This window comes from Ovis canadensis, chromosome 1 (genome assembly GCF_042477335.2).
Source record: "Ovis canadensis isolate MfBH-ARS-UI-01 breed Bighorn chromosome 1, ARS-UI_OviCan_v2, whole genome shotgun sequence".
NCBI classification, from domain to species: Eukaryota; Metazoa; Chordata; class Mammalia; order Artiodactyla; family Bovidae; genus Ovis; species Ovis canadensis.
The window spans coordinates 113,017,978-113,090,066 of NC_091245.1; the positions used below are offsets into that span (position 1 = coordinate 113,017,978).

Below are 72,089 nucleotides of genomic sequence, written 5' to 3' on the forward strand. Positions count from 1 at the left end.
AGAGAAATAAAGGAAATGGGTACTCTCAACTATCCAACTTTTTTCCTACAGAATCTAAATAATACTCATCTTTTCTTCATTATGTTTCCTTTGAGAGCTTGATTTGACTAGCCAATAACCATATGGCAGGAAAAATGAATGAGAAAAACTTTGCCTTGCTCCTCAGTCTTGCTCAGGATTTGCCTAGAAAGACGGGCAAACTTGTGTTCTGGGACCTGAGACTAGAAGTTCCCATCTCAGAAAGTCTAAATCAAAAGTCACCAGAATAAGAGGCATTATTTTAATACAGCTTCCACGGGTCAGTCAGTTTGTAAAAAGAATTCAAAAAATCTTAAGAGTCACAAATGATGTAATTTATTCTCCTTTGCTTGTTGGAGAAAATGGAAGCATTTTTCCATCTCTGAGTGTCTGGACTTAGGAGCTGGGTTCCACGTCTCATACACTCAGGTCTCAGCGGTAGAACAGGAGCACAGCTGCCTCAGTGATCTCCCGGCTGGAGCTGGAACCCCGGTGAGTTCCGTATCCATCCCAGTCAAAGGCAGAGAAATCCCCACACTGCGAGGGATTGCGCTCTGGGAAGAATCCTCCTCCACCGATGCAGTGCTGGGGGGCAGAGAGAGAAGACACAGTGAGGGGTTGGCTGTGGACACCACGGAGATCTTAATCTTTAAACCCCCTGGAATCTTTGGTCCTCCTCCTACTTGGCCTTGACCACTCCCCTGCCAGAAATCCTCCCTCCAGTGGACTCTGAAATCATATTCTTTCCTGAATCCCTTTCTACCTTCCTTCATATTCATTCTCAGGCCTTTTAGCTCACCCTTTTCCCTCTACTGATTCTCCCAAATGCTATTCCCCACAGTTCTGGCCACACCACACTCTCCTGATGATGACTAATCTTTTCCCATGACTTTTGCTAGTATCAGCATAATCATACATTGTCAAGAGACTCCTAAATCTCGGAAGTCAGGTCCATATTGTCTGTGCTTGAAACCCCACAGCAACTGCAGCCGCATGTCTCCATCTACATATCGCTAGATCTGACACTCCAGTTGAGCAAAACAAAGGTGATTCTCTCTCTTATTGGCCTTGAACACCCTGGCTCAGGTCCTCAGCATTTCACATCTGCAGCTTTCACTTGCCTCATTGCGTCCCTGCCCCTAATTCCCCTGTTCTTGGATCCATGTCCTCCACCTGGCTGGACATCATATTAGAAACATCAAAGCTGGTCAGGTCACTCCTCCATTCAAAATCCTCCTATGAGTCACATCTTCTACCACATGAAATCTACATCCTGGACAGAATGGAAAAAGGCCTTGCTTACCCTGCCTCCTTGGACTTTTCCAGCTTCGGCTCCTGCTTCGAAATAAATGCACAAAACGCTCCAAAAGCAAACTCCGCTCAAGGGCCCTTCAACACCCCCACGGTCTCTCAAACACCAGTGATTCTGAAAACGCTAGTCACTCATGCTAGACAGCCATCTTTTTGCCCTTGTTACTTGCTGAACTCTACACACAGCTTTGGAGATTCAACGAAAATGTCACCAACTTGAAGAATCAGCTCTGTGCCCTCATTAGAGGTAGAAGCTCCTACATTTTCTGCCCCGGGCCCCTTGTTTATGTTGCTGTCACAGGTGATACCACATTGCAATCGTGCACTTATGTCTCCATCCCATTCAGTCTGATTGCCTTCAAATGAAGCTTTGCATGTCTAATATCGAGCACTTTGTGGGTACTCTATCATGTATTTTTATGGAATCAGTGCTTGCAAGGATACATGCAAATGAGCACAAATGAACACGATAAGGCCCCATGGAAGCCAATCGGGGACAACACATCCCACCCCACTCCCACGGCCCACACCTGCATTATCCTCAGAATCATAACCTAAGGGCTCTTTCATGAGGACACAGTTGCCTCACTTTGACTGACAAATGGGCAAACATATTTGAGGGGGGAATGAAGACGTCCTTCAGGGTCACATTTCTTAGACTGACAGGTGTGAAAGGAAGAAGACCTAAGTGAATGTTCTCCCCCCATACTTCTGACATCCTCTTCTTTCCCCTCCAGTCACAAAAACCCATCAAAGACAGTCTCCAGCCTATGCACCTATGGTATTCTCTTCTACAAGACTGGAAAAACAACAAAAACAAAAAGCTTCTAGAATTTACTAAGAATATTTGAGAATGTCTTTGTGACCTCAACAAACAGAAATACTTCTTAAACACAACATAAAAATGCTAATCATCTATGAGAATATACTTAAATTGAACTTCAATACAGTAAATTATGTCCAGTGGTCAAAAGGTATAAACTTTCAGTTCTTTTTTCTTGTTCATGCCACGCATGTTATGGATCATGGTTCCCCAACTAGAGATCCAATTGGGCCCCCTACAGTGCGAAATTGATCTTCAAACATCAGGAATATAAATATGAAGATGCAGGCAGCAGAACAGCTCCACGGTAGAATCTTGGCTCCAGGGTGGCGGATTGGTTCCAGGGTGGCCAGCGGCAGTGGTGAAGCCTAGTTGCCCCCTGCTCCTGTGAGTCTTCCAGCATCAGCTCCAGCCTTCTCTGGACCCACTTCCCAACCACTTCAGCAGGGCCTTTGCCTCTACCCCCAGCCATGTATTGACCAACGTCTGATGGCCCGTGAAGGTTTAAACGTTCAGTGTGAACCAGCAATAGGAGAGCCAGGACACTGAGCATGTCATCCAGCTATGCTGAGCGGCTAAAGCACATGTCCCTGCTAATTAGGGCCTGAAAAACGTAGTCCACTGGAGAAGGGAATGACAAACCACTTCAGGATTCTTGCCTTGAGAACACCACTAGCAGTATGAAAAGGCAAAAAGACATAACACTGAAAGATGAACCCTCCCAGGTCAGTAGCTGGCCAATATACTACTGAGAAGATGGAGAAATAGCTCCAGAAAGAACGAAGAGGCTGAGCCAAAGCAGAAATGATGCCCAGTTGTGGTTGTATCTGGTGGTCAAGGCAAAGCTCAATGCTGTAAAGAACAATACTGCACAGGAAGCTGAAATGTTAGGTCCATGTGGTCAAACAGGAGATGACAAGAGTGAACATGGACATTTGAGGAATCAGTGAACTAATATGGACGGGAATAGGAGAATTTAATTTAGACGACCATTATATCTGCTACTGTGGGTTAGAATCCCTTAGAAGAAATGGAGTAGACCTCAGAGTAAATGAAAGAGTCTGAAATGCAGTACTTAGGTGCAATCTCACAAATGACAGAATGATCTCATTTCGTTTCCAAGGCAAATCATTCAGCATCACGGCAATCCAAGTCTATCTCCCAACCAATAATGCCAAACAAGCTGAAGTTGAATGATTCTATGAAGACCTACAAGACTTCCTAAAACTAAAACCAAAAAAAGATGTCTTTTTCATCATGGGGACTGGAATGCAAATCTAGGAAGTCAAGAGATATCTGCAATAATAGGCAAGTTTGGCTTTGGAGTACAAAATGAAGCAGGGCAAAGGCTAACAGACTTTTCCCAAGGGAGCACACTCATCATAGCAAACACTCTCTTCCAACAACACAAGAGACAACTCTGCACATGGACATCACCCGATGGTCAGTACCAAAATCAGATTGATTATATTCTTTACAGCCAAAGGTGGAGGAGCTCTGTACAGTCAGCAAAAACAAGAGCTGGAGCTGATCATGATCAGATCATGAGCTCCTTATTGCAAAATTCAGGCTCAAATTGAAGAAGTAGGGAAAACCACTAGGCCATTCAGGTTTGACATAAATCAAATCCTTTATGATTATACAGCAGAAGTGACAAACAAATTCAAGGAATTGGATCTGATAGAGTGCCTGAAGAACTATGGATGGAGGTTCGTAACATTTACCAGAAGTGGTGACCAAAACCATCCAAAAGAAAAAGAAAGGCAAAGGCAACATGGTTGCTGAGGAGCCCTTACAAACAGCTAAGAAAAGAAGAGAAGCAAAAAGCAAAGGAGAAAAGGAAAGATAGACCCATCTGAATGCAGAGTTCCAAAGAATAGCAAGGAGAGATAAGAAAGCCTTAAGGGCCTTCGGAAGCATCACCACAGACAAAGCTGGAGGTGATGGAATTCCTGCTGACCTGTTTCATATCCTAAAAGATGATGCTGTTAAAATGCTGCACTCATTATGCCAGCAAATTTGGAAAATTCAGCAGTGGCCACAGGACTGAAAAGGTGAGTTTTCATTCCAATCCCAAAGAAAGGCAGTGCCAAAGAATGGTCCAGTTACCCTACAATTACATTCATTTCACATGCCAGCAAGATATGCTCAAAATCCTTCAAGTTAGGCTTCAGCAGTATGAGAACTGAGAACTTCCAGAGATGTACAAGCTGGGTTTAGAGAAGGCAGAGGAACCAGAGATCAAATTGCCGATATAACGCTGGATCATAGAAAGAAAGGCAATTTCAAAAAACAAAAATCTATGCTGCTTCATTGACTCTGCTAAAGCCTTTGACTGCGTGTATCACAACAAACTGTGAAATATTCTTAATGAAATGGGAATATCAGACCACCTTACCTGCCTCCTGAGAATATCAGACCACCTTACCTGTCCTGCATGCAGGAAAAACAGCCACAGTTAGAACTGGACATGGAACGATGGACTGGTTCAAAATTAGGAAAGGAGTACATCAAGCCTGTATGTTGTCACCCTGCTTATTTAAGTTATACCCAGAGTACATCATGCAAAATGCAAGCCTGGATAAAGCACAAGCTGGAATCAATATGGCCAGAAGAAATGTCAACAACCTCAGATATACAGATGACACGACTTTAATGGCAGAAAGTGAAGAGGAACTAAAGAGCCTCTTGATGAAGGGGAGAGAAGAGAGTGAAAAAACTGGCTTAAAACTCAACATTCAGAAAACAAAGATCATGGCATCTGATCCTACCACTTGATGGCAAATAGATGGGGAAAATGTAGAAACAGCGTCAGATTTCATTTTATTGGACTCCATAATCACTACAGACAGTGACTGCAGCCACAAAATTAAAAGACGCTTGCTCCTTGGAAGAAAACCTATGACAAACCTAGACAGTGTGTTAAAAAGCAAAGGGTCACTTTGCCGACAAAGGTCCCTGTAGTCAAAGCTGTGGTTTTTCCAGTAGTCATTTATGGATGTGAGAGTTGAACTAGAAAGAAGGCTGCAAAGCAAAGAATTGATGCTTTTGAACTGTGATGCTGGAGAAGACTTTTGAGAGTCCCTTGGACAGTAAGGAGAGCAAAGCACTCAGTTCTAAAGGAAATCAACCCTAAATTTTCATTGAAAGGATTGGTGCTGAAGCTGAAGCTCCAATACTTTGGCCACCTAATGTAAAGACATGACTCATTGGGAAAGACCCTATGCTGGTAAAGATTGAGGGCAAGAGGAGAAGGAGACGACAGAGGATGAGATGGCTGGATGGCATCACTGACTCAATGGACATGAACTTGAGCAAACTCTGAGAGATAGTGTAGGACAGGGAAGCCTGGCATGCTGCAGTACATGGGGTCACAAAGAGAGGGACATGACTTAGCAAATGAACACCAACAACAGTAGAATTCCAGAGTCCTAATCCCTGGACCATCAGTGATGTTCCAAACCTTCATGTATAAAATAAGTCCTGGGGGTGTAATGTACAGCATAGTGCCACTAGTCTAATACTATATTATACACTGAAAAGTTAATAAGAAGGTAGATGGTAAACCTTCTCATCACAAGAAAAAAGAATTTGCAGCTGTGAGTAGCGCTGGGTGTCGGCTAGACTTGTTACAGTAATCATTTCATAATATATAAAAATATAGAATCACTATGCTATATACCAGAAACTAATATAATGTTATAGATCAATTGAATCTCAATTAAAAAAATAATAGCTACAATTTAAAAAGTATGTCTACAAAATGCCAGAAAAGAGTAAAAATGCAAGCCCCATGAAACATCCCAGACAGGTACACACACACACACACAAATATACACACACACACACTTGCCCCAACAAGCCAGGGATCATCCCCAGACTCACGTGCTCAGTGTTGCAGCCAGTGACTCTCACGCCAGCACACAGGGCATTTGCTCCTCTCTCATTATTAAACACCCTGAACTGGACAAATCCTGCAACAAATTCTCCTGGAAAAGAAGAGGCAGAGAAAAGGCCAAGGACTCAAACGACGAACTGGAAATATCTTCCCTTTGACCAGCCCAGGAATTCCCTAAATCAACAGGTCAGGTCACAGCCAACCTGTGGGCATAGAGCCCAGCACTTTTTGACAGTGGCGGCTGCATCCTGGCCTTGAAAAGGGAAAGGAGAGACCCTCCCTCCATCTGGGGCAAGAAGACCAAGGCTCAGGCTCACAAAAGTCACTTGTCTGTCTAAGGCTCATAGGAGAAATGAGAGTCCCCTGACAGATCAGCAAGAAGACCTCCAGAGGTTCAGCAGGAATAAGCAATGATCAGAAGTGGCCATCGGTCTCTGCTGGCACACTTCTCATCCAATTACTGTGACTTTAAAGTAAAATGACTCTCATTTTCCACCAAAGACAAGTTCTGTGGCTTGATCATGCTTAAAAAGGTCTTCTTACAATAACAGCTATCCATCATAACAAAAACAAATTTTTCTCATTACTTTGCAAGTTGTTCTCACCTGTGCACATTAATTAGCTTTTATCTTTGTAAGATTCTTACAGTGACTGACGAAACTCAAACTAGGGCTCTGTGACATCCTAGAGGGGCAGAATGGGGTGGGAGGTTCAAGAGGGAGGGGACTGATGTATACCTATGGTTGATTCATGTTGATGTATGGCAGAAACCAACACAATATGGTATTGGTTTAAAATAAATAAACTAAGGGGAAATTAAAAATAAATAAACTAAGGGAAAAAAAGAATCAAACCGGGTTATTAGTTAAGAAGCCTGAGCTTATAGCTTTTTCATGATGGCTACATAAGAAAAATCCATGTCACACCTAGAACACAGCTTGGCATATTGTACTTGTTTAATAAATGCTAAGGATCATTAGGGTTATAGGAGATCAGCCCTGGGATTTCTCTGGAAGGAATGATGCTAAAGCTGAAACTCCAGTACTTTGGCCACCTCATGCAAAGAGTTGACTCATTGGAAAAGACTCTGATGCTGGGAGGGACTGGAGGCAGGAGGAAAAGGGGATGACAGAGGATGAGATGGCTGGATGGCATCACTGACTCGATGGATGTGAGTTTGAGTGAACTCCGGGAGACGGTGATGGACATGGAGGCCTGGCCTGCTGCGATTCATGGGGTCGCAAGCAGTCGGACACAACTGAACAACTGAACTGAACTGAACTGAACTGAAGGATCATTAACTTTTCTTATTTACACTTTCCCGGAGAGTGCAGAGAAGGACTGACGAATGGGCTTTGGAAGCAGATACTCACGCTGACTATCCGGTGAGTAATAAGATGCAGTTTTCTTAGCATTACCAAAGTCATAGTCAACAGGAATGGCTGGGCCATTGTCAGTCCAGCACTTCCCTGCTCCGTATTTCACTGGGTATTTCTGCAGGGATCCAAAATACAGTTTGTGGAAGACAGTAGAGATACTGCCATTCTGGGCAGTAGAGGCTTTAATACCCTCATGTGGCATTATTCAGGAATCAGCATGAATAATACTGGTGTATTTCCCCCCTGCCACACATAGCTAGGACCCTAACCAGCCTCAAGACCCCTGTCCTTTTCACTCTCTACCCGCCCCCAATCCTCTCCCCTAGGCTTCTTCCCGTCTGGCTCACAGTTCCTCTGGAAGAGGCAGCACACTAGTTCATAGTGACCCAGAGGTAGTAGACAAGCAGTGGCCCTTAGTGATATGGACAGAGCAGACTTACTCCCCATCCCAAACACTTGACTCTCTGCTCAACAAAGGTAGGGTCCCCAACCCCCAGCCAGCAGCCCCATGTACCTGGTAGAGTCCAAACAGATTATGCCCCAGTCTCCGGAAGAAGCCCGTGCTGGTGTGGTACCTCAGCAGGGAGCTCTTCCTCCAGTGCTTCAGGGGGGACTTGTTGGGCATGTGCCAGATGCCCAGGTCCCGAGCTTGAATGTCGTAGTAGCCAGGGTTCTGCAGAGGGAGACACACTCAGCCTGACCAGCCCAGGAGGTGCTACCAGCCAAGGACCCACACACACAGTCCTCAGCGGAGCTGAGAGCTCAGGTCTGCAGGAACAGGTGTCCAGCAGTGCCCAGACCCCCACTTCCCTCCAGCAGACATGAGACCCCACCACACAAACAGCCTTGGTGGGAGGAATTTGTCATTCAAGGCATGGGCTTCTGTCTGTCATCTCCTCCAGCCCCACTTCCAGCTCCCCGTCTCCCACCCTCCCTTCCACATGCTCTGCTCTGGCCACACCCCGCTCCCCGTCCTTCCCACCTGGGTGCTCAGTACCTTGTAGTCATCACTGGTGGCGGCCTCTGCAGACCCAAATGTGTTGTAATTGGCCCAGTTGCCGTCCCCCTCTGGGTAGTCAGCCCTGTTGCCCTGCTGACTGGACCAGCGATCGCCCACCGTGCATTTCCCACGCATGTTGTTCTCATGGACGCTGGCCACCAGGGTCCAGCCGCCACCCCCAGAGGTCATGTCACAGAAGGTCTGGTAGACGACACCATTCTCAGTGCGGAGTTGATACAGGCCATCTGCAGAGGGAACCGACCAGAGACCCCCTGACTGAGAGCACAGGGTCCATCTCAGACTCACAACCACAAAGACTCTGGGAAGTCAGAAATGTATCCTGAAGGCTCCCACACACATCCGCTTGTTGAGGACAGTTCTCTGTGGACACTGACTGCTTTTGTTCCATGCTACCTTTTCAAAGACTTTGGTGAGCAAACATCCTAGGAGACAGAGATCTACCTCCCTCGGGACAGAGCCTTCTGGCCAGAAGAGGCCAGAAATCACACCTGACCACATCTCAAGTCTACATCAGGATGTGGCCTCTGCAACTCAGAGGTAAGGGCAGGCATGGTCGCTGCCCATTATATGAGATTCAGATTCCCTAACTGCAGAGTTCTTCTTTGTACTCAGCCCCAGAGAAAATAAACTGTCTTATCCAAAAAGGCTTACATTTGCTTGATGAAACCAATTTAGGAGCTGCTTGGCAAACAAACTACATGGGCAGATATCTCCTGGCCCCTTTCACATCACTGGGATGGGACGGGACCCAGAACATCACCACAGGAAAAGGCTGATGCCCTGGCTACTTCTGTCATTGTGAGTAATCAAGCTCTGTGTCTCTGCCTCTGGAGGCTCGTGTTTTCTACCAGAATCTATGACACTAGGGCAGAACTAACTTCTCAGCTTACAAGCAGGGAAAAATCTTACACTTACTGGAGCTATAGTCATCAGGCTAAGACTCACCAGAAACACCACATTCTCCTTGTGTTCAGAAGATCATGTCTTCGACAACTAGGTTGGACCCAAAAGCTTCAAAATTCTCAATAGAAATCTCCTAGGCTGGAAGCTGGAGTCAAAGCAGACAGGAGCGGTAGGCACAACCCTTCTTGATCTCCATGACCAAGATCTGTTTAGCTAAAAAGTGCTTAAAAGGAAAGGATGCTGACTTGGGTTATTACTCACCACCTGCTTTACGGCATCTTTCTTTGATTTCCTTGCAGCTTCTTGGAAGGAAAGACAGGTAAGGATCACAGGTTTCCTCCTTCCGGAACTTGTCAACAGAAAGCGTCCCTGCTAGAGGATGTGAGGATAATTCTGTTTCATGCCGCTCACACCAGCCTTCTTGGCCATTGGCTCCTAGCCCCTTCCCGCTTCACAGGCTCATCACTAGGCTGTGAGGCCCCAGGGGTCAGGAGACTCGCTGACCGCAATCTACTACATACTCAACACTTGCATTCTTCTCCACAACCAACTAAACACAAAAGCTTTCATTATGCCTACTGTGATCAACGGAATTGGGAGGATGAAGACTAGGGAAGGACGTTCCCTGAACACAGCCCTGACCACCAGGAACCCTCTGGGAACCCCAAGGCCAAGGCCATAGGAGCAGGAGCTGCTAGAAGGAAGCACAATTTCACCACCATGGCTCCGCTGAGCCCCCTCAGCCACACAGAGGCACAAATGGAGCCCCAGGACAGGCCTTAGCTTCAGACCACACATCCAGAGAGACAGCAATCAACACTCTGGCCACAGCTCAATTTTACTGCAAAGTGTGGCTTCTCTCCACCTCCACGACTCCCCGTCTAGGCCAGGACTTCAGCATCCAGCCTGGTTCTATTCTCTGCTCCACTGCACATCTGAGCTGATGAAACTGCTGCTCCTGAGTGACTTACCTGCACGCGGCCCTCTGGTGGCCACAGAGAGGAACAGCAGGAGGTAAAACCTGACTCCTGTCCCCTGAGTAGAAAGGAGATGCACACGGTCATTGGCTGGTTCATCCTTTCGCTCCCTTCCATCCTTTCTCTTTGAACTCTCTGAGTAAGGAGAACTCAGATGGAAAGTAATGGGATTCTGGGCACTCTGGAACCTCCTGGAATAGACCCCACCCCATCCAACCCTCAAATCCTTAAGGGGCCTCAGGCTCCTTTCTCTGAAACTCCCCATCCCTAAGACCAAGACCAGACCTCAGCTGGCATTGTGGCTCCCCACACACTGGGATCCTGTCTCGGGCTCAGCACAGAGAGCTAGCTCTCTGCTTCCTTCCTCACAGATGCCAGGAGCTGAGAGCACCCAACCAGGAGCAGTCTCAGAGCTACTGCCTCTGCAGGGAGGTCGGAGGTAGATAAAGTGCTGAGCATATGGGCCCTGCCCATCCCAGCCTCCTTTGGGCTGCAGGCCCCGCCCTCGAGCATTCTTCCTTTGAAGGTTCCTGAGCCTCAGGCCCAGGCAATGAGAAGGAATTGTGACTGGCTGGCGGGGCAGGCGACACTCACACGGTGCTCCCTTCCATAGCAGCCTCTCAGGATGGACGTGACCTCACGGTTCTCCCCTTCAGCCTGTGCTGCTCCTGCCTCAGTCAGATGCTCTCGGGCCTCACACACCTCCATCAGGTCGCATCCTTCCAGTCTCTCCTGAGACTTCTCCATGAAGCCCGCCCTGACACCCCCACCCCCTGGAGAAGCTGATGGATACTCTCCTGTCCTACTAAGGCCTTTTTCCAACCCCTAATTATGTGATGTCACACTGTCATCTCATTCTTTTATTTGTTAGGGGTTAGAAACAATTGAAAATTTACAGAATGTGGTAAAAATAAAAATAGTTCATAAACACAAATATAGCTTTTACCTAGATCCACCTGTGGTTTACGTTATCATATATACCCTCTCTCTGTATTCATACACAAACTTGCACAACACTTTTTTCCTGAGCAAAGGCTCGTTCCCATAGGTAAGTCTGTATTTTATTAATGGAGATATTCTCGTATATCACCACAGTACAATTACCATTCACTCTTTTCAGTGGAGCTGTGTAACTTGCTAGGGTCCACCAGCCTGGGAGTTCCATCAGCTCAACTAGCATTCATAGTAAACTGAAATTTCTCTGGCTGTCATTCCCTCCCAGTATTAGGACATTTCTTGTCCACATTTGAAGCCCACAATCCCCAGGGTATGTTCTACACCTGCTTACAATGTTCTACAGCCCCATTCCACACCCATACCAGCCCAGCTCCTTTCAGCACTGTCCACTGCCCAGACTCTGGCTGACCACTGACCCTATGATACCTCATTTCTGCCACCTCTGCCGCTGCGGCTGCTCTGAGGGATCAGTTGCTGGTGTTCAGGACATTACTTCCTCTCATTTTTGGGCCTCCAGCCCCACATCTCTTTGCTGTCCAAGATACAGGAGCCATCATGCTTGTTCAGTGCCGAGGAAGGCAAATGCCTTACATATACAAACCACTATCTAATCCAAGGCCTGGAATGTTATTAGTAACTTACACTTACCCGTGCACTCTACTATATCACAACCATCTGAATTTGTTTTCAGAGAGGACAGAGGTGAAGAGAGAGATGGAGACAAGACTGATCTATCTCCCATATATCTCTGCTGTTTGCTACAGCCATAGGGAAATGACCACTAATACCAATTAATCAGGGAATTTCTCAGTTAGTCATTTGGGTTGTTCACTGTGATTAATTCTCTTCTTTCTGGAGGCACCAGAAAGACGATGCCACTTCTCTATGAAGTTAAGTGGGCCATGGGACTTGTTCTAGCCAAATAATGTGAGCAGAAAGGGTCTGTTTCAGGCTGAAGCCTTTACCAGGCAGGGCACAAGTCCACATCATCCTTTTTCCAGCCTCAGGAAATAACGCAAATATGGGGCCCTGGCTTGGTGGTATGTTTATGTCTGATGAGGAAACTAATCTTTAAGGTTGGAAGGATGGCATTCTGTGTTCTTTTTTAGGGGAAATGCTAAATGCGTTGCCTGTGGTATCTCAAGAGGTGTGAGATGTACAGACTGCACTGGGGCATTAAAGGCAGACCTCAGGGAAACAACGTTAGCACTGCAAGAGTCAGCTGCCTTGGTTCTGTATTACAAAGGGCAGGGTCTGGGAGAAAAGGTGGTCATTTTGCAAGCAGGAGGAAAAGAATAATTAATTCTGGGTCTTCAACAGGCAAATGGTATGGAAAAATTTCCTTGATAAATTATCTTCTATCAGGACACACACACAGAGAAGCACTGTATGTGTGTGTGTGTGTGTGTGTGTGTGTGTGTGTGTGTTAGTCGTTCAGTCGTGTCCGACCCTTTGTGACTCATAGACTATAGCCTCGGGGGCTCCTCTGTCCATGGAATTTTCCAGGTAAGAATACTGGAGTTGGTTGCCATTTCCTCCTCCAGACAGATAGATACAGATACATACCACTCCCAAAATCTTCGTCTCTGTCCGCTTTAGTCAAGAACAAGTATATACTATTTAGTATCTCACGCACAATATAGTAGTGAGTGAGTGAGTGAGTGAAGTCGCTCAGTCATGTCCGACTCTTCGCGACCCCATGGACTGTAGCCTACCAAGCTCCTCTGTCCATGGGATTTTCCAGGCAATAGTACTGGAGTGGACTGCCATTTCCTTCTTCAGGGGATCTTCATGACCCAGGGATTGTCTCCTGCATTATAGACAGACGCTTTACCGTCTGAGCCACCAGGGAAGTCCACAGTATAGTAAGTAGTGGCAAAAACACAACCTAGCAACTGAGGGAGCTGAGAAATATTATTCCTGCACTACATATCAAACTTCTAAAATTTTACTAGTAAAATTTGGGAGAATAAAGCAATACCTTTTTAATTACATTCAGGCTGAGTATGTTTCCAGACATTCATTCATGTACTGACATTCTGAATTACTGTGCTCTCAAGTTCCAAAATACCAATATTTGGGGTATACTAATGAGAAATGCTGGACTGGAAGAAACACAAGCTGGAATCAAGATTGCCAGGAGAAATATCAATAACCTCAGATATGCAGATGACACCACCCTTATGAGAGAAAGTGAAGAGGAACTAAAAAGCCTCTTGATGAAAGTGAAAGTGGAGAGTGAAAAAGTTGGCCTAAAGCTCAACATTCAGAAAACGAAGACCATGGCATCCAGTCCCATCACTTCATGGGAAATAGATGGAGAAACAGTGGAAACAGTGTCAGACTTTATTTTGGGGGGCTCCAAAATCACTGCAGATGGTGACTGCAGCCATGAAATTAAAAGATGCTTACTCCTTGGAAGAAAAGTTATGTCCAACCTAGATAGCATATTCCAAACCAGAGACATTACTTTGCCGACTAAGGTCCGTCTAATCAAGGCTATGGTTTTTCCTGTGGTCACGTATGGATGTGAGAGTTGGACTGTGAAGAAGGCAGAGCACCGAAGAATTGATGCTTTTGAACTGTGGTGTTGGAGAAGACTCTTGAGAGTCCCTTGGACTGCAAGGAGATCCAACCAGTCCATTCTGAAGGAGATCAGCCCTGGGATTTCCTTGGAAGGAATGATGCTAAAGCTGAAACTCCAGTACTTTGGCTACCTCATGCGAAGAGATGACTCTTTGGAAAAGACTCTGCTGCTGGGAGGGATTGGGGGCAGGAGGAGAAGGGGATGACCGAGGATGAGATGGCTGGATGGCATCATGGACTCGATGGACGTGAGTCTGAGTGAACTCCGGGAGTTGGTGATGGACAGGGAGGCCTGGCGTGCTGCGATTCACGGGGTCGCAAAGAGTCGGACACGACTGAGTGACTGAACTGAACTGAACTGAACATATTTTAGTGTTTTTCAAGAATATGAAATCTGATTTTTACATCTTAATTTATATATTCAAAGGAACAATTTGCATTAAAATTTCAAATTAAAACTACACTCCTTTAAAAAATTGTCACCATACCCATTGCTCACTTAAAACCCCATCTTGGTTTAACCCTACGCTAGAATTTCAGTCTTAGAATATAACAGTGTATGGGGTACTGAAAGCTTGTTTTTTAGTCACTACATCCTGGTGGCAGAACCAGGTTTTAGGCCTAGTTATGGCCTATTCTTGCAACTCTTTTAATTCCTACTCCTATACATCTGAGAACTCTTTTTTTAGGTTAGTTCACCCGGACTTATTGAGTAATTCATTTCCTTCATGTCCTCAAAACAGAAAATGTTAGCTTAGTAAACAAGGGAAACAACCAACTTTTTCTTAATAATTGCATACAAGATAAATAAATATTTGAAATGCAGTAAAATCAGGTACATAATAAAAGCTTATCTTAAAATTATGAAATTATATACAAGGAAGTAGTTGAGTTTGTTACTGGAAAAGGGAGATAAAAATTTGTTCTTGAAGAGCTCACTGTCTCCAGAGTATGAATAATGCCACATTTTTTGATCATGAGAGGGGTTTGTACTAAACCAAAGATTCACAAATTGACATCTGAAGATTGGGGCAGGTCATGACAGTATTAGGTATACAACATAAAAAATATAAGAACAAAAATATAGGTTTTCTATGGAACTAGATATATTCAAGCTAAAAAACTATATTTACTCTGTGACTATGGCCTTTTTATTTTGGTGTTGTTAAAATACCTTTCATGTAAAATAATACTGATGACATATGTTATATTTTTGCTTTTTAATTTTTAATGAGAATTTTTTTTTTAATTTTGTAACAACTTTTTCTTATTTCCCATAGAAGTAAATAAACTTTGTGACAAGTCCTAAGTTATGATTCTGTGTTGAGCCTTTTCTAGTCCTGAGAAAACCTGTTTTCATCTCCATGGGGCAAAATATGTGGTCAGAGGCACCGCTGGGTTTTCCTCCTAAAAGACCCAGCAGCAATCCCCAGGGACTTTATAAAACAAGGAAAGGATCCCAACTTAACAGGGAATAGAGAGAGATAAGGGAAAGTTCCTCTGCTCTTTGGAAGGAGAACTCAGGGGCTGTTCTGGTTTGTTATTAAGTTTCCCACCTCTTTCCCTTTGGGGCTGCATGCCTGTTGTAGAACTCTCTCTCAGTTATGTCCATCTTTGCTTTATATATTATAATGGTATGTTATTAGTTGTATCAATGTTTATAATTGCTGTATCATTTTGCTGTACTGAACTTTATAAATGTATAATGTCCTTTGTCTCTTGCTACTTTTTTAAAATCTATTTTGTCTGATATTAGTATTAATATTGGCATGGAATATCTTTTTCCTGCCTTTCACTTTTATTCACTTTCAGTCCCTTTGCATCTTCAGATCTAAAATGAGTCTCTTGGAGACATTATAGAGTTGGATCATGACCTTTTTTTTAGCTTTCGGCTCTGCTGGGTCTTTGCTGCTGTGCACAGGCTTTCTCCAGGTGCAGCAAGCGAGGGTACTCTCTGCTTGTGGTGTGCGGGCTTCTCATTGCGGCGGCTTCTCTTGTGGAGCAAAGGCTCTAGGTGTGTGGGCTTCAGTAGGTGTGGCACACAGGCTTAGTTGCTCCATGGAATGTGGTGTCTTCCTGTACCAGGGATCGAACCTATGTCCCCTGCACCGGCAGGCAGATTCTTAACCACTAGACCACCAGGGAAGTCCTGATCATGATGTTTTAATTCATTCTGCCATCTGTCTTTTTACTGGAAAATTTCACTCATTAATATTTAAAGTAATTGCTGACAAGGGGGGATTTACTTCTTTCATTTTGTTTTGTTTTCTATACACCTTACTGGTTTTCATTTCTCCATTGTTGTACAGCAGAATCCGACACAACATTGTAAAGCAAATCTCCTCCAACTAAAAAGAAAAAAAAATTCTCCTTTCTCATCACCTGCATTACTATCTTCTTTTGTGTTCAGTTGGTAATTTTTTGTAGTGAAACATTTAAATTCTTTTCTCATGTTCTTTTGTGTACATTCTATACTATTTGTGCTCAACGTGAAGATTACATGTAACCTGCTAAAGTTATAAGGCCGTATTTGAATTTTAACAGCTTAACTCAATATTATACAACTCTGTTTCTTTATAGCTCTGCCCCCATCCCTTTCTGTTGCTTATGTCACAAAATTACATCTTCGTACATTGCGTGTCCTAAAACTTAAACTAATAATGTTTTTAATGCATTAATCTCTTGGGTTGTGTAGAAAAAAAGTGTGCTCACAGTGTTTGAATAATTTGCTTACATGCATGTCTCTCCCTGCCATTCCCTTGACTTCACCCTCCATCCCACTGTACTCTACAACCCAAGGAACATATTGTTTTCATCTGTTTCAGAGTTTACCACAATTCATAGTATAGGGATTATTCAGCAAAAGTGTCCCCAAATCTCTTTTTAATAATTGAGTAAAACAGAATTGAAGGAGACTTTTCAAAACTCTTAAGAATATAATAATAGTTAACAAGTATCAAGCAGTTATCACAATCCAGGCACTCTTTTAAGGGCTGTAATGCTATTTCATTTAATATTTATAAAAACAACAAGTGAGGACTTTACTATTATTATCTATACTTTATTAATGTCTGTATGACCTGTGTTCAGTTAAAAAAAACTAAGACTCTGATATATTAATAAATTTCTAAGGGCCAGGTAAATTTCAGGAACCATGATTTGGACTAAATACACTTATGAACATTTTTTAATGTTTTGTACACCTGGAACTTTCTGCCAGTTTTTCTTTCTACCTGTAGAGAATTAGAGGATCTATTTATTTCTCTTTTTTTAAGAGGCGTAATTGACATACTATATTAGTTTTAGGTATACAACATAGCAATTCAAAAATTATGGTCTGCAATATCAACTGCAATATGGTCACCACAGTAAGTCTAGTTACCATCTGTTACCTTACAAAGTTAACAAATGCCCTACATTATATCCCCATGACTTACTTGTTTTTATAACTGGAAATTTATACATCTTAATCCCCTTTATCTGTTTCACTCTCCCACCCCACTCCTCCTCTGGCAACTACCACTCTGTCCTAAAAGAGTCCATTGTTTTTGTTTGTTTTTTTTTTCTTTTTCTTTTTTACTTCACTGTGTGGCTTGAAGGATCTTAGTTCCTTAACCAGGGAGAGAACCCATGCCCCCTGCAGTGGACGCATGATGTCCTAACCACTAGACCACCAGGGCATTCGACCACCAGTGAATTTCGTAAGAGTCCATTTCCTGAACCTCTTGTCAAAGATTATATTTGGCTGCAAATAATAGAAAAACCTATCACAGCAGCTTAAATAATTCAGTGGATTCATTTATCACAAAATAAAAATTCCAGGGGTAGGCAATGAAGGACTAGTGTGAGACTCAACTACTTTAAGAGGATACTTGACTTCTTTGATATTCCTACTTCACCTTCTAATGCACATAATTTTTTTTCAGCCTCCTGATCACAGAATGGCCACTGTCTCTCCAATCATCCTATCTGTTTCCAGGGATAAAGAAGAATAAAGGATGAACAAAGAACATTTAGACTTCTACTCACTGGCACTTGTATCATGGCAACTCTAGATACTAAGGAGTCTGAGAATTTTAATATTTTGTACTGACATTAGAAGAAAGGGGAAAAACTGGGATTGGAATGATGTGCTGAGTTCACTACTATGATTTATCATGTTTTTGTGAGTTTCCATTTTTTTAAAAAAAGCAAACTTGTCATCTACATTTCTTTGATTATTAATGAAATTGAACAATGGTGACTTTGTGGAATCTTGATCTTAGTTTTACTAAACCTAGAAAATAATTTAGAAATAATGGTAATGTAATCACTTCTGCCTCCCCGGCCATGCCACATGGCTTGCAGGATCTTAGCTCCCCAACCCAGGCCCTCGACAGTGAAAACTTGGAGTCCTAACCACTGGACCACCAGAGAATTCCCAACCTTTAAATATGTAAACCCATGCTCAGCTCACTGGCCATAAAAAAACAGGTCATGGGCAATGGTTTGTCAACCCCTGATCTTGACAAGAATAAAGCATTAGTGTTATTCCCCTCTGTTTTCAAATCTACCTGCCTTCTTCTGGAATTTATCACGTGACTTGGTGCGGGTAAAATCTCAGTATATTATTATCGAATCAGTGAATCTGACCTCTGCTTGTGAGTTAATTCTCTACCTCCCAAGACTAGTTATTCTACTTGGGCCCTCTTGATTGCAAAAAATAATTTTATGTTCTTTTGTGTTAAATATCTTCTTCATTAGTAATATTTCTGGGATGTATTATGAGAATTGCAAAATTCCCAGGAGGCACCCACACCTGCAGAGGTGGGCCATTTCTGCTGGAAGTCTTATGGCTTGTGTCTAATGGCTTGTGGGCTTGAGAGGAGAGAAGAGGGCTCAGATGACAACAGGATCTGGGGATGCCACCACTGCCCAAAACGTCCCTGCTTCCAGGGATCACCAGTTGGTCCTTTAGTTTTTAAAGTCAATGCCTACCCACACTATAAATTATCATGGTGGTGTACATTCAAATTTCAAGACATTTCTCTGGCAATACAACAAAATTTTAGCAGAACTAATTTTAAAGAGCTATTCTGCAATAGTAAATATTTCTAAAAACTAAAGTGATGGAGGAGATGATGGCAGAGGAGTAGGTGGACATGGACTACATCTCTCTCCATGGAAACATCAGGAATACACCTTCAGACACAGAACTGCATACAGAACACCAGCTGAGAGTGGACACGTGTACCTGACTAGCAGAAAAGAATATATAGGACCACACAAAACTCAGTAGGATGAAGGAACTAGGGGGAGAAACAGGAGTGTTGGTAGGACTGGACCTGCCCTCGGAGGGCGGGGAAACTGAAGCGGGGGTCCCATCCCCACATCGGGGCATCTGAGTCAGAGGAGAAACATTTAAGGCTGAGAGTGAAACAGCTGATCTGTGGTAAAATTAGACAGTCTTGCTGCAGCCATACATACCCCAGACAGCGACACAGGTCCCCTGGGAAGGCACAGCAGCTGGGAGCTGGAATTTAGGGACTGTGGAGCAATCCCAGGGCGAGTGCTGCTGTTGACTGCAGAGAGACAGATTGAGGGGATGTAGGGGAGGAGATTGTGGTGGGAAATGCCTGTGGAGAAAAGCTGGGCAACCATGGAAGCAAGATGATACTGCTGAGTCATGCATAGGGGGTGGGGCCGTCACCATAGCCTCTCTCTCCCCAGACCCGCCATCAGCAGCTGAACAATAGAGAGGCTGGCCCGTCAAATGCCTGATGCACTGAACTTCAGAGCAGGACACCATCCAGGGTGCCCCTTTAAGTGACTAATGAGCCGATCTACAGAGCAGGACCCCAGCCAGGGGGACCACTCTATGTGCCTGATGCGCCAAACAACAGAGAAGGACCCCAGTCAAGGGAGCCCTCTAAGTGCCTGAACAAGCAGAGCTATGGAGAAAGACTGGCCAAAGAGCCCTTCTGATCGCCAGCTACAGAAGGCTTGAAAAAAGACTCTGATAGGGCCATAACTCCTGCGGCAGAGGCAGTCCATGTCCCTGCACACTTGGCGCCACCAGGGTCCCTGCAAGTCAAGCAGCTGCGCCACCTTTATGCTCAACTCTCACTGGGGCAGAGCTGCCACAGGCAAAAAACACCTTGCATCTATGCACACAGGGTTGCTTGGGTCATGTCCAGCTCTGTGCCCCTGTTGACTGTGGCCTGCCAGGCTTCTCTGTCAGGGAGAGGTGTTCTCCAGGCAAGAATACTGGAGGGTATTGGCCATTATTGGTTGCCATGCCCTCCTAGAGCACTGTATTCCCTGCTGCCCTAGCTGCCAACCCCCCGGAGTACCTGGTGCTGCCAGAACCCCTGTGACCCAAGTAGCTGCACCACCTCCACACCTGGCCCTCACAGGGGCAAACCCAAGCCCTCCAGGGCAGCCTTAGGAGGAAACTCCAGTGGACGACCCACATGTAGAGGTGGAAATAAAACCACAATTGAAATTCAGGAGCATTGTGGCTAAGGAAGAAGACCCAAAACCTTCCCGCCAGCTGTACAAGCTGCATATTAAATCCACACGATCAACTAGGCAGACTCTGTGTCTACGGAATATACAAAAGGTCATTGAGAGCTCCCACAAAAGAAGTTCTGATAGCTATGGACATTGGAGGCAAGAACACACAGGAGTAGGACCAGATTAGAATCTGAGCTGCCCTCACAGCAGGTCTAGAGATCAGCACAGTGTTGGAGGGCATCCTAGGGAGGTGAGGTGGACTGTGACTCCCAGAGAGGGGAACGACTCTGACAGCAGTGACTCAAGAAAAACATTTACTATTATTCTTATGTTTTGACTTGTTCTGTAGATTCTTTTGGATTTCCCCCCCTCTTTTTCCCTCTCTGTTGTAGTTGTTGGTTTTATTGGCATTATGAAATCTAATCAAGATTTGAGCTTTTTTTTCCTGAGTCACATTTTTTATCATTGCTATAAACCTCTGCCTCTACGTTGGGCTTTTGCTGTTCTGTGGAGTTTTCCTTTTTTTCTCTCTCTCTTTTTAATATTAATTTTTAAGTTTTCAAATCTATTATTTTTTCTGCATTTATTCCTTTGTTTACTTTTCCTCCTGTTCTTTTCCCCTTGCAGTCAATCTTTCATGTATATAAATCTTATCTTCCTCTATTTGACATTGTATATCCATTCTTTCTTTCCTTTCTTCTCAACATTTGTTAGTTTTATTTTCATTGCTTTATTCCCCAGTTGGCACCTTGCTTTAGTTTGGTTTTCCAGTTTGTGCTTTAGTTAGTTTTGTTCTGATAGATATACTTTTTGGTTTCCTTTGTTATCCAGGTCAATCTATTGTACTTTACTTTTGTTGGACTGTTTTGATTTTACTTATGGGTGTATATGTATATACATACATTCAGTCACACTTTTTATTGTTGTTATAAACCTCTGCCTCTACGTTGGGCTTTTGCACTTCCATGAAATTTTCCTTTTTTTTTCTTCTTTCTTCTTCTTTTTTTTTCATTTCTGTTTTTTATAATTTTAATTTTTTAATTTTTTAACCTATTAAACTTTTTCTATATTTATTCCTTTGTTTGCCTTTCCTACTGTCCTTTTCCCCTTGCAGTTAATCTTTAATGTATATAAATCTCCTTCATCTACCTCTATTTAACTTGGGATATCTGTTCTTTCTTTATTTTCTTTCTTTCCTTTCCTCTCAACATATTTGTTAATTTTGTCTTCATTCTTTTATTCGCCACTTGGCACCTTGCTTTAGTTTTGTTTTCCAGTTTGTGCTTCGGTTAGTTTTCTTCTTAACTGGTAAATATGATCTTTTATTTCCTTTGTTTGCCAGGTCAATCTACTGTACATTTTTTATTGTTGTTGTTGGACTGTTTTGACCTTGCTTATGGGAGTATATGTATATGTGTATATTCCATTATTTTAATTATTACTTGTCTGATTTTGTAACTGCCATTTGTCTGGGGTTCATCTTTGGTTTCTTGTTTTTCGATATTTGTTTTAATCTCACTTAACGCCATAACAAACCACTTGTGGAACATCATTCCTAACCAAAGATCCAGCCCTGAGACTTTGGAGTGGGAGCACTGACTCCAAGACCCTAGACTACCAGAGAACTAACCCTCAGTTCAGTTCAGTCACTCAGTTGTGCCCGACTCTTTGTGAACCCATGAACTGCAGCACGCCAGGCCTCCCTGTGCATCACCAACTCCTGGAGTTTACCCAAACTCATGTCCATTGAGTCAGTAAAGCCATCCAGCCATCTCATCCTCTGTCATCCCCTTCTCATCCTGCCCCCAATCCCTCCCAGCATCAGAGTCTTTTCCAATGAGTCAACTCTTCGCATGAGGTGGCCAAAGTATTGGAGTTTCAGCTTCAGCATCAGTCCTTCCAATGAACACCCAGGACTGATCTTTAGAATGGACTGGTTGGATCTCCTTGCAGTCCAAGGGACTCTCAAGAGTCTTCTCCAACACCACAGTTCAAAGGCATCAATTCTTCGGCGCTCAGCTTTCTTCACAGTCCAACTCTCACATCCATACATGACCACTGGAAAAACCATAGCCTTGACTAGATGGACCTTTGTTGGCAAAGTCATGTCTCTGCTTTTGAATATGCAGTCTAGGTTGATCATAACTTTCCTTCCAAGGAGTAAGCGTCTTTTAATTTCCTGGCTGCAATCACCATCTGCAGCGATTTTGGAGCCCCCCCAAAATAAAGTCTGAGACTGTTTCCACTGTTTCCCCATCTATTACCCATGAAGCGATGGGACTGGATGCCATGATCTTAGTTTTCTGAATGTTGAGCTTTAAGCCAACTTTTTCGCTCTCCTCTTTCACTTTCATCAAGAGGCTTTTTAGCTACTCTTCACTTTCCGCCATAAGGGTGGTGTCATCTGCATATCTGAGGTTATTGATATTTCTCCCAGCAATCTTGATTCCAGCTTGTGCTTCTTCCAGCCCAGCGTTTCTCATGATGTACTCTGCATAGAAGTTAAATAAGCAGGGTGACAACCATAAGAGATGATAAACATTTTTTTCTTTGGTGATGTTCCTAACCAAAGAAATGGTGATGAATCAGACTTAGGAAACAAACTTATGGTTGCTGACAGCTGAAGAGATAGTCAGGGAGTTTGGGAAGGACACTTACACATTGCTATATTCAAAATGTATAACCAACAAGGACCTACTGCGTAGCACATGTAACTACTCAAGCTTCTGTGCCAGCCTGGATGGGAGAAGGGTTTGAGGGAAAACAGATACATATATATGTATGGCTGAGTCCCTTCACTGTTCACCTGAAACTATCACAACATTGTTAATCAGCTATACCCCAATACAAAATACAAAGTTTAAAGTTTGGGAAAAAGAAAAAAAAAAAAAGAAATGGTAATGAGTGATGTTCCTCTTAGAGGAAGGGCTAGAAATGCTGTACAGTCCTGTGTACAACCTACAGGCCTAATGATTGGCAGTATGCCTTCAGCCTGAGACTCTCGCATTCTGCCGTTTAAAGAAGGAGTCTGATCCTTATCCAATTAAAAGGAATGCTTAGTGCTGCAACAGAATATTGTCACATTTGGCTCTAGTGAACCTGAAGTGCCCAAATGCAGACTGCTATTGTTATGCTCCGAGCCCGTATCTCCGAACCAACCGAGAGAAAGAGCAAGTCCACCACGGTAATGCAAGGGCAAGAAGGGAGTTTATCTCTAGTGCGCTAGGGCCCAAGTCTCATCCCACACAAGGGAATCCGACAAGAGCCCTGAACAAAGGAGTATGGCGGCTTATATACAGGCAGTTCTTTGTCTCAGTTACAGGAGTAGCTGGCGTTACATGACTGGCCAGGCAGGATGAGCGCATATCCTGTCTCTTTCTGGCAAACATGACTCAAGTCCTAGAGCCCGTCATTTGGTCCCTAACATTCCCCCCTGTCCTTAGATCATATAGAGGAATCTTCCTCTCGGTCTTGAGACACAGTTTGATATTGTTGTCGAAGCACAAACAGCTGTACTGTATTTATGCGTTTTTTTACAAAGGCTATAAGTCTATTGATAATACATGGGCCAAAGGTAAGCATCAGTAGAAGTATTAGCAGGGGTCCCAGCAAGGTGGAGATTAGGGTGGTCAACCAAGGGGATTGTTGAAACCAAGACACAAACCATCCTTGTTGAGCCTCACGTTCTCGTTTACGTTGGGCTAGTCCCTCTCTTACTTTGGCCATAGATTTTTTAACTATTTTTGTGTGATCAGCATAAAAACAACACTCTTTTTTTTAGGGCAGCACAGAGTCCCCCCTGTATCTCCCCACAGATCTTTTAGTTATGCCTGGGCGCACCTGGACATGCCCAGAATGCATGATTTGGGAGCTTGCCCCTCTTCCAGGGTACATTTACCACCGGCTTAAGGTCAAAGTGTAAGTCTGGCCACCAAGTATTTGGTGGATGTATTGCGGTGGTGGAGTTAAGCATCTCAAGTGTTAGTCTATTTTGCAGCTTCCAGGTGATTTTGACGGGTTGATGCGGGTTCACACTGGCAGCTCCGGAGCAGAGTAACTGGGTCATCCATAAGACGGCCCAGCCGAGCTGTCCTGGTCCTGTTGGCGCCTTCGAAGCCTTAGCCTCAGGGGGTTGGACGGGTGCAGAGATGCTTCCCATTCTTTTTTAGCGTCTTCCTGCTCTGCTGAAGCAGCTGGGCGTATGTGGTTGCAATGCACCCAAGGCCCAATACTGTCGACCTGGCCTTACCTCGGTGAAATCTATTTCCCAGTGTTGCCCTGGTCCTTCTCCCCGATACCTCAGTCCTGCATGTTGTCTTTTTCTTGGCCTCATCTGTTGACACACCTTACAAGCATGTGCTATGTTCTTTACAGTTGTCTGGTGCCGGGAAAATCACAGGCACACAGTTTGAAAGAGCATCAGAGTCTTCTTTTCTCCCAGATGAGTAGACAAGTATAAATGCTCACATAGTTGCCGTCCCAACTGAGCAGGGAGTATCAAGTAGCTGTCTGAGTCTTGGTACCATCCATCTTCACCTTTTTGAAGGTTGGTGTGTTTTTGGATCCAAGCAAGGTCTGTGGATGAATACTCAGGGGTTGGGGGCAGAGTTTCCATACCTGGAGGTGGAAGTCCGATCGCCAACACAGGGGTGATGAAATCTTCATCAGCTACTTTTCGAGCTGCCAGGTCTGTGGCACGATTTCCTCGTGCCATGGGGCTGTCACCCTTCTGATGTCCAGGTACGTGTACTATTGACACAGCCCGAGGCATCTGTACAGCCTCTAAAAGTCTACGGATTCCAGGCAAGTTTTTAATTTTTTTTTTCTTCAGCTGTCAAAAACCCCCGTTCCCGATACATCGGGCCCTGGATGTGTACCATGCCAAAAGCATGGCGACTGTCAGTGAAAATAGTTATTCTTTTTTCTTTGGCTCTCTCTAATGCTTGAATCAGGGCAATTAACTCTGCCTTTTGTGCTGAGGTATCCGGGGGAAGGGCCTCTGCCCATATCGTCTGTCCAGAGTCATCTACTACTGCGGCTCCCGCCCGTCTCTGTCCATTTTTTACATAACTGCTGCCATCTGTGAACCATTTTAGCTCACTGTTATCCAGTGGAGAATCGGTTAAGTCCTTTCGCATTGCTGTTACCCCGGCCAGTATCTCATCACAATCATGGAGGGGGCTATTTTTCTCCGGATTGGGCAAAAGAGTGGCCAGATTTAGAGTGCAGGGTATTTGGAAATGAAATCCATGGGGTGTCAAGTAGCAAGGCCTGGTAGTGCGTCAAGCGGGCATTAGAAATCCATTTACCTGCGGGTTGCTTTAAAACTCTCTCTATGGCATGAGGAGTGTAGACCAAGAGTCTCTGTCCATAAGTCAGTTTATCAGCATCATGGACTAAGAGCACGGTAGCCGCGATGATACAGAGGCAAGGTGGCCATCCGGCTGCCACTGGGTCCAGTCTCTTGGAAAGGTAAGCTACAGGTCACTTCCATGGTCCCCATCTCTGTGTTAGTACCCCTTTCCCTACCCCCTGCTTTTTATCTACAAATAATTGGAAAGGCTTAGATGGATCAGGGAGGGCAAGGGCAGGAGCTTCTAGCAAGGCTCGCCTGAGCTTTTGGAAGGCCTCTTTCATTGGCGCAGTCCATTTCCAGTCTTTGTTTTCTTTGGTCCCTTCATATAGGGGCCTGGCCTTTTTTTGCAAACCCCAAGATCCATAACCGGCAATATCCCACAGTTCCCAGAAATTCTTTCACTTGTCTAGGGTTAGCCGGCTCAGGGATCTGGAGGATGGTTTTTTTCATAGCCTGTGTTAGCCACCTCTGGCCCTGTTTTATCCTATAACCGAGGTATGTAACCTCTTGCTTGGCAATTTGGGCCTTTTTGGCACTGGCCCTGTAACCTAAAGTCCCCAAGGTTTGGAGAAGGTCACCTGTTGCCTCTTGGCACTCTTTTTCTGTAGCCGCTGCCAGCATAAGGTCATCAACATATTGTAATAAAACAATGGTAAGGTGTTCAACCCAATACTCACGGAGGTCTTCGTCCAGGGCCTCATTAAATAACGTGGGCGAGTTTTTGAAACCCTGTGGTAAGCGAGTCCATGTCAGCTGCACAGGGGTCTGACCACCGTCTTCCTGCCATTCGAAGGCAAAGATCTCTTGGCTTTCGGGGGCAAGAAGCAAACTGAAAAAGTCATCTTTTAAATCTAAAACAGTGTACCAAATGTAGTTTGGAGGCAAGTTGCTTAGCAATGTATAAGGGTTAGGAACCATAGGATGAATATCACTCACCCGTTTGTTGACTTCTTGTAGATCTTGAACCGGTCTAAAATCAGTTCCCCCGGGCTTTTTCACAGGCAACAGGGGAGTGTTCCATGGGGACCGGCACCTTTTTAGGACCCCAGCGTCTATGAGGCATTGTATATGAGGAGTAATTCCTTGTCGAGCCTCTTGACTCATGGGATACTGTCGTACCCTTACCGGGAAAGCACTGGCTTTCAGTTCCACAATGATAGGGGGCCTCTGTTTGGCTGGTCCCATTCCTACTGTTTTAGCCCAGGCCTGAGGGTATCTTTGAACTCATGGTTGTACTTCGGGGCTTATTGTCGCTGGGGCCTCTGGCAAGTAGAGTCTGTATTCATCTTTTAATGCCAGAGACAAGACCTGAAGAGGATGCCCGGTCCCATCTAAAACCGACACTTGTCCGTGGTCAAAATAAATTTGGGCATTTACTTTAGACAGTAAATCCCTTTCCAACAAGGGCGCTGGACACTCAGGTATCACCAGGAAAGAATGGGTCACCTGGTGGGCCCCCAAGTTCACATGCCGTTTTGTAGTCCATCCATATTGTTCAGTCCCGGTTGCTCCCTGCACCCAGCTACTTTTCTTAGACATGGGTCCATCTTTTTGGTTTAAGACTGAGTATTGGGCTCCCGTGTCCACCATGAAGCCAACCGGTTTCCCCTCCACATTTATAGTTACCCAGGACTTGGGGAGGGGCTTCGAGCCCTGACCCTCCTAGTCGCTATCTTCACCCACGTAGAGGATATGACTATCTGGAGAGGGAGTCTCGTTCTTAGGGTTTTGGGGCCCCTCTTTTAGATTTTTCTTGGGGCATTTATCTTTCCAATGTCCAAACTCTTTACAAAATGCACATTGGTTTTTCTCAAGCTTACGCCTTGTCGTTTTTTCTTCAGTTTTTGAGTCCAATTTTTTTCCTTTCTGGAACCTGTTTTTGTTTTCAACCCCAGCAAAACATATCTGGGCCAGCTCTTTTTGATTTTTACGGTTTTCTTCAGCTCTAAATTTTCTTTTTTCTCTTCTAATGTGGTCCTCTCTCTCTTTTGGGGTCTCTCTATGATTAAAAACTCTCTCGGCTGCCCTCATTAGATCTTGCAAGGATTGTTCATTTAACCTCTCTATCTTCTGTAACTTTTTTAATATGGGGGCTGCTTGATTTACAAATGCTAACATGACTCATAACATGCTCGTGACTCATCTGCCTGTGGGTCCATAGGGGTATACTGTCTAAAAGCTCTCATTATCCTTTCAAGGAAGGCTGCTGGGCTCTCATTTGGTTCCTGCCTCACTGAATTTATTTTGGCCAAATTAGTTGGCTTCCTGGCGGCCACTCTAAGGCCGGCCATGAGAGTCCGGCGGTACACTCAGAGACGCCCCCACCACCAACCACCCCGGGGAAGAGACTCCGGCGCGCCCCCCATGGCGCGGGGGGTGGAGCACCAGGAGGGGGTAGAGTGCGGCAACGAGGGCTGGCTCCCTCAGCAAGCGCTGCTGCCAGGGGGCTGTAACACTCGGGGAGGGTGGACCCACCGCCGCAAGACAGCGGCTCCCCACCCCCCAGCCACCTTTTTTTTTGCCAGGACTTTTCAGCCAACCTGGAGCCAGTGGCAGCGTACAGCCGCGGTGGAAATGCGCCCGGCGCCCGGTCGCCGGCCGGGGGGCGGTCCCCCGTCGACCCCACCCTTGGCCCCGCCCACCTACCCCCGTGATCTTCCCCCCTTTCTCTTCCCTCCGCCCGGAGGCGGAGGGAAGAGTGGCGAGGGGTCAGGAGGAACAGGGAGCGGGAAAGATCCACCGGGCCGCCGGCACGGCCGGGCCTGCTGCCAGGTTGAATCCTCCAGGCGGACTGCGCTGACCCCACCCGTTTACCTCTTAACGGTTTTACACCCTCTTGAACTCTCTTTAAAGTTCTTTTTAACTTTTCTTTACGGTACTTGTTGACTATCGGTCTCGTGCAGGTATTTAACCTTAGATGGAGTTTACCACCCACTTTGGGCTGCATTCTCAAGCAACCCGACTCCGGCAAAACCCGGACCCGGCATGCCAGGGGCCGTTACCGGCCTCATACCATCTACGGGCCTTGAACTCTCTCTTTAACTGCCTGGATAATTTGGGGATTGAAGGTTCCCTCTTGTGGCCATCCGACGTCAAAGGTGGGCCACTTGGCAGAACAGAAAGTCACCAGTTTGCTCTTCTTCACCAGTAACAAAAGATTCTGAGCTCTAGACTTGAAATCAGAGAAGTGGTTAATCATAAGAGATAAAGGAGTAGAAGTTGTTTATCCCATGATCACAGAAAAGTACACTGGGAGCCAACACAGCACACAAAGAGCAACGCAGACACCACAAATAGACAAACAGATAACAAACGCAAGGTGGCCACAGACAATGCACTCAATCTTACCTGCAGGATGTTCACAGAGCCAGCTGCCTCCCCAGCACGAAACCGGGCCCTGACCTTACACTGGACTTGACTTGCCTCTGCACTTTACACCCAGATGCCTCCCCAGTACGATACTGGGCCCCGGACTTAATCTGGGCTTCTGCAACGTTAGCACCGGTGCTCAGAGTTCTTATCTCTTAACGAGGTTACTCCCTTCTACCAGGAGAGTTGTCCTCCCTGGCGGGACGGAGATCCCGGACGAGCCCCCAAATGTTATGCTCCGAGCCCGTATCTCTGAACCGACCGAGAGAGAGAGCAAGTCCACCACGGTAATGCAAGGGCAAGAAGGGAGTTTATCTCTAGCGTGCTAGGGCCCAAGTCTCATCCCACACAAGGGAATCCAACAAGAGCCCCGAACAAAGGAGTATGGCGGCTTATATACAGGCAGTTCTTTGTCTCAGTTACAGGAGTAGCTGGCGTTACATGATTGGCCAGGCACGATGAGCGCATATCCTGTCTCTTTCTGGTAACCATGACTCAGGTCCTAGAGCCCGTCGTTTGGTCCCTAACAGCTATTACTTCACTGAACTCCAAAGAACAAGTTGTGTATTTGGTTTGCACCTCTTCCATAATGAATAATATGGTAGATTTCAATTTTAGATTTGCTTTCCTTGTAATATATCAGTTCAGCAGGGGAGGCTGTGGAAAGGGAGACCCATAGCCTTCACTGCCTCAAATCAAGATCACTTACACCTGCCAAAAAGAACTTGACAACTGTGAACAACCAATTTGGCTTAGGTCAGTTTACAAACACATCCTTGATGACTCATCATCTATAAATAATCTCAAACCATGGTTTTCTCTCAAGGGTGATATTTCAGACAGTCTTATTGGATAGATCCCTTTGACATCTCTATATAGTCATGAGTTGAAGAACACTCTAAGGTACCTGAGACCACATCTGTTTTTACCCACTATTCTATCCTCTGTGTGTGCCATGTAATAGGTGTTCAATAAAAACTATTAAATGTATGCTTTAATAAATGAATATGTAACACATTTTAGCCAGAATGTCCCCAAGTCCAAATCTTCCAACTTTCATTGGAAAAAAAAAAGAAATCTGCTGACTCAATTTCCTGCACTACATACTCTGGAAAAACCCCATGCCCTCTCTGAGATTTCAAGAGATTCCCAGGGGCCCCTCATGGCTACCTCTGGCTCTGACTTCTTGTTCTTGCTGAATTCTCTCACGTCTCTCCTCCCATACAGTTCTTTTTTTTTTTTTTTTTTCTCCCATACAGTTCTCATCCTTACACTATATGTAGGACCAAGTATGAAGCCTCCCCTTTTATCTGCAAAACATCACCAATCCAAGGCAGTTGTTGATTGCTACTGAAGGTTTTTGGATAATAGAGAGGAATTACTGCCAGCCCCCAAAAATAAATAAAACTTAGATATTAGACATCTCTGTTCTCATGTTCCTCAGCATCCCTGAAACAAGGAACTTCCTACTGCTGAATTTCCTTCTCAGAAGAGTGACCCTGCCTCTGGCTCCCAGAGCTATAACAGCCTCTCACTAACCTTCAACATCAATCACTAACTTCCCAACGTTGTCTTATACAGGGAAGCCTAACTCTTTTTGATGCACCATCTCCTGTCTAGGCTGAGTTTTTGCAAGGAAACTCGCCTGTTTAGATGTTTTTTCTAACCCAGGAATTTATATCTCTCCCTCTAGGCCATGCTCTATACCAGAGCACTTACTGTATATATTCTATGAGCCAGGTGTCTTAATAGATGCCAGGATATAAAATGAATAAGAGCTTTCATGGTGGCTCAGCGGTAAAGAATCCACCTGCCAATGTAGGAGACACAGAAGATGCGGGTTTGATCCCTGGGTTGGGAAGATCCCTTGGAGAAAGAAATGACAACCACTCCAGTATTCTTGCCTGAGAAATCCCACGGACAGAGGAGCCTGGTGGGCTGAGATTCATGGGATCACAAAAGAGTAGGATGACCTAGCAACTAAATAACAAAAAAAGACGAATAAAATATAGTTTCTAGGGAATTCCCTATCCGTCCAATGGTTAGGACTCTAAGCTTTCACAGCTGAGGGCCTGGGTTCAATCCCTGGTCAGGAAACTAAGATCCCACAAACCGCACAGTACAGTCAAAAAAGAAATATACATATATAGTTTCTATATTAAAGAGACTCAGTTATCATTTCTTAATCTCAATATCTCATTTCCATGACCCAGCTGTCTGCTTACATTAAAATGAAGTAAAATGAAGTCAGTCTCCATCTTCAGCTTTAACATGTTGTACTTTGTTAATAGCAGTCAAATTGGTTATACATATTAATCTCCAAACCCCCCTATCCCTTCCCTCCACCCTTCCCCGCTGGTAACCATAAATTTGTTCTTTAAGTCTGTGAGTCTATTTCTATTTTTGTATATAAGTATATTTGTAGCATTTCTTTTTAGATTCTACATATAAGGGATATGGGATATCATACTTTCCTTTCTCTGTCTGACTTACTCCTCTGTCACTCAATATCACAATCTCTAGGTACATCCATGTTGTTGCAAATGGCATTACTTCATTGTTTTTAATGGCTGGGTAATACTCCACTGTATACATGTACCACTTCTTCCTTATCCATTCCTTTATCAATGGGCATTTAGGTTTCTTCCATGTCTTGGCTACTGTAAACGTATTGCAATAAACACTGGGGTGCATGCATCCTTCCAGACCATGTTTTCCTCCAGATGTATCCCCAGGAGTGGGATTGCAGAGTCATGTGGCAACTCTAGTTTTAGCTTTTTTAAGGAACCTCCATACTATTCTCCATAGTAGCTATACCAATTTACATTCCCACCAACAGTGCAGGAGGGTTCTCTTCTCTCCACACCCTCTTCAGCACTTACTGTGTGAATTTTTTGATGATAACCATTTTACTGGTGTGAGTTGATATCTCATTGTAGTTTTGATTTGCATTTCTCTAATAACTAGCAACGTTGGACATCTTTTCATGTGTCTCTTGGCCGTCTATATGAATTCTTTGGAGAAATGTCTATTTTGGTCTTCTGCCCATTTCTTGATTGGATTGTTTGTTTTGATGACATTAAGCTTCATGAGCCATTGGCAGATTTTGGAGACTAACCCCTCATCAGTCACATCATTTGCAAATATTTACTCCAAGTCTGTGGGTTGTCTTTTGTTTTGTTTCTGGATTTCTTTGCTGTGCCAAAGCTTTTAGGCTTAATTAAGTCCCACTTATTTATTCTTGTTTCTTATTTCCATTATTTTGGAAAATAGATCAAAAAAGATACTGCTGCCATCGATGTTTGGAGTGCTCTGCCTATGTTTTCCTCTAGGAGTTTTATAGTGTTTAGTCTCAACTTTAGGTCTTTAATCCACTGTGAGCTTATTTTTTGTATAGTATTACAGAATGATCTAATTTGATTTTTTTCCATGTTGTAGTCCAGTTTTCCCACCACCATTTGTTGAAGAGACTGTCTTTTCAAAATTGTGTTGTCATGCCTCCTTCATCATAGATTAATTGACCATGGGTGCATGGGTTTATTTCTGGGCTCCTGATCTTGTTCCATTGATCTATATTTCTATTTTTGTGAGAGTACCACACTGTTTTGATGACTATAGCTTTGTAGGAGAGTCTGAAGTCAGGGAACCTGCTTCCTCTAGCTCTGTTTTTCCTTCCTCAAGATTGTTTTGGCTTTCCCTGAAGCATTTTCAGGAACGGAGGACAAGAGACCAAATGTTATCTCAGTGCTCTTATCACTCAATGAACTCCAAGGGTTTAGGGAACTGTAAGACAGAAACTGTGGATGAAGACCAATATATATTTCTCATATATTCTGATTATCACCTGAATGATCAGATACATTTTTATAAATCACAATATCATAGGTACTCTTCTACCTTCCATATCTTTCATCATAATATTTGGTTTGGGGTTTGACCCTGATGTCCACCATGATCCTAGTTCCACCTGGTCCACCAGCAGCAGCTCCCCTTCCTCCCATTCCTATTGTTGCTTGTACATCTCTTTGGGTTGTGCTTTTTTTTTTTTTTTTTAATTTACTCATCACATCCCACCACTGCCAAGCGTTCCTTGGACTTCCCTGGTGGCTCAGATGGTAAAGCATCTGTCTACAATGCGGGAGACCCGGGTTTGAGCCCTGGGTTGGGAAGATCCCCTGGAGAAGGAAATGGCAATCCACTCCAGTACTATTGCCTAGAAAATCCCATGGACAGAGGAGCCTGGCAGGCTGCAGTCTATGGGGTCGCAAAGAGTCGGACATGACTGAGTGACTTCACTTCATCACAGAACCAATTTGATAATAGGTGCTTTCTAACAATTTCTTTACTGGCTCTTCATCTGTATATGTGATAAAACAAATCCTCATTTTTTCATTTATTTTTGTATCCATGGGGAGTTCAATATTTCAACCCTTCCAAAATCTCCAAACTATTATTTAATTTGTTCTTCAGAAGTATCTGGGCTCAAGCTACCCACAAAAATCTTTTTAGGAGATTTCTTGCCTCTTAAAGCATTGACTTTTGGGGGTCTATCAATTTGCCATCTAGTTAGTGTTCTTTCACTTCCAAAGTCTTATTAACACTAGCAACATCTCTGAAAAGCACAAATCCAGGTCCTCTTCATCTTTGAGTAATCGGATCTGTTTTGATTATGCAGCCTACAGCTTACCAAGTGAGATAAGTATTCAGTCAGGTCTTTCTTGCTTATATACCAACTAAAGGCTCCAATAAACATTTTACTATCATCCTGCTGATCCTTACTGATGTTGATCTTGTAGCCCTCTGAAAATTCTTCTGGGTCATCATACTTATTTACATGCTGCATGGTGGGGGTGCAGCACCAGCTGAGCCTGAGTCCAGGCAGCAGCGATGATGGTGCATTTTATGGAGTTGAATTGAAAATGATGGCAGAAGGGCCCATTCCTTGAATTTTTTAATATTTTGACTTATTGGGGCCTTACTTGCCCTGGAAGAACTATCCCTGTCAGGGTTAGCTAATTCCTAAGGGTAGCAAATAACTTGCCTGTGAACTTTTCTGTCATGTGCAAACCAACCAATACAGGGCTGGTACCCTCAGCCTCCTGTCTGTGAGGGTCTCACAGTCCAGGACACTATCAACCTGCCCCAGTTACCAAGGACCTGAAATCAGACAGTTAGAGACAGCCCCTGTGCCCCAGAGCCTGCTGAAATTATCAAACTAGCCAATCCTAAACCTGCTTATCCTGCTTTACCTCTTCCTGTGAAAACCACAATAAGGGCTCTTGCATAAGATTTCCCCTCACTATCTCTGCTTCCTGATTGACCCTGGTTTCTGCCCTTTGTGGGCCCCACCCCCAACCCTGATGCTGGGAAAGACTGAATGCAAAAGGAGAAGAGGGCAGCAGAGGGTAAGATGGTTAGATAACATCACCTACTCAAAGGACATGAATCTGAGCAAACTCTGGGAAATAGTGAAAGACAGGGAAGCCTGGCTTGCTGCAGTCCACGGGGTCACAGAGTCGGACATGACTTAGTGATCAAAAAACTACAGCTTGTGGGACTGAGCACTTTACCTGTGGAATCTGATTCTATCTCTGGGCAGGCAGTGTTAAAATTGAGTCAAATGCTCAGATACCCTGTGGCATCCAAATATTGCTTGTTGGTATGGGGAAGCCTATACACACACACAGGAACTGAGTCTCAGAACCTTGCTTAGTGCCTATAGTGCTGATCACAACTAGTGGCTATGGGTGGCATGAAGATACTGCGTAGAACTATGGGAAATCTGGATATGGACTAGCATACTGGCAAACAAAGCACGTATGGCAATGCATCTCAAGCAGGAGACAACCACCAAAACAATTTCCAGCCGTACTAGTGGAGGCATCAGAGAAAACAAAAGTAGTGCCAAGCTATTAATGATTGGCCTTCTGTTGATTTAAAATGATTTTGTAAAAGATTTTCTACTGTACAAGACAAAACTATGTCCTACTGTTTATAATTGAAACAGGAGAGAAGGGGGCAAAGCACATTCTTTAAAAGAGTAACATAGCCTGAGGACATGACATAAGATAATAGAAACAAATAGGCCCAAGATGGAAGACAAGTTGACTTCCTTGAGCCTTCAGGATATGTTCATTGTAACAGATCAGCAAGCTAAATGACATACCTACCAGGGAAAACCACGAGACCATTCAGGTATGACCTAAATCAAATCCCTTACAATTATACAGTGGAAGTGACAAATAGATTCAAGGGAATAGATCTGACAGAGTGCCTGAAGCACTATGGACGGAGGTTCATAGCATTGTATACGAAGCGGTGATCAAAACCATCCCCAAGAAAAAGGAATCCAAGAAGGCAAAATGTTTGTCTGAGGAGGCCTTACAAATAGCTGAGAAAAGAAGAGAAGTGAAAGGCAAAGGACAAAAGTGGGAAAGATATACCTATCTGAATGCAGAGTTCCAAAGAACAGCAAGAAAAGATTAAGACAGTCTTCTTCAGTGATCAATGCAAAGAAATAGAGGCAAACACAGAATGGGAAAGACTAGAGATCTCTTCAAGAAAATTAGAGCTACCAAGGGAACATTTCATGCAAAGATGGGCTCAATAAAGGACAGAAATGGTACGGACCTAACAGAAGCAGAAGATATTAAGAAGAGGTAGCAAGAATACACAGAAGAACTGTACAAAAAAGATCTTAATGACCCAGATAACCATGATGGTTTGATCACTCACCGACAGCCAAACATTCCTGGAGTGAAAAGTCAAATGGACCTTGGGAAGCGTCACAAAGTTAGTGGAGGTGATGGAATTCTAGCTGAGCTATTTAAAATCCTAAAAGATGATGCTGTGAAAGTGCTGCACTCAATGTGCCAGCAAATTTGGAAAAGTCAGCAGTGGCCACAGGCCTGGAAAAAGTTGGTTTTCATTACAATACAAAAGAAAGGCAATGCGAAAATATGTTCAAACAACCTCACAATTGCACTCATCTCATATGCTAGCAAAGTAATGCTCAAAATTCTGCAAGCCAGGCTTCAACAGTACATGAACCATGAACTTCCAGATGTACAAGCTGGATTTAGAAAAGGCAGAGGAACCAGAGATCAAATTGCCAACGTCCATTGGATGATCAAAAAAGCAAGAGAGTTCCAGAAAAACATCTGCTTTATTGACTACACCAAAGCCTTTATGTGGATCACAACAAACTGTGGAAAATTCTTCAAGAGAAGGGAATACCAGCCCACCTGACCTGCCTCTTGAGAAATCTGTACGCAGGTCAGGAAGCAACAGTTAGAACTGGGCATGGAACAACAGACTAATTCCAAATTGGATAAGGAGTACATCAAGGCTGTTTATTGTCACCCCACTTATTTAACTTATATTCAGAGTACATCACGCAAAATGCCAGGCTGGATGAAGCACAAGCTGGACTCAAGTTTGCCGGGAGAAATATCAATAACTGCAGATATACAGATGACACCACCCTTATGTCAGAATGTGAAGAGAAACTAAAGAGTCTCTTGATAAAAGTGAAAGAGGAGAGTGAAAAAGTTGGCTTAAAACTCAACATTCAAAAAATGAAGATCACAGCATCTGGTCCCATCACTTCATGGGAAATAGATGGCGTAACAAAAGAAACAGTGAGAGATTTGATTTGGGGGAGCTCCAAAATCAATGCAGATGGTGACTGCAGCCATAAATTTAAAAGATGCTTGCTCCTCGGAAGAAGAGCTATGACCAACCTAGATAGCATATTAAGAAGCAGAGACGTTACTTTGCTGACAAAGGTCTGTCTAGTCAAAGCTATGGTTTTTCCAGTAGTCATGTATGGATGTGAGAGCTGGCCTATCAAGAAAGCTGAGTGCCAAAGAACTGATGCTTTTGAACTGTGGTGTTGGAGAAGACTTGAGGGTCCCTTGGACTGCAAGGAGATCCAACCAGTCAATCCTAAAGGAAATCAGTCCTGAATATTCACTGGAAGGAATTGAAGCTGAAGCTCCAATACTTTGGCCACCTGATGTGAAGAAATGACTCATTGGAAAAGACCTGATGCTAGGAAAGATTGAAGGTGAGAGGAGAAGGGGATGACAGAGAATGAGACGGCTGGATGGCATCACCCACTCTATCAATGTGAGTTTGAGCAAGCTATGTGAGTTGGGACATGACTGAGCAACTGAACTGACTGACTGACAGGTACCGTGACTATTCTGAGGTCAACCGTCAAAGGTCAAAAGGTGGGTGGTGGCCCAGTGCCTCAAAACAGTTGCAATAACTCTCATAAGCTTATGAAACTACTCAGCCCATAAAACTAACCATGCCATATTTCGGGGCCTCTCACCTTCTGAGATAGCATAACCCTGTCGAGTATCTTTCTCTCTAAATAAAACCACTTCTTCCCTGTCACTTTGTTTCTCACTGAATTCTTTCTGCAATGAGGTATCAAGGAACTGGGCTTCATTAAATGCTGAAGCTAGGTGTATGATCTCAGTAGGAAGAGTGTGAGTTTTGGCTAGATTTGAGTCCCAGCCTCGTTGGTTCAAGTCCCAATTTCAGTTACACAGTTTCATAGTCACCAATTGATTTGCTTTGTTTTTACTTGTCATTTGTTATCTGCCTTATGACTGAATGTGCATTTGTGTTTATATATATTTTATTTGTAAAATATCATGTTAAGCCTCAAATAAATGCTACTGTTGGGGAGGAAGAAACTTTCCCTCACCCTTCTCAAGTTATTTTGGCTGGTCTAGTAATTAAATTCACACAAGACAAATCAACAAGAGGGGAAAAAAACAAATTTGTGTGCACAGAGATCCCAGGAATGGTACCTATGAAGCAGTTTTTTAGACTTTTTAGACAAACAATAAATTTGTGAGGAATTGATAAGAAAAACATAGGCTTTGGGTGCTTAACTAATGAAGAATCTACAGAGTTTACTCAAGTAGCAAAGTTTATTTATACACACTTCTTGGCCCCAATATCACTAACCCTGTTGAAAAGGGTATCCTTATATCTCCAGGTGCAGGGAGGATACCTTTCACGTGAGAAATTTATTTTCTACTTTCAAGGAGACAGAGAGGAAGGCCAGAGCATTCCTCTTGTATTGGCCTTTCCTTAAGTATCTCCCATTCAAAATAATCAATATACCATTTTGGCATATCTGGGGGCAGCCTGGCCTGAGTCCCAACACCTCCCTCTGTGAAAAAAGAAAACCAAAACGAAAGAAAAGAAATGGTTAGTATACCTCCACTCCCTTAGCCTGAGTTAGGTTGCACCCTAGATACACTTCTGTCATCAGATTTATTAAACTACATCGTAATAATCATTTTGTTGGGTTCTGCCTATTAGACATAATTTCTTGTGGGTAAACATTCTGTCTCCTTCATCACTGTGTTCTCAGCTTACAAGGCAGTGCATTGCCCAGAGTTTCCCAGCTCCTGTAACTTAGCACCTTTGTAGAGTGTAAACAGGTTACAGGCGTCCCAGGAGATCCTGAAGGCTGTAAACTTTTTATAGTGATACAAAAACCAAAACCATATTTCATAACCACTTAAATGTTCACTTCAATTAAAATTATATTTGAATATTATTTATATGGCTTTCCTATTTTCCGTTATCTTAGCAAAAGACTTTAGGTATAATGCCCACCACCAGAATGTCCTCTATTGGCAATACTAAGAAGCACCTCCCTCAGTAATGCCATGTAAATATCATCCTTGTTTGTGTGTGCCAGGATGTGAAGTTTTGGGAGCAGTGATCCACCTAGAAGGATTCTGAAAAGGGATTTGAATTAAATAAGATTGCATGAATGAACTGATGAATGTACTGGCTTTGCCTATTAGTAACTGCAAATCTCCAGCATGCCCAAACCTTGGTATTCCAGTCAAAAACAGAACAATGACTATCTTATAGAATTATGATTAATAATAACTGATCCAAGTTCAGCTATAAAACACTATGTAATGTAAATTTAGTTACTGACTTTGGCAGTAACAGTTACACTACTTTCCCTAACTGATCTCCCTTTCTTCAGCCTCACTCCTCTGCCATTAAGAATTCTGCACCAAAAAAAAAAAAGAATTCTGCACCCAATTCTAGTAGAGGGAGGAGGGTTTCCCCACACTGCCAAGCATCACTAGCTGGGTGTCCTACAATTAAACACAATTCTGATGCTATCCAGTGAGAGGTTAAGGACTCAGACTCACAAGACTTCCCCCTCTGCCCACTTCAGACAATCAGTTGCAAGTCCAGAGTGTCATCTGTGCTTCTGACCTACTGGCTATAGGTGAGAGGTTCCACTGACTCCTTCCTTGGGTTCAATGAACTTGCTAGAACAGCTTACAGAACTCAGAGAAACATTTTACTTACTAGATGATCAGTTTATTATGAAAGGATATAACTCAATAAGAGCCAGATAGAAGAAATACACAGAGCAAGGTATGGCGGAAAGGCTCAGAACTTCTACGCCCTCTCTGAGACTGCTACTCTCAAATCTCCACATGTTAACCAACGCAGAAGCTCTGAACCCTGTCCTTTGGGGGGTTTTGGAGGCTTCATTACACAGGTTTTATTGACTAAATCATTGATCACTGGTTGATTCAACCTCCAATCCATCTCCCCTCCCTAAGGGTCAAGAGAGGTGGGAGTGAGAGTTCCAACCCTCTAATCCCAGGGTTGGTTCTCTGGGCAACCAGCCCCCATCCCTAGGTGGGGCTCAAATTTCACCTCATTTGCATAACAGACTATATCTGTATCCTTCTCATCCCTTAGGAAACTCCAAGGGTCTTAGAGCTCTGTGCCAGAAATAGAAATGAAGACCAAATATATGTTTGTTTTTTTTTTAATTATCAGTCACAAAGTCAGAGCCATATATCCTGCTCTTATGAGCAAATCATTCTTCAAGTCTTTTTCCCCAAATCACTCCTTAAATTAAAAATTTCTAGACAGCTCCCCTTTGCCTACAGTTTTTTGCAGTTAAGCCTAACTGAGGCCACGGGGACCTTCAAGTTTTAACTTTGAGGCAGATCCCTCTCTTCGCTATGACCCTACAACAGGTCCAAGGGGGAAATCCAAGACCAATGAGCCAGGTACACCAGCCACTAAGGATGGGAGATCCCAGAGTCAAGCTATATTAAACATGTTTATCCAGAGAAGTCATAAGCAACAGCATGAAGGCAGGCTCAGTAGATGAGGCGGGCAACAAGAAGTCAAAGCTGCAGCAGCAGCAGCGGTCTTGGGTTTAGAGGTGCGGTAAGGACATAAGCAATACGTTTTCATCAGAATTAAGGCCGTTATGTTCCCCTAGCAAACAGCCTCCAAATTAAGTGGCTTATCACAACACAGCTTTATTACTTGTTAATGCAAAGTCTGCCCTCTGATATCCTCTTGCAACACCTCCCATCTTACTTGAGTTTCTCTTACCTTGGGCGTGGGGTATCTCTTCACGGCGGCTCCAGCAAACCACAGCTGCTGCTCCTTACCTTGGATGAGGGGTATCTCCTTCCGCCACCCTTCCTGACCTTCAACGTGGGATGGCTCCCCTAGGCCCTCCTGCGCCCTCACAGCCACCACTCCTTGGAGGTGGGGTTGCCCCTCCCGGCCGCCGCCCCTAGCCTTAGGCGTGGGGTTGCTGCTCCTGGTCTAGGCCCTGGCCTCGGCCATGGGGTTGCTCCTTCCTGCTGCCGCCCTTGGCCTCCGGCGCCCCTGGCCTCGGACGCGGGCTGGCTCCTCTCGGGCGCCTCCCCGGGCCTCAGACGTGGGGTGGCTCCTCTCGGCCTTCGCCCCTGACCTCGGACATGGGGTGGTTCCTCCTGGCCACCTCCCCTGGCCTCAGACGCGGGGTAGCTTCTCCTGGCGATCAACCCCGACCTCGGACACGCGGTAGCTCCTCTTGGCCGTTCCTGCGCCCTTGCAGCCTGGCACTCTAGGCCGCTGCCCCTGACCTCGGACATGAGGTAGCTCTCGGCCGCGCTTACTGCGCCGGCCCGCCGCCGCCGCCGCCGCCTGCGCTTAGTGGATCACAATAAGCTGTGGAAAATTCTCAAAGAGATGGGAATACCAGACCACCTGACTTGCCTCTTGAGAAATCTGTATGCAGGCCAGGAAGCAACAGTTAGAACTGGACATGGAACAGACTGGTTCCAAATAAACCAAAAGGAAAAAGAGTACATCAAGGCTGTATATTGTCACCCTGCTTATTTAACTTATATGCAGAGTACATCATGAGAAACGCTGGACTGGAAGAAACACAAGCTGGAATCAAGATTGCCGGGAGAAACATCAATAACCTTAGATATGCAGATGACACCACCCTTATGGCAGAGAGTGAAGAGGAACTAAAAAGCCTCTTGATGAAAGTGAAAGTGGAGAGTGAAAAAGTTGACTTAAAGCTCAACATTCGGAAAACGAAGATCACGGCATCCAGTCCCATCACTCCATGGGAAATAGATGGAGAAACAGTGGAAACAGTGTCAGACTTTATTTTGGGGGGCTCCAAAATCACTGCAGATGGTGATTGCAGCCATGAAATTAAAAGATGCTTACTCCTTGGAAGAAAAGTTATGACCAACCTAGATAGCATATTCCAAACCAGAGACATTACTTTGCCGACTAAGGTCCGCCTAGTCAAGGCTATGGTTTTTCCAGTGGTCATATATGGATGTGAGAGTTGGACGGTGAAGAAAGCTGAGAGCCAAAGAATTGATGCTTTTGAACTGTGGTGTTGGAGAAGATGCTTGAGAGTCCCTTGGACTGCAAGGAGATCCAACCAGTCCATTCTGAAGGAGATCAGCCCTGGGATTTCTTTGGAAGGAATGATGCTAAAGCTGAAACTCCAGTACTTTGGCCACCTCATGCGAAGAGTTGACTCATTGGAAAAGACTCTGCTGCTGGGAGGGATTGGGGGCAGGAGGAAAAGGGGATGACCGAGGATGAGATGGCTGGATGGCATCACTGACTCGATGGACGCAACTCTGAGTGAACTCCAGGAGTTGGTATGGACAGGGAGGCCTGGTGTGCTGCGATTCATGGGGTCGCAAAGAGTCGGACACAACTGAGCGACTGAACTGAACTGAACTGAATGCAAAGTCAGTTGCAGGTCTGGGAAACTGCAAAATAATTATCATCTGTGGAGCAAGTCACAGTAATTACACCATGAGGCCTTCTTAGTTGCAGAAGAAATAATACTTCTGGAGTATCTTGCAGGTTTTTCTTGCTTTAGCCTGGCAATGAAATATGTCATTTTTGCCAACAGCCCATTGTCCACAAGTCAGATGCCCCCATCTAATTTTAAAATGACTGATAAATGTGGGTGTGGTAGCTAGAATCCAAATATGTAACCCATATACATTCCTTACCCATCGATTACACACATATCATCCCTCCCATCAAACAATGTAGCCTATTTTTCCTCTCTCTAAATCTAACATTGTCACTTCTTTGACCAGTAGAATGTGGCAGAAAATATGTAGGAGTAGCCTAGCCCTTAAGAAGTGGCATCTACTGTTTTCCCTCTCTTGGACCTCAGTCTCCATGGATAGGGAAGTCCAGGCTATCCTGTTGGAGAGACAGCAGTCATGGAGAGTGAGACACAACGTGGAGAGAGAGGCATGGAGGAGAACTAAGGAGCCCCTGCCAAATTCCCAGCTGAATGCAGCCCCATAATGGCTGGCAATATCCATAGTTCAGTCAACACAAAAAAATCAGAGGAATAACCTGAAAATCCATCAACTGGCAAGTGGATAAATACAATATAGTAAATTCATAAAACAGAATATTTTTGGTGATAAAAAAGAACTAAGTATTGATACATGTTACAAAGTAAATGAACCATTTATATGAAATATTAAGAATAATCAAATCCATAGAAAAAAATAGTGGCTATGTAGGGCTGAGAGGGTTTGGGGAAATGGGGTGTGACTGCAACGGGTATGGGGTTTTTTGGGGGGTGATAAAAATGTCCTAAATTTGATTGTGATGATGATGACACAATTCTGTGAATATACTAAAAAAACCATTCAACTATACATTTATGTATAGTTAAACTATACATTTAATTACACATTTATGGTATGTGGATTATATTTCAATAAAGCTGTTTTTAAAAATCAAGATAATTTATATACCCTCATAACTCTTGATAAAAATTATCCAAAACTCACAAATAAGGTGAAAGGATGACTGCCTGTAGTTTCAAGGTCATACACAAGCATGGTCCAAGAGGTTTCCCCAAGGATTATCTCACCCTTTCCTTCTAGGCTGTCCAATGCTCTAACCACAGCCACAGGTGTCTGCTGACCACCTAAAATATAGCAAGCACAACCCAATGTTTAATTTTATTTAATTTTAATTAATTTAAATGTTAAAGCTAGAGTTATTGGAAAACTTTTAAATATATATATACATATATATATATATACTTTTTTATAACAGAGGTCTTTGTCTTTATTTGTATCATAGGTAGGGTTTGGGGAAGTTGTTTTTGGCTGAGCCACACACCTTGTGGAATCTTATTGTTATTTTTTTTTAATCTTTTAATTGGAGAAAAATTGCTTTATAATGTGTTGGTTTCTGCCATACAACAATGTGAATCAACTATAATTATACATATATTCTCTTTCTTGAGCTTCCCTGCTCTCCCCACCACCACCACCACACCCTTCTAGGTCATCACAGAGTGCCAGGCTGTGTTCCTTGTGTTGATATAGCAACTTCTCACCAGCTATACATGCCAAACAATGCTCCAACTACCGCAAAATTGCACTCATTTCACATGCTAGCAAAGTAATGCTCAAAATTCTCCAAGCAAGGCTTCAACAGAACATGAACCGAGAACCCCCAAACGTTCAAGCTGAGTTTAGAAAAGGCAGAGGAACCAGAAAAAGCAGAGAATTCCAGAAAAACATCTGCTTCTGCTTCATTGACTATGCTAAAGCCTTTGAATTCGAGGAACACAACAAACTGTGGGAAATTCTTCAAGAGATGGGAATACCAGACCACCTTACCTGCCTCCTGCAAAACCTATAAACAGGTCAAGAAGCAACAGTTAGAAGCAGACAAGGAACAATGGACTGGTTCCAAACTGGGAAAGGAGTATGTCAAGACTATATATTGTCACCCTGCTAATTTAACTTAAATGCAGAGTATGTCATGAGAAATGCCAGGCTGGATGAATGATAAGCTAGAATCAAGATTGCCAGAGAAATATCAATAACCTCAGATAAGCAAATGACATCACCCTTGTAGCAGAAAGTGAAGAGGAATCAAAGAGCCTCTTGATGAAGGTGAAAGAGGAGAGTGAAAAAACTGGCTTTAAAAAAGAAAAGAAAAGAAAAAACTGGCTTAAAACTCAACATTCAAAAAATTAAGATCATGGCATCAGGTCCCATCACTTCATGCAAATAGATGGGGAAACTGGAAACAGTGAGAAACTTTATTTGCGGGGCTCCAAAATCACTACAGATGGCGACTGCAGCCATGAAATTAAAAGATGCTTGTCCTTGGAAGAAAATCTATGACAAACCTAGACAGTGTATTAAAAAGCAGAGACATCACTTTGCCAACAAAGGTCCATGTAGTCAAAGCTATGGTTTTTTCAGAAGTCATGAATGGATTTGAGAGTTGGACCATAAGGAAGGCTGAACACTGAAGAATTGATGCTTTTGAACTGTGGTGTTGGAGAAGACTCTTGAGAGTATCGTGGACGGCAAGGAAATTAAACTAGTCAATCCTAAAGGAAATCAACTGTGAATATTCACTGGAAGATTAGGGCTGAAGCTGAAGCTCCATTATTTTGGCCACCTGATGGAAAGATGACTCCCAGGTAAAGAACGTGATGCTGGAAAAGATTGAGGGCAGGAGGAGAAGGGGACTGCAGAGGACAAGATGGTTGGATGGCACCACTGATTCAATGGACATGAGTTTGAGCAAGCTCTGGGAGATGATGAAGGACAGAGTAGCCTGGTGTGCTACAGTCCATGGGCTCACGAACAGTCAGACACGACTGATCAACTGAACATCAGCATCGTCATCTCACCAGCTGTCTGTTTCACACATAATAGTGTGTATACATCAATGCTACTTTCCCTGTTCTTTCCACTCTCTCCTTTCCCCACTGTGTCCGTAAGTCCATTCTCGACATCTGTGTTTCCATTTGTTATTTTTTATTTACTTTTTATTATTTGGCCTTGCAGTGCAGCATGTGGAAACTTAGTTCCCTGACTAGAGACTGAATCCACACCAGCTGCTTTGGAAGCAAGGAGTCTAAACCACTGGACCGCTAGGCAAGTCCTAACTTTGCAGGATCTTAGTTCCTCAAACAGTGAAAATGTCAAGTCCTAACCACGGGGTCACCAGAGAATTTCCAGTATATTTTTAACTAGACTTGGAACAACTCTTTTGACTGTAAATTTTATGAAACCTAAATGCAACATCAACAACTGTAATGAATATGTAGCATACAAATTGAGCGGAGCTTTATTAGATACACAGTAGATTTTGAAGGCTAAGCAAGAGAATAATTTTTTACATTGACTACATATTGAAATGATAATATTTTGGCTACACACATATTAAAATTAATTTCACCTTCTCTTTTTACTTTTTTACAGAGTTAATAGAAAAATTTAAATTACATATGCAGCTTGCATTATGCTTCTATTGGACAGTGCTGCTGTAAGGTACATACCTTTAATTTACTATTTAAAATTAATTCGGGCTTAAACTGAAGCTACACATTAATTTGTCAATTTTTGTCTAATAAAAGCATAAATGATTGAAGACTACCCCAAAGTTTTGTTGTCTAGTTTGTTTCTTGGTTGACTTATTCCAGAAGGCTCCTCCTGACTACTATATAAATCTCTATTCCACAAATTCTCTTTGAATCAGCTTTACTATCCACTAGATTCCTCATTAATGAGTTAAATAAACATCTGACACATGTTCACTTTACAGTCATATGAATCATATTTTGAAATTTTTTTTTAATTACACTTTGGCAGAGCCCACTGGCAAGGTTCTACATGACAGATCACTTCTTTAATAGAAAAAACTATAATCTACTATGTCATTCAAATAAAATTTCTTAAAGGAAAAGCACTTTACAACCTTGCTACTTAAGAAAATTATTTTGATTCATCTAAATCGTCTACCAACATTGCTTATAGGTATTTTTCCACATAGATGTAATTATGATGGATGTTATTTTGTATTTTCAGTATGTGTATGTGCAAAAATCATAAACATTTTTGTGTTTATACATGGGCTTTGTAATTATCATTTTTAATAGCTGCATACTATTTCATTGGCCTTTGTGTTTTAACTCAATAATTTGTTTATTATTGAGAATTTGGCTTCTTCCCAGGTTTTTACTCATAAATCATGCTTACAATGGATATCTTTCACATATATGTATATATATTTATACAGGCTTTTGCTTCTGTTTAATTGCTTCCTTAAGGCAGATTCCCATGAAAGGGATTACTGAACTTCAGGGTGTGAACAATTTTATAACCACTGAAGTATGCTGCTGTAATGCATCCAGAAAAGTCTGTAACCATTTCCACCACCATCAACAGTCCATTAACTTTTTAGTTTTCCAAAAGTTCCCAGTCTTGGTGAAAGAATGTATTTTGAGGTTTCTTTGTTTATTTTGTTTTTACTATGAATTGATAGATGCAAAACAAGTCCTCAATTTAAATGCTTCTCATAGTTTCCTGTTTTCTTTCTTTTTTGATCAAAAGAAAAACCGGCATTCTGGGGACACCTAACCTGAGAATGATTCTTAAAGTGGACCTACCACATAGCCCTCGGCTGTGTGAAGCCAACTGAATGTATAACCAATTGAATGTGTAACCACACTCTGCTCAACCCATGACAGGCCAGTGAATACAAGAGATAAGGTGTTGAGGCAAGGAATACAACTTTATTCAGAAAGCTGGCTGACTGCAAGAAGATAGCAGACTAATGTCTCCAAGTAACCATCTTCTGGATGCCAGGTTCTTTTACAGGGCCAGAGGGAGAGAAGCAATGAGGAACTAATGTCAAAAGGCAGCATAGGGACTTCCCTGGTGGTCTAGTGGCTAAAACTCTGTGCTCCCAATGCCAGGGGCCTAGGTTTGGTCCCTGGTCAGGGAACTGGATCCCACATGCTGCAACTAAGAGTTTGTATGTATGCCACAACTAAGACCTGGTACAGCCAAATAAATAAATATTGAAAAATTGAAAGGCAGAATAGAGAGGGAGAGGCAATGAAGAAGTAAAGTAGAAAGGGTCTTCAGTCTTGCAAAACATCTCTGGGAAGGGCCAGCCTTTGGAAGGGGTGTGTTAATCTCTTCTTTTTTGCATCCATTCACAGGTGGGCACCATCAGATTATCCCTCTATGAGCTGAACAAGCTAAAGGCAAAGTAGAAAAAGAAAGATCTACTCATTTGAATGTAGAGTTCCAAAGAATAGCAAGGAGAGATAAGAAAGCCATCTTAATGATCAATGCAAAGAAATAGAGTAAAACAATAGAATGGGAGAGATTAGAGATCTATGTAAGAAAATTAGATACCAAGGGAACATTTCATGCAAAGATGGGCACAATAAAGGACAGAAATGGTATGGACCTAACAGAAGCAGAAGATATTAAGAAGAGGTGGCAAGAATACACAGAAGAACTGTACAAAAAAATCTTAATGACCCAGGTAACATGATGGTTTTATCACTCACCTAGAGCCATATATCCTGGAGTGAGAAGTTAAGTGGACTTTGGGAAGCATCACTCCAAACAAAGCTAATGGATGTGATGGAATTCTAGCAGAGCTATTTCAAATCCTAAAAGGTGATGCTGTGAAAGTGCTGCACTCAATATGCCAGCAAATTTGGAAAACTCAGCAGTAGCTACAGGACTGGAAAGGGTCAGTTTCACTCCAGTACAAAAGAAAGACAATGCCAAAGTATGTTCAAACTACCGCACAACTGCATTCATTTCACACTCTAGCAAAGTAATGCTCAAAATTCTGCAAGCCAGGCTTCAACAGTACATGAACCTCAAACTTCCAGATGTTCAAGCTGGATTTAGAAAAGCCAGAGAAACCAGAGATCAAATTGCCAACATCCATTGGATGATCAAGCAAGAGAGTTCCAGAAATACATCCACTCTGCTTTATTGACTACACCAAAGCCTTTGACTGTGTGGATCACAACAAACTGTGGGAAATTCTTCAAGAGATGGGAATACCAGACCACCTGATCTGCCTCCTGAGAAATCTGTATGCAGGTTAAGAAGCAACAGTTAGAACTGGACATGGATCAATGGACTGGTTCCAAAACGGGAAAGGAGTCCATCAAAGCTGCATATTGTCACCCTGCTTATTTAGCTTATATGCAGAGTACATTGTGTGAAATGCCAAGCTGGATGAAGTACAAGCTGGAATCAAGATTGCCGGAAGAACTCTTGACCCTGCCGCCAGCAAGCAGGAGGAGGAGCCGACATGCCAGAGACAGCTGAGGGGAACTAAGGAGGTCACCCTACATGGTTGCCCCCTCCGTCTCCTGAGATGTCAGGAAGTTAGGAGGCCACCTATGTCCCCAGCATGGGCCTCCTGGAACCAGGGGTCCCCAGCCCTGGAGCTCAGAGGTAAGGAGGTGCTGACAGGTGCTCAGCGAGATGCTCCCCCACCCCTCAGGCTCTCTTCCCATCCTCCTGTTTTTCCTCCTCCCCAGTGTCCCAGTGGAGCCCCACCCCCACCCTCGCCCCGACCCCATTTCCAGCACCTGAGTGAGACTTCTTGTCCCACCCCCCACCCCGCATAGCCCTATCCAGGGGTACCCTCATGGGGCCCCCTCTGCTTTTTCTGCTAGAGTCCGAGGCCTCTGGGGAGCCCAGCTGACTGCAATCTGTGAGGGGTGAGCAAGACAGCACCAACCAGTTGCTGTGGAGGGCTGGCCTGTGTGATGCCATCTGCAGCTGGTGACAGACCCCCGGACTGCTGGAGGAGGTGCCTGCAGCTGGCGGCAGTCCCCTGTGCCAGTACTTCTTTGAAACCCGCTGTGAGGCTGCCAGCACTGAGGAAGATGGCCCTGGCGGGGATGGAGGAGGCTGCTGGAATGTGGGCCAGAGGCACTGGGTGTCTGAGTATAAAGCCAAGCAGTCCTACCTGTGGGCATTGACCACTGATGCCCAGGGCTGGCTGGCGATGGACTTGAATTGATACCACCTATGTCTACATGCTCCTAAGCTGGACTGGCCAGGCCTGAGACCCATGCCCTGGAACTGGGCAGATAGAGGAAGAGGAGCTGGACGCTGAAAAACCTCAGGAGGGACCTGGCTGTTCTGGGCCTCAGTCTAGGAACTTGTCAAATGGTCACAAAAATTGTTGAGAGTTCACTCTGGGCAAGACAGATGGTGAAACCAAATGGGGTTTTGAAGGATGAATAGGAGTTACCCTGAATGAACTTGAGGGTAAAAATGATGATGATGATAGCCAAAAAAAAAAAAAGAAGAAGATTGCTGGAAAAATTGTCAGTAACCTCAGATATGCAGATAACACCACCCTTATGGCAGAAAGAGCCTTTTGATGAAAGAGAAGAGTGAAAAAGCTGGCTTAAAATTCAACATTCAAAAAACAAACACCATGGCATCCTGTCCCATCACTTCAGGGGACACAATGGGGAAACAATGGAAACAGTGGCAGACTTTATTTTCTGGGGCTCCAAAATCACTGCAGATGTGACTGCAGCCATGAGATTAAAAGACACTTGCTCCTTGGAAAAAAATCTATGATCAACATAGACAGCATATGAAAAAGCAGAGATATCATTTTGCCAACAAAGATCTGTCTAGTCAAAGCTATGTTTTTCTGGTAGTCACGTATGGAGGTGAGAGTTGGCCTATCAAGAAAGCTGAGCATGGAAGAATTGATGCTTTTGAACTGTGGTAGTGGAGAAGAATTGAGAGTCCCTTGGACTGCAAGGAGATCCAACCAGTCTGTCCTAAAGGAGATCAGTCCTGGGTATTCGTTGGAAGGACTGATGCTGAGCTGAAGCTCCAGTACTTTGGCCACCTGATGCAAAGAGCTGACTCATTGGAAAAGACCTTGATGCTGGGAAAGATTGAAGGCAGGAGGAGAAAGGGACGACAGAGGATGAGATGGTTAGATGGCATCACCAACTTGATGCACATGAGTTTGAGCAAGCTCAGGGAATTGGTGATGGACAGGGAAGCTTGGTGTGCTGCAGTCCATGGGGTCACAAAGAGTCAGACACAACCGAGCGACTGAACTGAACTGAACTAGTGACTTCATTTAATCATAATTGTTACTGAACTCAGGTTCAATGGTTCACCACTTGAAAGCCAATATTTGAGAGACAAGTGCTGGTTAGAAAGGAAAGTTTACTTTATTCAAGGAGGTCAGCAACGTAGGGAGAAGGTGGACTCCTACCCAAGAATCAACTCATAGATTCTGTTCAAACAGGAAAGTTTTTAAAGGAAGAGAGGGGAAGCCTATCTCAGTTAATCATTTGGAAAGGGGGGTCAGAGTCTTTGTTATTTTCCACTGTGTGCAGACTTTCTCCTGATTGGTTGGTAGGAACGTAGCAAGGCAGTGTTCCAAGAATCTTTTACTCAGTCTGACATTATCATCCTCCACCTGGGTGGGGACTTTAGTTCCTGCAGAAGAACTCAAAGATATTGTTGCATATGTCACCTGAGTAGAAACCAGGTCCCTGTTTTATCACTGCACTATAGTTTCTTGACCATTCTGAGGCAGGAGATAGATAGGTAAACTCCTGGGTAAGGTGATAGGAGATTCATTCTCTGTGGGCTGAAACTCCAAGATGAGAATAGCAGGGCGTTTCAGAGAAGAGGCTAGGCCTTGCCCAGACCACGTATGTCCCATTCTAGAAGCCAGGAGATCTCCCTGACCATGCATGTCCTTGGAGGTCAAAAGGGAAGTGATGCCAACTGACGCCAGGCTACCCATAGGCCTCTGGCAGTAGAATCCGTCTTGGCTAAGAGATGCATGCACACATATGGGAGGATCCTGAGACATACCAAATATGGACTCTGAGCCAGGCAAATCAAAATGATAGGCTTAAGAAAAACCAGAGTGATGCTCCACAAAAGTGATTTAAACGACCACAAGGGCAAGACTCGGGGACTTTCTCTCTGAGCTCACCTTTGTGTCTATCCACACATATGAACTCTTTTTCCACCTAGTAAATACTTTACTTGCTTCACTACTTTCTGCCTTTATGGGAATTCTTTTCTGCAAAGCCAAAGAGCCAGGGCTTTGTCACTGACCACGGGTCTAGTGGGTAGGATTTGGTGTTTTCACTGCAGTAACCCACCTCACTCTCTGGCCAGGAAACCAAAGGCCCACCCACTTCAAGCTGCTTCAGGTTGAGGCTACCAAAGATCAGTTCCTCTTTTCATTCCCCATTGCCTCACTATTTTGATTAACAACTATTGAATTTACCCTTTGATAATCAGGGAAGGTCTAGGAGGCTGAAGCTTCTTTCCTACATACAAGAAATTGAGGACATGGAAAAGATTTGTACCAGGGGAGATTCCGATAGGGTCCTGTTCAGTTTTATAATCACTTCTTTAAAGGCCTCATGCACAAATATAAACATAAACCATGTTTATGTTTGATTGACAACTTAGATGTCAAGTTCTAAACTGGGTTAGAACTTTGGTTTATGAATTGGATGGGCAGGTAGGGGCAGGCAGACACAGTTCTGCCTTTAATGGTAGTGTTAGCAATATTTGTTACAATTTGCAGAAATAAAAGTTTCAAAACTGGTAACGTTAAAGCTCCTAGAAGGATGGTGCTTAAAAAAAAAATCACAATTCAAATAAGCAATATAAGAGCAGAAAAAAGTTCCCAGCCTCCTATTGCAGGAGAGTGGAGCACAGGAGGATGGTCACATCCCAGTTCTTGCGATAGCCACCAAGTGCGTGTTCTTGGTTTCATGAAACAAAGAATTTAAGAGCAAGAAATAGTAAAGTGAAAAAGGTTTACTTAGGGAGGAAACACACTTCGTTGACAGAGTGTGGGCCATCTCAGAAGGCAAAAGAAGCAAAAAAGGCACCAGGGTATGCTGCTGCTGCTGCTGCTAAGTCACTTCAGTCATGTCCGACTCTGCGTGACCCCATAGACAGCAGCCCACCAGGCTCCCTCGTCCCTGGGATTCTCAAGGCAAGAACACTGGAGTGGGTTGCCATTTCCTTCTCCAGTGCATGAAAGTGAAGAGTGAAAGTGAAGTCGCTCAGTCACATCTGACTCTTAGCGACCCCATGGACTGCGGCCCACCAGGCTCCCCCATCCATGGGATTCCCCAGGCAAGAGTATTGGAGTGGGGTATGCTAACCTAATCCTAATCTGAGTTCAAGTCCTAATATGAGTTGTATGGTTTCAATAGTCCTGAATATGGGATTGCCAGTTTTTATAAGGGTGGGTAATTTCACAGGCTAATGAGTGGGAAGAGTATTCCATCTCTTTTGGGAAGGGGTGGGGATTTTCAGGAACTGAGCCACGGCCCACTTTTTGACCTTCACGGCACCCCTGGATGTGTCATTGAGCACGTTGATGTGCTACAATAAGCGTATAGTGAGGCTCAAGATCTAGTAGATGACTCATCTGCCATCTTAGGCCTAGTTGGTTCTAATCAGTTTAAGTCGTGTGTGTTCTCAGGCTGTCATTCTTTTAAAGTTTGTGCCCTGCCCCCTTCCTGTCTCAGTTCTATGTTCTTTGACTGATCTAATAATTAAACTATATAAAACAGATTAATAGAGGAAAAACAAACAAAATTACATACCTCCAGGAGCACGTGAAGATATGAAGAATCAAAGGCAGCCAGGTAACTGAAGCTTATATAATATACTCAGCTAAAAAAAAGGGGGTGGAGAGCTAGAGATACAAAAGTGTGAACGAGGAAGGACAAAAAAAGCATTGTTCACCACCCAGTTCTACGTTGTCATAACCCTCTATAGTTGCCCACCAACCGGGTGAAGAACAGAGTGAGACTCTCTGTGCTTTGGCCTAACAGCTCTTTATGAAACTGAGCAAGACCCTGTGGGGCTCCTGGTCTTGGAAGCCTTTGCGTGTCTCCTAGTCTTTGTAAGGAACAGACTCCAGCCTCCATGAGCTTCCCTGAGTTCCAAAGGACAGACTCAAACAGTTGCTAATCTGGGAAGGAGAGGATGTAGAGACACGAGGAACAGCCAAGAATCAACAGTGTAGCCTTGGGGCAGGGGCAGGTTCTGCCTCAAGGGATACACATAACAATATCTTTATGCTCTTTATAGAAATAAAAACACCAACAGATGAAAGATGTATGTATGCTTGACTGCATGTATTCCCTAGACCAAAAAAAAAAAAAAATGTATGTATACTGGTTCCTCCTCTACCACTTCTAAGTTCTGAGCTTCATTAATTCCTGAGATGAGGTGTATGATCTCAACAAAAGATTGTGTGTTCAAGTCCCAATATGAGTTGTATGATTTTCCTGTGGTCATGTATGGATGTGAGAGTTGGACTGTGAAGAAAGCAGAGTGCCGAAGAATTGATGCTTTCAAACTGTGGGAGAAGACTCTTGAGAGTCCCTTGGACTGCAAGGAGATCCAACCAGTCCATTCTGAAGATCAGCCCTGGGATTTCTTTGGAAGGAATGATGCTAAAGCTGAAACTCCAGTACATTGACCACCTCGTGAGAAGAGTTGACTCATTGGAAAAGACTTTGATGCTGGGAGGGATTGGGGGCAGGAGGAGAAGGGGATTACAGAGGATGAGATGGCTGGATGGCATCACTGACTTGATGGACGCGAGTCTGAGTGAACTCCGGAAGTTGGTGATGGACAGGGAGGCCTGGCGTGCTGCGATTCATGGGGTCGCAAAGAGTCGGACACGACTGAGCAACTGAACTGAACTGAACTGCCTGTCTCCTCCTTTACCAATACTCAGCCTACCAATCCTCTATCCAAATTACCTTTCTGAAACAGGAGGGAAGGGGTCAGGGTAGAGTCTTTAAAAAAATGACGTAGCCCAAGGACAAGACATAAACTGATTAGAACAAAATAGGTCAAGGTGGAAGATGCGTCAACCTCCACTAGACCTTGAGCCTCAGAGTAAGTTCATTGTAACACACCAGCAAACTAAGTGATACACCCACCAGTACCATGACAGTTTCAAGGCCAACCATCAAAAATCAGTGAACAGAGGGCGTGGACAGCCCCTGGCGGCCAAGGGCGGAGACTGCGGCCGAGCAAGTGGCGCAGGACCATTGGTGGCCGCGGGGCCAGGGCGAGCATGTAGCGGCAGCGGGCGGCGCAGCGCTCCCGGGATGGGCCAGGCCGCGGGGGGCCGCTCGCGGAGACATTGAGGAAGAGGGCAAGAAGGGCAAGAAGCGCAAGAGGGGCAGGAAGGAGCCACGCCTTTCTGCCCCTTCCGGTCAGTGACTCTGCTGCAAACCTAGGCTCTCCACATGGCCTTCCCGGCGGTTGAGTGACCAGGGGCTACAGAGGAGCTGGCCCCAGTTATGGGTCAGAAAGTTTTCTAGGAGCCAGCTGTGTCCTTCAGTTGAAGATTACTCATCACAAGGGGCCCCATTTCAAACGGACAGGACTCATCGAGCTGCCAGAGAACCAACAGACCAGAGTGGATTTCATATAAAGTGCGCACCCTGGAATTGTGTCGCCGTTTAAACAAGTATTCCTAAAAGGTGAAAAGAGTAGAGATAAGAAAGCCCGTGAGAAGGTGACAGAGAGGCGCCCTCTGCACACTGTGGTGCTGTCCCTGCCCGAGCACGTCGAGCCCGACAGACTGCTGAGTGACTATATCGAGAAGGAGGTGAAGTATTTAGGTCAGTTAACGTCCATACCAGGATAACTGAATCCTTCCAGTAGGACCGAAATCCCGCATTTCACAGACAATGCAGAGAGCCCACCAGCTCCCCGGACACCTGACCCAGGAGCATGACGGTGTGATCAGTCTGTCTGCCTACAACGTCAAGCTGGCTGGGAGGGACGGGGAGGACACCATCCTCAGGGTCCCCATCCGTGACATTGCCGCCGTGTCCTACGTGCGAGATGACGCCTCACACCTGGTGGTCCTGAAGACAGCCCAGGACCCCAGCATCTCCCCCAGCCAGAGTTTGTGTGCAGAAAGTTCCCGAGGGCTCACCACAGGCTCCCTGTCGGAGAGTGGAGTGGGGCCTGTGGAGGCATGCTGCCTGGTGATCCTGGCCGCGGAGAGCAAGGTCGCTGTGGAAGAGCTGTGCTGCCTGCTTGGCCAGGTCTTCCAGATCGTGTACACGGAGTCCACCACTGACTTCCTAGACAGAGCCATATTTGATGGGGCCTCGACACCCACCCACCACCTATCCCTTCACAGTGATGACTCTTCCACAAAGGTGGACATGAAGGAGCCATATGAGACGGAAGCCAGCACTTTCTCCTTCCCCGAGTGTGCACATGCAGGCGGCGTCTCGCCCTTGTCCTTCTGCATGCAGACGGCATCCCACGCCAAGATGGTCAGCGAGAGTGAGCTGAGCGCCACGGCTGCAGAGCTTCTGCAGGACTACATGCTCATGCTGCGCACCAAGCTGTCATCGCAGGACATCCAGCAGTTTGCTGCGCTGCTGCACAAGTACTGTGACGGCTCCTTGGTGCACGAGTTCTGCATCAACCTGCGGCAGCTCTATGGGGACAGCCGCCAAGTTCCTGCTGCTCAGTCTGCGGCCCTTCATCCCTGAGAAAGACAGCCAGCATTTTGAGAACTTCTTGGAGACCATTGGGGTGAAGGATGGCCATGGGATCATCATGGACAGCTTTGGCAGGTACCGCCGGGCCACGAGCTCCACCTCCGCCTCCACCTCCAAAGGGAACAGGGCCATGGGCAGCTCTGACGACCAGTCCGCGCCCTCGAAGGGGAATGAGTGGGACCGCATGATTTCGGACATCAGCATGGATCAGGACTCGGCCTGATGGCGCCAGGGCCCCTGCCAGTTGCCCTCCTGGGCCCCGGACATAGGTGTCTCTACTGTGAAGGAGGCACCCCAGTGCCAGGGCAGAAAGTCAAGCTGCACCCACCTGCATGCCCACCTGCCTCAGGAGGGTGTCCTGTCAGCCAGACCCTGGACAGCTGTCATTTTGCCCACGACGTTTCTATTGAAACTCTCAGAGACCTTAAAAGAAGTTTACTGCAATGTGGAAAAAAAAAAAAAATCAGTGAACAGTGGCCTAATTCCTGGGAATCTCCACCCCTTCTCTAAAATAGTTGAAATAATCCTCCCACTCATTAGTCTATGAAATTACCCTACCCATAAAAACTAACCTCTCCATATTTGGGGCCCTCTTACCTTCTGAGAGCTCACAGTATGTCAGTGAAGTGTGTTTCTAACAAATTTGTTCTGGCTTTTTGAGCCATACCCCATCCTGTCTATGAAATATCTGTCTAAATAAATCCATTCTTTACCTATCATTTTGTTTCCCAGTAGACTTTTTTCTGCAACAAGACAAAAAGGACCTGAGTTCACTGAATCCTGAGCCCAGGTGTGTGATCTCAATTAAAAGACAGTGGATTGAAGTCTTAATATGAGTTGTACAGTTGCAAAAGTCCTAAGTAAGCCCCTGATTATGTAACCAAGCTGGATCATATGGGACCTTCTCAGTTCCCCCACAATTCTGTTTTTTCTCCCCTCTGAAGTATCTAGATAATGGTATCTAATGCATATTTCCTAAGTTTTTCAGCTGATAAAACTGCCACCAAATGGATGAAATTAACTATTAATACTTGATGATCATGAGCAGGAGCTTGCTTCTAGTGCCCAAGGATTGATCACCATCAACCAATCAGAGAATTGTGCAGGAGCTGATCACATACCCTAGGACACCTCTTCCTCCCCTTGCCTTTAAAAATGCTTTTCTGAAACCCTTCAGGGAGTTTGGAGTTTTTTAACACAAGCCCCTTGTTCTTGCTCAGCCCTCTGTCAACTACAAAGTGGCAGTTGACTGGGTGCTCATCTGCCTCTACAAAGATTAAATCAATATACTGCTACACCTGTTGATTTTCAACACCCTCTGAAAGGAGATCAGGGTAGAGAGCAGAAATTGTTGCAGGTAAGAGCCTTGACTCCATGATGGATCTCTTTCTTTGACTTTAACCTTTATTTTTTTGTTTTGTCTTGTTTTTGTTATTATAATCATACATAATGGCCTTCCTAAAAGGACCCCACCCTTCTGCTGGACTGTTAAATTAAAGTGCCTTTGCTCAGCACACAGAAATATAACCTGACTCTGCCCACCTGTTAATGGCTGCAAGAAACAAGGTATTAACATATCCCTTCCCCAATACTGGTCATTCCCAGAGATGATTTGCAACACTGATGGCCCTTTTTATTTTACTTCCTCATCTCATCTCTCTCTCATTCTATAAAAGAAAATGGCATCCAGACCGTGATAAGATAGTTATTTCTAGACATTAGTCTGCCATCTTCCCAGTCAGCTGGCTTTCTGAAGAAAGTCGTATTTCTTGCCTCAACATCTCATCTCTCAGCTAATTGGCCTGCCATGTGGCGAGCAGAGTGAGCTTGGATTCGGTAACAAAATGAGGCATTCTGTGCCTGGGGGGAGAAACAAATAAGACAGGGCTTCAGATAGTTAGATATTTTCAGGAGCCTTTTCTTTTTTTTTTTTTGGTTGTGCTGCTTGATACACAGGTTTTTCTCTAGCTGCAGCGAGTGAGCTACTCTCTAGCCATGGTGTGATAGCTTCTCTTGGTAGCGGCCTCTCTTGCTGCAGAGCATGGACTCTAGGGCTCTTGGGCTTCAGTAGTTGGAGCGCATGGGCTTAGCAGTTTCAGGTCCCAGACTCTAGAGCGCAGGCTCAGTGGTTACGGTGCACAGACTTAGTTGCTCCGTGGCATGCAGGATCTTCCCAGACGAGGGATCAAACCCACGTCTCCTGCACTGGCAGGTGGACTCTGCCACTGAGCCTCCAGGGAAGCCCCAGAAGTCCATTTTTTGAGCCTAATTCTTGTGTCTCCTCTCTGGAAAAGTATTAAAATCCATGGTGACAACTTTTTCTGATGACTAGAAAAAGCTTCACAAGACTAGTAGAAACCTTCTGGGAAGTATGTGCTTGATTGATTCCCCCTTTACCAAAATTACATATATATTATTTTTCCCTCCTACACCTTGGGAATAATTTCTCAGAGGTATCTGAGATGCCATCTCCCAGGCTGCAGTCCTCGTTTTGCCCTAAATAAAATGACTCACAACTCTCATATTGTGCTTTTTCATAAGTTGACACCTCCAATAAACCTTTCTGTGCACTAAACTCAGTTTTGTTTATTTGCCCTAGAGGTAGGAGATACATGGGCCCAGGCTCAACAGTTTCTCCCCTGTGGACAGAAATTTCATAATAGCAGAAACTCTATAAAAACAGGATGATAGAGGAGGCTGGGCCCTGTGAAGATAAGAGATGGAAGACCACGTTCCTCATTCTAAAGTTAAGGAGACCTCCCCGACTACACATGCACTGAAAGGCTCCTTGGAGGTTGAAAAGGGAGGGGGGATAACCTCAAAGAAAGTGATGTCAACTACCCATAAGCTTTACTAGAATCCATCTGGGCTAAAAGACGTGCACGCACATGGGATGACCCTGAGCTATGCCAAATATGGCCTCTTTGCCAGACAAAGCAAGATGATTGGTCCAAGTAAACTGGAAAGAAATGCCCCATAAAAGTGATTCAAACTACCACCAGGGTGCAGCTCTCCCTGTGAGCCTGCCCGTGTATCCATCCACAGGCACTGTACTCTTTTTCCTCCTAATAAACACCACCTCTGTGGGAATTCCCTTCTGCAAAGCCAAAAGGCTAGGACCTTGTCACTGACCACTGGTCTATAAGACAACGGTGATGCAGGGACTCCAGCCACTCCCCACAGCAGATCCTGCAAAAGCAACTGAAATCACCGTGGGACCTCTTTAATGCAACAGGGTGAGAGCTCCATGACTCCAACTAGGTAGGGTCTATGAGGCCCTGTCAGCCTGAAGAAGTTACAGGAAACAGACCTCTGCCTGTCATCTGCCCAATAAAGATTTTGGGGGGTTTATGTTTCTCAGAGGGTGTGATGCAGGAGGCAGATGGACCCCCAACATGGTAGAGCAATTGGAGATTCATTCCCTATGGACTGAAACTCCAAAACAAAAGCAGCAGGACAATCAAGGGAGGAGGCTGGGCCCTATCCAGGACATGTATTTCTCATTCTTGAAGTCAAGAGACCTCCCCAGCCACACATGTGCAGAAAAGGCTCCTTTGAGGTCAAAGAGGGAGTTATGTCAAAGGATATTCTCTACCTATACACCTATTCATCTTGGCTAAAATCCAACTTGGCTAAGAGTTGTATACGAACATATGAGAGATCCTGAGATATACCAAATATGAATAGTGAACCAGGCAAATTAAAATGATTGGCCAAAGGAAACTCAGAAGAAATGCCCCGTAAAAGTAATTCAAACTACCACAAGGGTGCAACTCAGCAATGCAGACACTCTCTCTCTCTAGAGTTCGCCCATTTGTCTATCCACACATGCTATACTCTGTTTTCCTCTGAATAAACATTTTATTTGTTTCCCTGTTTTCTATATTTGTGGGAATGCTTTTCTGCAAACCCAAAGAACCAGGCCCTGTCCCTGACCATTGATCTAGTGGTTAGGATTTGGTGCTCACACTGCTGCAACACAGCCTCTGTCTCTGGCTGGGAACCCGAGCCCACTCCAAGCCATACCAGGCTGAGGCCACCCAAGGTCAGCCTGACTGTGCACTGGGCTCACAAATTTGCATTCAGTAACAAACAAAATTTAAATTCACAATTTCACCTTGTGTGGTTTTTCTTTATGCAGACAAAGGGGAAGAAAACTATTCACAGGAAGGCAGAGGTGTTTGGAAAACAAAAGGTGAATAAATTTCTTTAGGTATCTCAGGTAATAGCTCTCTTCCTGGTACAGGCCCCCTTTCCAAAGTAAATTTAAGCAGTTAAGGGAGAGATAAAGAGCTTTCCAGAATCTGTTAGATTTGATTACCTTTACCTTGAAATAGGTCCATACCATTTCTGTCCTTTATCGAGCCCACCTTTGCATGAAATGTTCCCTTGGTATCTCTAATTTTCTTGAAGAGATCTCTAGTCTTTCCCATTCTGTTGTTTTCCTCTATTTCTTTGCATTGATCACTGAAGAAGGCTTTCTTATCTCTTCTTCCTCTTCTTTGGAACTCTGCATTCAGATGCTTATAGCTCTCCTTTTCTCCTTGGCTTTTTGCTTCTCTTCTTTTCATAGCTATTTGTAAGTCCTCCCCAGACAGCCATTTTGCTTTTTTGCATTTCTTTTCCATGGGGATGGTCTTGATCCCTGTCTCCTGTACAATGTCAAGAACCTCATTCCATAGTTCATCAGGCACTCTATCTATCAGATCTAGGCCCTTAAATCTATGTCTCACTTCCACTGTATAATCATAAGGGATCTGATTTAGGTCATACCTGAATGGTCTAGCGGTTTTCCCTACTTTCTTCAATTTGAGTCAATTTGGTAATAAGGAGTTCATGATCTGAGCCACAGTCAGCTCCTGGTCGACGTTCACCCTTGCTATCTCTTGTTTGACCACTTCAAATTTGCCTTGATTCATGGACCTGACATTCCAGGTTCCTATGCAATATTGCTCTTTATAGCATCAGATCTTGCTTCTATCACCAGTCACATCCACAACTGGGTATTGTTTTTGCTTTGGCTGGTATGGACCTAACAGAAGCAGAAGATATTAAGAAGAGGTGGCAAGAATACACAGAAGAACGGTACAAAAAAGATCTTCATGACTCAGATAATCACGATGATGTGATCACTAATCTAGAGCCAGACATCTTGGAATGTGAAGTCAAGTGGGCCTTAGAAAGCATCGCTACAAACAAGGCTAGTGGAGGTGATGGAATTCCAGTGGAGCTGTTTCAAATCCTGAAAGATAATACTGTGAAAGTGATGCACTCAATATGCCAGCAAATTTGGAAAACTCAGCAGTGGCCACAGGACTGAAAAAGGTCAGTTTTCGTTTTCATTCCAATTCCAAAAAGGCAATGCCAAAGAATGCTCAAACTACCGCACAATTGCACTCATCTCACATGCTAGTAAAGTAATGCTCAAAATTCTCCAAGCAAGGCTTCAGCAATACGTGAACCGTGAACTCGCTGATGTTCAAGCTGGTTTTAGAAAAGGCAGAGGAAAAAAGAAAAAAAAAAAGAAAAGGCAGAGGAACCAGAGATCAAATTGCCAACATCTGCTGGATCATCGAAAAAGCAAGAGTTCCAGAAAAACATCTATTTCTGCTTTATTGACTATGCCAAAGCCTTGACTGTGTGGATCATAATAAACTGTGGAAAATTCTGAAAGAGATGGGAATACCAGACCACCTAACCTGCCTCTTGAGAAATCTGTATGCAGGCCAGGAAGCAACAGTTAGAACTGGACATGGCACAACAGACTGGTTCCAAATAGGAAAAGGAGTACATCAAGGCTGTATATTGTCACCCTGCTTATTGAACTTCTATACAGAGTACATCATGAGACATGCTTTGCTGGATGAAGCACCAGCTGGAATCAAGATTGCCAGGAGAAATATCAAAACCTCACATATGCAGATGACACCAGCCTTATGGCAGAAAGTGAAGAGGAACTAAAAAGCCTCTTGATGAACGTGAAAGAGGAGAGCGAAAAAGTTGGCTTAAAGCTCAACATTCAGAAAATGAAGATCATGGCATCTGGTCCCATCACTTCATGGGAAATAGATGGGGAAACAGTGGAAACAGTGTCAGACTTAATTTTTGGGGGCTCCAAAATCACTGCAGATGGTGACTGCAGCCATGAAATTAAAAGACGCTTACTCCTTGGAAGAAAAGTTATGTCCAACCTAGATAGTATATTCAAAAGCAGAGACATTACTTTGCCAACTAAGGTCCATCTAGTCAAGGCAATGGTTTTTCCTGTGGTCACGTATGGATGTGAGAGTTGGACTGTGAAGAAGGCAGAGCACCGAAGAATTGATGCTTTTGAACTGTGGTGCTGGAGAAGACTCTTGAGAGTCCCTTGGACTGCAAGAAGATCCAACCAGTCCATTCTGAAGGAGATCAGCCCTGGGATTTCTTTGGAGGGAATGATGCTAAAGCTGAAACTCCAGTACTTTGGCCATCTCATGTGAAGAGTTGACTCATTGGAAAAGACTCTGATGTTGGGAGGGACTGGGGGCAGGAGGAGAAGGGAACGACTGAGGATGAGATGGCTGGATGGCATCACGGACTCAATGGACGTGGGTCTGAGTGAACTCCGGGAGATGGTGATGGACGGGGAGGCCTGGCATGCTGCGATTCATGGGGTCGCAAAGAGTCGGACATGACTGAGCGACTGAACTGAACTGAACTGAAATGAACCTTGAAATAACCCTCAGGCTGAAGAGGCAAGTTTTGGGGTGAGAAATTCTGCTCTCCTTCAATACAAAATAATTTACATGGCCCCCCAAAGGACACTGAAAAAGGATAAATCCTTGGTCTCACTTAGTAACTTTTCACAGAAAAGACCCTGGAAAAGACCTGAAGCTGGGAAAGGTAGAAAGCAAGAAGAGAAGGGGACAGCAGAGGACAAGACAATTAGGTGGCCTCACCAACTCAATGGACATGAGTCTGAGCAGCTCTGGGAAATGGTGAAGGACAGGGAAGCCTGGCGTGCTGCAGCCCATGGGGTTGCAAAGAGTTGGACATGACTGAGCAACTGAACAACAGCTCTTTTCACAATTCCCCTTCTCCCATCCCACTCACAACCCCCAGAATACGGCTTTGCACCCATAGTTCCCAGGTCTGCTTAGGGACCCTGACTCTTTGTAATGCAAATTTAGTAAACGCGCTGTTAAAGTCTCACCCTTGCCTCTCCCTGACATTCCAGCTCAACCCCATCACAAAAGCTCAAAACCAGTCTGGCTGGGATTTGCTCTCCACAAATGGGAGGTGGGGCTGAGGGTGGGGTCAAGTGTCAAACTCTGGAGGAAATCAAGTTACATCTTGTTGGAAAGCTAGGTGACTGTTTTGTTGTTCTTTAGTCTCTAAGTCCTGTCCTACTCTTTTGCAACTCCATGGAGGTTACTGGAGGAGTGAGTAACAGTCATGCGCTTGCACTCAGCCCCCACCTGCGTCTTTTCTGGGAGCCCAGGAGATGCTGGATGCCCCAGTGTGCAGCCCACTGCCTCTGCAGCCCTTTCCTACAGCCACTGCACAGATCCTGTCCGCATTTGAAAACACCTGGGGCCAGATTTCTCTATTCCCGCAAAGTCAGGAACTTTCCTAGGATCCGCACAACCTCACAACCTGCTCAACAGTTTCCTCCAAGATGACAGTCATCGGCACCCCAAGAATAACAAAACAAAGGGATAGGCAGCCACTAGATGGCCCCCTTTGCCTTATCCACAGCAATGCAGGGCTCAACTACCTCCCAAAGTTTGACATTCATTTATCTCCAGCTGGGGACTGGTTTCCTCTTTGGAAGCAAGTGTTAACTACAAATCGGCACTTGCCATCTCCCTCTACAAGGATTAAATCATGTGCTGCTGCAGCTGCTGACTTTCAACACCTACTGAAACAAGTTTAAAGTGGAGAGCAGAAATGAGCCCTTTTTGCTGAGGGGGAGGGATGGAGTGGGGGAACTGGCAGGAGAGGTCTTCATATATTTAGATATTTTTTGGCCCTGGTTTTATGTGCCCAATTCTTGTATCTCCTCATATCTAGAAAATCACTAAAGTTCTTTATGGTGACGACTGTTCCTCAGGACTAGCAAAGGCTTCAGGAGACTAGCAGAAACCTTCTAGAGAACGTGTGCTTGATTGCATGTGTTCCCCCTTTGCCAAAATTACAGATATAATGACCTCCCCCCCCCCCCCCCGCTTCTTTGAACCAGTTTCTCAGAGCTATCTGAAGTGAAGGGCTAACTCCTGGGCTGCAGTCCTCATTTTGCCCCCAATAAAACTTAACTCACAGCACTCAAGTTGTCCATTTTTTTAAGCTGAGACAAGTTAAGGAACAAGGTAAGGCTCCACAAGAGGTGGCCCTGGAGGAGGCTGAAGAATTCCCTGAATCCACCCTCAAGGACTTTACATGCAGATACTTATCTTTGGGGGATCAGCTTAGCCCTAGCATCACTCCTAGGTCCCCAGAGCGGGAAACGGGCATCAAACTTTGTGTTGTCTGCACCTTTCCAGGTTACCAGATTCCAGTGAAGGGAACAGAATCCCAGGGGGCTCTTCTGAGTACATTTCCTTTCTCTGTCTCCCATTTCATGTTTGTAGGAAACAGGATTCATTCAGCCTCCTAGACCATCCCTGAGTCCCAAAGGGCTGATTCAAATGGTTGGTAATCAGGAAAGGGTGAGAATACGAAAACAAAAGGGGAATGTTACCAAAAAATCGACTTCTCTATACTCCAGTGCTGGATCACAACCTGGAGACTGAAGTAGAAACGAACAGCTTTCTTGCTTTGCCAGGCAAAGGGAGACACACCAGGCTTCTGCCTTGAAAACCTATGTGTCTCAGTTCAGTTCAGTTCAGTCGCTCAGTCGTGTCCGACTCTTTGCAACCCCATGAATCACAGCACGCCAGGCCTCCCTGTCCATCACCATCTCCCGGAGTTCACTCAGACTCACGTCCATTGAGTCCATGATGCCATCCAGCCATCTCATACTGGGTTGTCCCCTTCTCCTCCTGCCCCCAAGCTCTCCCAGCATCAGAGTCTTTTCCAATGAGTCAACTCTAGCATGAGGTGGCCAAAGTACTGGAGCTTCAGCTTTAGCATCATTCCTTCCAAAGAAATCCCAGGGCTGATCTCCTTCAGAATGGACTGGTTGGATCTTCTTGCAGTCCAAGGGACTCTCAAGGGTCTTCTCCAACACCACAGTTCAAACGCATCAATTCTTCAGCGCTCTGCCTTCTTCACAGTCCAACTCTCACATCCATACATGACCACTGGGAAAACCATAGCCTTGACTAGACGGACCTTAGTCAGCAAAGTAATGTCTCTGCTTTTGAATATACTAACTAGGTTGGTCATAACTTTTCTTCCAAGGAGTAAGCGTCTTTTAATTTCATGGCTGCAGTCACCATCTGCAGTGATTTTGGAGCCCAAAACAATAAAGTCTGACACTGTTTCCACTGTTTCCCCATCTATTTCCCATGAAGTGATGGGACCAGATGCCATGATCTTCATTTTCTGAATGTTGAGCTTTAAGCCAACTTTTTCACTCTCCTCTTTCACTTTCATCAAGAGGCTTTTTATCTCCTCTTCACTTTCTGCCATAAGGCTGGTGTCATCTGCACATCTGAGGTTATTAATATTTCTCCCAGCAATCTTGATTCCAGCTTGCGTTTCTTCCAGTCCAGCGTTTCTCATGATGTGCTCTGCATAGAAGTTAAATAAGCACGGTGACAATATACAGCCTTGACGTACTTCTTTTCCTATTTGGAACCAGTCTGTTGTTCCATGTGTCTCACCCCATAAAATTTGATGAGTGTTTTTATACCAGGTAGGGTCTGTCAAGACTAGGGTTTGTGCAGGGTTTATATCACCATAATCCAAGTCTATGCCCCAACCAGTAATACTGAAGAAGCTGAAGTTGAACAGTTCTATGAAGACCTACAAGACCTTGTAGAACTAACACCCCAAAAAGATTTCCTTTTCATTATAGGGGACTGGAATGCAAAAATAGGAAGTCAAGAAACACCTGGAGTAACAGACAAATTTGGCCTTGGAATGCGGAATGAAGCAGGGCAAAGACTAACAGTTTTGCCAAGAAAATGCACTGGTCATAGCAAACACCCTCTTCCAACAACACAAGAGAAGACTCTACACATGGACATCACCAGATGGTCAACACTGAAATCAAATTGATTATATTCTTTGCAGCCAAAGATGGAGAAGCTCTTTACAGTCAGCAAAAACATGGTTGGGAGCTAACTATGGTTCAGATCATGAACTTCTTATTGCAAAATTCAGACTTAAATTGAAGAAAGTAGGAAAAAACACTAGACCATTCAGGTATGACCTAAATCAAATCCCTTACAATTATACAGTAGAAGTGACAAACAGATTCAAGGGATTAGATCTGATAGAGTGCCTGAAGAACTATGGACAGAAGTTTGTGACTTTGTGCAGGAGGCACTGATCAAGACCATCCCCAAGAAAAAGACATGCAAAAAGGCAAAATGGTTGACTGAGAAGGGCTTACAAAAGCTGAGAAAAGAAGAGAAGGAAAGGCAAAGGAGAAAAGGAAAGATATACCCATTTGAATGCAGAGTTCCAAAGAATAGCAAGGAGACATAAGAAAGCCTTCCTCAGTGATCAATGCAAAGAAATAGAGGAAAACAATAGAATGGGAAAGACTAGAGATCTCTTCAAGAAAATTAGAGATACCAAGGCAAAGATGGGTACAATAAAATACAGAAATGTTATTGACCTAACAGAAGCAGAAGACATTAAGAAGAGGTGGCAAGAATACACAGAAGAACTATACAAAAAAGATCAACATGACCCAGATAACCATAATGGTGTGATCACCCACCTAGAGCCAGACATCATGGAAAATCACATAGTGGTTTTTAAGTTTGCTTCTCACCCAGCACATTCAACAGGCTGTGTAAGTATCTTCTCTTAAAATGTGCAACCCTGACATGCTGTCTTTTCTATATGTCTTTTTAGTACTATTTCAATACTGTCATAGCTCAAGAATAATCAACTCCCAATTCCTTTGTACTGTTATGGCAGTCTCTTTGGCAAGTTCTCCCATGAAATTCAAATTTTTTTCTTGTTGGCTTTTTAAAATATGCAAAACATAGTTATAATTCCAAAATTCAAAACAATAGAAAGTGGTATGCTCAGAGCCACACTCCATCATCTTTCTCTTTCACCTTTATGTTACCCACCAATTGTTTCAATAATGAACAATTTCATTAGCTATTTTTCTTTCTGTGTTTGTTTCTGCAAAAATAAACATAATATGCTATCTTATTTCTCATCACTTTTTACCAAAAAGGAAGCCTTGCTTTTTCTTCATTTAAAAAACATATCCCGGGGATTTCCCTGGTGGTTCAGGGTTTAAGAATGCATCTTCCAGTGCAGGGACTACTGCTGCTGCTGCTGCTAAGTCACATCAGTCGTGTCCAACTCTGCATGACCCCATAGACGGCAGCCCACCAGGCTCCCCCGTCCCTGGGGTTCTCCAGGCAAGAACACTGGAGTGGGTTGCCATTTCCTTCTCCAATGCATGAAAGTGAAAAGTGAAAGTGAAGTTGCTCAGTCATGTCCAAATCTTCGCGACCCCATGGACTGCAGCCTACCTGGTTCCTCCGCTCATGGGATTTTCCAGGCAAGAGTACTGGAGTGGGTTGCCATCGCCTTCTCCATCCAGTGCAGGGGATGTGGATTCAATCCTTGGTCAGGGAACTAAGAATTCACAACTCATGGGGCACCTGGGCCTGTGAACCCCAACTGGAGAGCCCACATGCCATAGCAAAGACCTAGTGTACCCAAAGTAAAAAAATAATAATTTTCAAATTTTAAAAATTCAGTCTTTGAAGAATTTTATTAAAATGTATAGATATTTTAGATATATCACATATGTTAAATATATAAAACTATGTATTCAAACTGAGTTATAGAAATCTTTCTCTTTTTTTAATAATTGTGTAAAGAAAAAAATGTTGCCTGCCATTCCAGTTCCACAAGGATCAAGCCACTAGCCACTGCTGTCTTCCACTGAAAGGATGTTCAGATATTCAGGGTCGAAAAAAAGCAGGAAACATTCTGTGCTTTTGCACTAGATGGCTAGGATCCATATCTAAGGAAAATTTTCAAAGGACTCCAGATTCTTGCATCTTCTCATCAACACAGAAGCACTAAAACCTTTAACTTGAGATGTCTGTTCTTTGTGATTAGCAGTAACATTTTGATGTTTGACTACATGTTCTTCCTAGAAAAAGAAAAAGTTCATATATATCCCAGCTCCTCCCTTACCTGTTTAGAGAAGTTCTTCAGCTCTATCTGAGATGTTCTCTTGTGCTGTATAGCTACAGCTAAGTCACTTCAGTCGTGTCCGACTGTGTGCGACCCCATAGACGGCAGCCCACCAGGCTCCCCCGTCCCTGGGATTCTCCAGGCAAGAACACTGGAGTGGGTTGCCATTTCCTTCTCCAATGCATGAAAGTGAAAAGTGAAAGTGAAGTTGCTCAGTCGTGTCCAACCCTCAGCGACCCCATGGACTACAGCCTTCCAAGCTCCTCCGTCCATGGGATTTTCCAGGTAAGAGTACTGGAGTGGGGTGCCATTGCCTTCTCCATTGTGCTGTATAAGGTTCCCAAATAAAACTTAACTCCCAATTTCTTTTTTTAATTACCTATTTATGTACGTGTTTATTTAGTGCTCCAGGTCTCCTTTGCTCCATGTGAGCTCTCTCGTCTTTGTGGTGTGCAGGCTTCTCACTGCAGTGGTGTCTAGTTGCAGAGCACAGACTCTGGGCACACAGGTTTGTGTTGTTGCAGCTCTCGGGCTCGAGGGTTCTAGAGCACGTGGGCTCCAGCAGTTGTGGCGCAGAGACTTACCTGCCCCAAAGCATGTGGAACCTTCCTGGACCAGGGATCCAACCCGTGTCCCCCCAATTGGCAGGCAGATTCCCAGCCACTGTACCACCAGGAAAGCCCAACTCACAACTTCTACACTGTGTGTTTTTCAGCTGACATTTGCGTAGTATTTCATTGTGTGAATACACCATAGCTTACTGACCCTTTTTTTTTTTTCCAGATTTTTTGGTTGTGATGAGCAGCAAGCATGGTCTTACTTCCTCTACCAGGGATCAAACTGTCAGCCCTGTCATCTTCACTTTCTTGCCCCATCCTTGTTCTGCCACAGTTGAGAACTATCAAAGAAAAGGGGAGGGGCATTAAAAATGAGCAGGAACCTGCAAGGACTTCCCTGGTACAAAAGCTGCTCCATGTCCCGTGCTTATTTGGAGAAACAAGTTTTAGTCTCCTAAGCCTTCTCTGAGTTCCAAAGAGCAGACTTAAGCAGTTACTAATTAGGGAAGTGAGGGCATGCACAAAAACAGGAAAAGCAATCAAGCAAGAAAAGTAATGATGGCTTAACAGTATTTCAGCCATAAAACAGAGTTGTAGTTTCTCCTCATGGAACACAGATAATAAATCATCTGATGCATATATTTGAGTTGTTTTGCAGAAACTAAGACCCCTACTCAGGTGGAGAGCTATGACTTCATGCTGACCACAAGTCCATAGACCCCAGACTGGCTGGAACCGGAAGGCTGACGATTAAGATTCCTGAAACATCAGGAATTTTCTAGCGGTTCAGTGGTTAGGACTCTGCACTTCCACTGCACAGGGCACAGGTTAGATTCCCTGGCTCGGGAATTAGGATCCTGCAAGCCACTTGATATGGCCCCCCAAAAAAGATTTCTGAAACATCAATAAATGCTGTCCTTTCCTTCACCACACCGTGTTATCAGTAGACTGGCTTTGCTGCATGGCAGGTGAGCAGACAAGTTTTGTCTGAGAACATGTTGGCCAGGTCATATTTTAAATGTATATGTAGTTTTATTATGAAATTGACCCTGTCGACTGAAAAAACATGCACAGCGTGAGAATTAGAGTTGATTTTGATTTGGGGCAAAATAAGGACTGCAACTCAGGAGACAGCACCTCAGATAGCTGAGAAACGGCTCCAAAGAGACAGTGAAGGAAAGCCAGTATATATGATTTACGGGAAGGGGGCGTTCAAAGCAATCAAGCACTTATCTTACAAAAGGTTTTCTACTAGTCACAAGGAGCTGATGTCATCATGAAGGGATTTAGTGCTTTTCTAGAAATGAGATGCAAGGACTGAGATCATGAAATCATTTCCTGAAAATATCTATCTAAAGACCTGTTCCACCAGTTTCCCTGGAGCGCAAAGCGCCTCTTATTCTCCACCCTGAACTGCCTCCGGGAGTGTTGAAGGTCAACAGCTGCAGCAGCACAAGATTCCGTCTTCACAGAAGCAGATGGCAAATGTCCTCCTTGTTGTTGTTGTTGTTGCTCAGTTGCTGGCAAATGCCCTTGGCAAGTGCCAATTTACAGTCTACAACAAATTGCCCCCCTTTTATATTCACGTCAGCAAAATATGTGTTTGTTTCCCCCACCCTTGATGATCAAGTGTATTATCAAGTGAAGGGGAGCAGAATATGCCACCCGAACATGTGCCCTTTTGGTATTGAGGAGGAAGAAATTTTCCTCTCCCCTTTTAGCTTTTTCTGGCTAGTTTAAGAAATAAATTGACATGAACCAGATTAACACGAGAAAAGAAAATTTAAATAATAACATGTATCCAGGGGAGAGATTCAGGAAACTGGGTAACTGACTCAGGAAACTGAGTAACTCAACAAAATGGCCAAACTCTTCACCTTAAATATCATTCTCAGCTAAAGACAAAAGAGAATGTTGAGAATGGGGGCAGTGCATTATGGGACGTTACCAGGAAAAGCACAGTAAAGAAGGGTAATTGTGATGAGGATTTAGGTCATTGCCTTCTCTGTTGATAAGTTTCCAGAGATTTGGTCATCTTCCTCTTAGAGGGACAGAGAAAGCACACCCTTCCAAATGGAGATTTCCCTCACACATGTAATCATTTCTTACAGGAGGGCAACTCCCACTTGGTTTACAGAGCCCCGGCTAGAGAAGGGATAGACTACCCACTCCAGTATTCTTGGGCTTTTCTTTCGCTGGTAAAGAATCTGCCTGCAATATGGGAGACTTGGATTTGATCCCTGGGTTGGGACGATTCCCTCGAGAAGGGAAAGGCTACCCACTCCAGTATTCTGGCCTGGAGAATTCCATGGACTGTAGAGTCCATGGGGTCACAAAGCGTCGGACACGACTGAGCAACTTTCACTTCACCATGTCTGCTGTTTCTCAGAGAATAACCAGCTTAAAATAATGAATATGCCAATGAGAGGGGCTTCCCTGGTAGCTCAGCTGGTAAAGAGTCTGCCTGCAATGCAAGAGACCCCCAGTTTGATTCCTGGGTCTGGAAGATCCCCTGGAGAAGGGACAGGCTACTCACTGCAGCCTTCTTGCCTGGAGAATCCCCATGGACAGAGGAGCCTGGTGGGCTACAGTCCACGGGGTCGCAAAGAGTCGGACACGACTGAGCAACTAAGCATGCCAAAGAGACATTGTACAGTGGCAAATTCTGCTCCCCTACAAGTGAAAGAGGAGAGCGAAAAAGTTGGCTTAAAGCTCAACATTCAGAAAATGAAGATCATGGCATCTGGTCCCATCACTTCGTGAGAAATAGATGGGGAAACAGTGGAAACAGTGTCAGACTTTATTTTTTGGGGCTCCAAAATCACTGCAGATGGTGACTGCAGCCATGAAATTAAAAGACGCTTACTCCTTGGAAGAAAAGTTATGACCAACCTAGATAGCATATTCCAAACCAGGGACATTACTTTGCCGACTAAGGTCCGTCTAGTCAAGGCTATGGTTTTTCCTGTGGTCATGTATGGATGTGAGAGTTGGATTGTGATGAAGGCTGAGCGCCAAAGAATTGATGTTTGAACTGTGGTGTTGGAGAGGACTCTTGAGGGTCCCTTGAACTGCAAGGAGATCGAACCAGTCCATTCTGAAGATCAGCCCTGGGATTTCTTTGGAAGGAATGATGCTAAAGCTGAAGCTCCAGTACTTTGGACACCTCATGCGAAGAGTTGACTCATTGGAAAAGACTCTGATGCTGGGAGAGATTGGGGGCAGGAGGAGAAGGGGACGACAGAGGGTGAGATGGCTGGATGGCATCACGGACTCGATGCACATGAGTTTGGGTGAACTCCGGGAGATGGTGATGGACACGGAGGCCTGGCGTGCTGCGATTCATGGAGTCGCAAAAAGTCGGACACGACTGAG

The 72,089-nt window shown here is 44.3% G+C and overlaps 1 protein-coding gene and 3 pseudogenes across 1 annotated transcript; 2 read left to right on the forward strand and 2 right to left on the reverse strand.

The window, feature by feature from the left end:
- Positions 1-331: 331 nt before the first annotated feature.
- On the reverse strand, positions 332-56,271 carry ITLN2 (intelectin 2). The gene is made up of 8 exons (XM_069546283.1): positions 56,162-56,271; positions 10,325-10,388; positions 9,615-9,725; positions 8,427-8,674; positions 7,944-8,102; positions 7,424-7,544; positions 6,038-6,141; positions 332-603 (listed from the first exon to the last, which is right to left on the reverse strand). The coding sequence occupies exons 1-8, from the start codon at positions 56,165-56,167 to the stop codon at positions 451-453; spliced, it is 966 nt and encodes a 321-aa protein (XP_069402384.1). The 5' UTR covers positions 56,168-56,271; the 3' UTR covers positions 332-450.
- On the reverse strand, positions 32,987-33,936 carry LOC138429062 (heterogeneous nuclear ribonucleoprotein D-like pseudogene; annotated as a pseudogene).
- Positions 48,740-49,329, forward strand: LOC138430141 (neurotrophin-4-like; annotated as a pseudogene).
- LOC138429094 (cerebral cavernous malformations 2 protein pseudogene) lies at positions 54,921-56,056 on the forward strand (annotated as a pseudogene).
- Positions 56,272-72,089: the final 15,818 nt, after the last annotated feature.

What these genes read in the sequence shown, in the direction of transcription:
- ITLN2 (XM_069546283.1), bottom strand. An exon ending in CCACCAGTGATGACTACAAG is followed by an intron (nt 8,103 to 8,426) that starts GTACTGAGCACC and finishes CTCCCTCTGCAG; the next exon opens with AACCCTGGCTACTACGACAT. An exon ending in ATCTGTTTGGACTCTACCAG is followed by an intron (nt 7,545 to 7,943) that starts GTACATGGGGCT and finishes GGATCCCTGCAG; the next exon opens with AAATACCCAGTGAAATACGG.